The sequence below is a fragment of the Myxocyprinus asiaticus genome, chromosome 30 (assembly GCF_019703515.2).
Source record: "Myxocyprinus asiaticus isolate MX2 ecotype Aquarium Trade chromosome 30, UBuf_Myxa_2, whole genome shotgun sequence".
In the NCBI taxonomy this organism is placed as follows: Eukaryota; Metazoa; Chordata; class Actinopteri; order Cypriniformes; family Catostomidae; genus Myxocyprinus; species Myxocyprinus asiaticus.
Window position 1 is genome coordinate 32,709,818 of NC_059373.1, and position 70,680 is coordinate 32,780,497.

The window sequence follows — 70,680 nt, forward strand, 5'->3', positions numbered from 1 at the left end:
AGACTTTTATCCATTCTGAGTGAAAAACTTCAATTCAAAATTAAATTACTTTCCACCCACATAATCAATAGATTACTGTACAGTCTTGTGCCTTCTCAGTAAAGTTACTAGACTACAAAACACCTTAACTCTGAAAATGAGATCAGCATCTTGCTTTTATTTTGCCACCCTTAAAGGTTTTGAAACTCTTGTGTTTATGAAATACTGAATGCATCTGTTTCAGAGACAAGTTCAATGTTGCAGCAGTGGCATAGCATATGTATTTCACATTTTTGTGTCTATGCAGCTCTGTGAGCACTGAGTCACGCAACAGTTCTTGCAATGTTCTTCATAGACTTTGTGATCTGTTTCAAAGCCAAAATACAGTGCATTCTAAAAAACTTTACTGCTTGAAGCCATATGCTAGGGAAGGAGTGATACTGAGAACTGCTACTGTTGTTTTATCTGGTCCATGCAAAGACACCAATCCTTAAGCGAGTCAGGGGCCATGCAGAAACTCAACCAAACCTTTATATATATATATATATATATATATATATAGTACTGTGCAAAAGTTTTAGGCAATTGGATGTCTTAAAAAATAATGCCATAAATAGTTTTCATTTATCACTTAATGTCATACAAAGTCCAGTAAACATAAAGCTAAATCAATATTTGGTGTGACCACCTTTGCCTTTAAAACAGCACCAATTCTCCTAGGTACAGCTGGACACAGTTTTTCTTGGTTGTTGTCAGATAGGATGTTCAAGCTTCTTGGAGAATTCGCCACAGTTCTTCTATCTATTTAAGCTGTCTCAATTGCTTCTGTCTCTTTATGTAATCTCAGACTGACACAATGTTCAGTGGGGGGCTTTGTGGGGGCCATGACATCTGTTGCAGGGCTCCCTGTTCTTCTATTCTAATCTTTCTATTTGCAAAATTAATGTTTGGGAGTCTAACATTTATATTTCCTATTATAAATATAGAAAGAGAGAGAGAGAGAGAGAGAGAGAGAGAGAGAGAGAGAGAGAGTGAGAGATTATTATTATTATTATCATTATCATAATTTAATTATAAGTATTTTATAGTTCTCATTATTATCTCTTTTTCTTATCTTGATAGGCCTACGATCTTGATAATGGCGGTTAAAAACTTGAATAACAGCGTCATCTACTGAACATTCATCGAAGTGGAGCATTGTGTAAAGCCAACGTGGCAAAATAAAAGTCCCATTTAAAAACCCCAGAAGAAATCTCAGAAGAAAAAAAACCCCAGATGTTTTAAAATCAATTTGTTTACAATACAGTGAAAGACAAAATAATAATAATAATAATAATAATAATAATAATAATAATAATTTAAAATAGCACAAATTTGCAATAATGTTGCTAAATCTTTAATAAAAACTTTGCATTATCCTGGTCCTGTCAAGAAATAATTATATGCATGTCCTGTAGAGGACAGAGAATGTGGACGATCGTTATATCTAGATGTAGCATATTACTATTTAGGCCTCTGAAATTAATATAATAAGTTTACAAAAAAAATCTCACTTTCCGGGACAAACAACTGTCAACCACTCTTTTTTATCAAGTGATCCATGCGCCCTTGTGGGAAAATAAATAAATAAATAAATAAATAATACAATGATGACTATGGTTTATTACGAAATAGTACTTCTTATAATATATTTAATGAATAATAATAATATGATTCTTATTTAGTTGCTATTAATTACATTCTTTAGTTATTTACTTAAAACCATAATAAATAAATCTGCAATCTCCTTTAAACTTTGAATCTTTCTGTCATTTTGTCTCATTTCTTCTTATATGACAGTGGTGGCTCATCCAATTGCCGCAATAGTGTTGCACTAACTATAACTGTATCTGTAACTGAGTATCTGTGGGATTCTGCGGTAACTATAGTTGCCATAAACGCTTGCCGTGTCATTATGCCACTCGCATTTCCAAGTATGTAGGGAGGGCAAGTCCAGACTGAACTATGGGTGTGACAAAATGAAAAAAGGCGTCGCTTTTGTCATTCAAGAGTAAAAACGGAGGACAAGAAAGACGGCCACACGAAGACACCGTACAGTTGATTCACTTCGGGTTGAGTCGAATTGCTCCGAATATCTCCGAGTGTAAACTGACTGCACTTTACAGACCTGCAAGTGTTCGGGTTTAAGACCTGTTTAAGGACCTGTCATGAAGAGACATCCGAAGGAATTATAATAAGGTAAATGTATATGACATATGTGAACGATTTCAAGCGTCCAGATATCAGATTTGTTTGTTCACGGGTTTGTTTACACATGGCGCAAGCGACGCGACGCGACAAACGAGAACGCTCCCATTCTAATTACAAATCATATAGCGCGTAACAGCTTCGTTGATGAAGCGTTCCGGTTTTTTTATTGAAAAAGTTTTTTTTTTTTTTTTTTTACAATTTAGATTCGAGAAGTAATTTTTTTTTTTTTTTTTTTTTTTTTAATTCCTTTGTTACTGTAAACCAAAAAATCTTACTAAACAGAGTTGGTTACCTGTTGGTTACACTTCAGCTGATCTGCACAAGAGGTTGTGCGCAACAGCAAACATTATTCTGAAACTAAGCTTAGGAAAATAAAGCTTTGCGTTAAATAGTATATTTAAGTATTTATTTCTACATTAAGGCAGCTGTTATGATAATATATTATTATAGAATTGTACAGTTTGTACACTGTCATAATAATATATATTTATTTATGAGAACACATTGTATTCATCAGATAGATAGATAGATAAGCAGAAAAGATGATGTGTGCACAGATGGTAAAATTCTTGTCCTCTTGTCTTTCCCACTGTGCTTTTTTTTCCAGCCGTCAGGCATTGTCTCTATCTTTCTTTTCTTTCTTTCTCTTAAAATTCAGCATAATGCTGCGTAAGTTCAGTTCAGAGGGTGCATTGTTGGATCTGGACTTCTCGCCATGGAGCCAGGAGAACGGAGATGTGACCCCAGGCACCTCGGATGATGAGATGGATGGATCCCCAGCATCCTATCCTTGCACCCCAGATGCAAAGTCAGGGGGTGCAGGCCAAAGCGGGAAGTCACAACTTAACAGAGATCACAGCAGTAGTGTGGAAAATGTTGATGGCATGGAGAAGAACTCTGCTTTCTTGAAAGTTACGAATCTGAATGACAGCTTTAAAGCTTACAGTGAAAGTCAGCTTGCCCAGAATGCCACTGGCAGCTCTGAGAGTATGGGAAAGTGTGACAGCTCACCCCACTCCTCACCATCCACACTAAAATCTGGTCATTTTTCCATTTCTCCAAGACCTCATTCTCACCGGCTACAAGCTCGGGCCAAATTAACAGCTGCTAAATTGCACCTAAAAAGTTTGTTTGGACAGGTAAGTTTGTAAACTACTTTAGAGTTTATTAAATCCACAAAATTATCTTTAATATGTAATTAGGTCAGCTCACACATTAGGGTGAATCTTACTAAACCTATCAAGAACATGTTACGGTCATATTAAACTCCATGTGTAAAAAAATCTCATTGTCATTACTGCAATGTGAAAAAAAATCTCATTATCATAACTGTAATGCCAAATCATCTCATTTTCATTACTGTAATGCAAAAAGATTTCATTATCATTACTGTAATGTGAAATATTCTCTACCATTACTGTAATGCCAAAAAATCTCATTGTCATTAATGTAGTGGAAAAATCAAAATTTCTTTACTGTAATGTGAAAAAATCTCATTGTCATTACTGTAATGTGGAAAAATTAAATATTCTTTACTGTAATGCAAAAAATTCGAATTACTGTTACTGTAATGTGAAAAAAAATCTCATTGTCATTACTATAATGCCAAAGAATCTAATTTTCATTACTGTAATGTGAAAAAAAATTGAATTTTCATTACTGTAATGCAAAAAAATCTCATTGTCATTACTGTTATGCAAAAAGATCTCGTTATTAATACGGAAACATTTCATTTTCATTACTGTAATGCCAAAAAAAAAAAAAAAATTCATTGTCATTAATGTGACAAAATCTCATTTTCATTACTGTAATGCCAAAAAATCTAATTACTGTTATCCAAAAAGATCTCACTGTCATTACTGTAATGCAAATGAAATCTCATTCTCATTACTGTAATGCAAAAACATCTCATTGTCATTACTGTAATGTGGAAAAATCTAATTTTCTTGTCTGTAATGTGAAAAATTCTCATTACTATTCCTGTAATGCAAAAAAATCTCATTGTTATTACTGTTATGCAAAAAAAATATAATTTTCAGTACTGTAATGCAAAAAAATATATAATTTTATTACTGTTATGCGAAAAAATCTCATTTTCATTAATGAAAAAAATTATTTTCTTGTAATGCCAAAAATTCTTATTACTATTCCTGTAATGTGAAAAAATCTAATTATCGTTACTGTAATGCAAATAAAATCTCATTTTCATTACTGTAATGCACAACAATCTCATTGTCATAACTTTAATGTGAAACAAATCTCATTCTAGTTACTGAAATGTGACATATCTTATTCTCACTATATTACCACCATAATGCAAAAAAAAAGAAAGAAAAAAAATATATCTTTTTAAATTGTAAAGTATTGAAGGCAGTATTTTTTGCACTACGTTTAATTAATGGTGATTTAAATTATTCATTTATTTTTGCTGTAATTGTAAAAGTTACAGTATTGTACTAATTAAAATCTAATGAGAATTACTACCAAACTCAAGAAGTTTGGGGGAAATTGTGCTTAATTTTCGTAAAAATAATGTCACAATGCAAAAAAAAATATATATATATATATCTTAATGGTCCAAAATAGAATTTATTGTCCTTGCAAAATATAATTTATTTTAGTTTGATTTTTGAGGTGAAATTTGACTTGATATATTTTTGACAGGTTTCATTAGATTCACCCATTGAAAAACTAAAGTTGTTATTTTTATTAATTTTTTCTTAAAGGTGCACTCAGTCATTTTGGACATTCAGTGACACCTAGTGGTGTGAATGCAGCATCATTCAAAATCAATAGTTTTCAGTTACAGATGCCATTGTAGAAATTCACTATGCATGATCACCCATGATTAATTTAATCCAAGAGTGAAAGTGTCCAGTAACAAGACGGTTACTGAGATGAAGCGAGTCGTGTTCAGCTGGTCATGTGATTCAAAAATGGCAGCACCCATGAGGGCGCCCCTGCCCCATGTAGTATAAAACAGTTTTTATAAGGTTACTGATATGACTTGAGCCCTCATCTCATGTGAGATGTCATGATTTTATATATATATAATTTTATTTATTTATTTTTTTTTTTTTTTAATTGCAATTAATTTCTTTAGGAGTAAAACTTTTTTTTTTTTTTTTTTGAAAAAGTGCACCTTTAGAGCAATACAAACTTTCTTTCACACATTTACATGCATCTGGAATAGAGCTTAAGCTCCACAATTGTACTGCTCATTTAAACCCTAAATCAAGTGCACTGCAGTTTAAAGGCATGTTTGTTTTCATATTGCACAGGTGGTTCTGTTAGAATCAGTTCACTCTCTACCCCTTGAACTCTCACATCTGAGTTATAATGTTGCTGAGACTTTGCCCAAACCGTAAAAGGAGAACTCTGAAAGGGGAACTGAATGTTCTAATGCTTAAATGAGACTATTGTCTGAGACAAAATGTTTTCTTTTAATCTTTGATATTGTAGCAAGAAATCACTGCAAACCAAAAGATACTGTGAAACACCTAGAAAACTTTCATTCTCTGGGACATTTTGGCATCTGGAGAATCTGATATTGTCAGAATGCTTTCCTTGTCGTAATGACTTGATGACGTTTGTTTAAGTCATGGAACTTTTAGTGTAAACCACACTTCCTTAAAGTCTTGAATGAAGCAAGATTTCGTCATACAAGTGTTGCATGTTAGTGACCTTTTGTTTTTCTTTCACACAAGGGTTCACCACAGTCCTCGCATTCAAATCTAACCAGTGCAGAGCACAGAGAGACTGTAAGCAGGTAAAAATAAAACATCCCAGCAAGCAAGCAATCCATTTTCACAGTGATTTTCATGTGAATTCTCTCTCCGTTTTCGTTTTTGCCTTTGACCAATCCTCTACCCTCAACTTGCTCAGCAACCCCTCCCAAGCTCCTTATATTGGCCCACTGTTATTGATTCCACACATTTTTGCTGAATATCTTTGTCATGTATTCTTTCACCCTGTTGTTTCTCTCAGTGCTAAAGAGAGGCGTTCTCGAATGCCTGTCCTGAGGCAGTGGAGTCAGGTGGGCCATAGCAAAGCTCAACTCAGCAGGAAAGAGATGGAAAGATGGGCCAAGTCCCTCGATGCTTTGCTGGACAACAGAGGTGAGCGCTTTCCTCTGTTTAAACTGCTTGAGTCTCCAGCCAGCTGGTCAAAGGACATTTGCAAGACAGCGTAATGTCACATGGGCCATGCTAGAGAATAAGTTGTTTATGTAACTTTGACCTGGAATGTTGTTCTTGGCAACTGAGATATTTGTGAGTTGGGACTTGGTCTGGCTGGCCTTCTATGTTTTAAGTATTGTTGTTTAAATGAAAATGAAATGTGCATAGAGGATCACATCCTGTCCAATTGGACTACTACACCGTAAAGCTTTATAATATAGCCTTGGCCATAACAGCTTTGTGTGTGCACTGGGTTCAATGTTCTGTAATTTTGTGGTGAAATCCATCTTATTGAAACACCCTTCAAGCTGTTTCCTCTTAACAGTGAGGAACCACTTTCATGTATAGCTTCATGCACGAATTTCCGGACAATTCCCTAAGAACATTCAATAATTTCCTTGATTGATATGAAGATAAAACAAGATAACAGATTAATGTTTTTTTTTCCCTTGATGTTGAGACCTAGCATCAAACAGATTAAATCTACAAGAAAAACTTGAGTGGTCTTGCCTGCGCAAAACTTTTGGGCATTGCTAAGTAGTTGCTAAAGTGTTTGGGGTGTTTGCTAGGGTTTGCTTGTTGGTTGCAGGCGTGGTTTATGGGGTGGCTCCTTAGTCAAATCAGCAGACAATCAAAAAGTCTCTATGATATTCTGGTTCCTAGATATGGCTTGGGTCCATCTTAAAATGTATTTTTATGGGATTCTTTTCCACCTGTTTTATTGTCCACCAGGCAAAAACAATCATAAATATGATTGCTTAGAAAAAAATAGTATACCTCTCATCAACAGTTCAAATGAATTGAGGTATCATTCATGTCTGTAGCATAAATGGTGCTGGATGAGTTGTGTACCAAAGTTTGAGTTTAGGGGTTTGTTCAAATCCTTATAAGCGAACATTTCTTATACATTTATATATACGGTTGCAATCAAAATTATTCAGCTCCCCTGACCAGCAATACATTCTGGTGATGTGAATTAAAACACATCAACTAAAACCTCAGTAAACAGTCAAAGTAAGTTTTTAATACACATTTGAGTGATTTTGAGAACAAAGAGTTCAGTTTACCCAAATTTTAAAATAAAAAATAACTAATTCTCTCCACAAATGTCATGTCAAAAATATTCAACCCCCAAAGTCAATCATTTGTGGAGCATCCTTTATCCTTAATAACAGCAAATAAATGTTTCAGGTAAGTGTTCTCAGGCTTCAGACACCTCTCTATTAGAATTTTTACACATTTCTCATGAGCTTCCAGCTCATTGACATTATTTCGTTTCTGTGCTGCCACTGCTTCCTTGAAATCCCAACAAAGGTTTGCAATGGGATTTTAATGATGGACTGAAAGGGCCATTTAAAGACATTCCATGACCTATCCCTGAACCAGATTTTGGACAACTTGGATGTATCCTTGGTGTTATTGTCTTGCTGGAAAGTCCAGTGATCACCAAGTTTCAATTTACACACTTCACATTTTTCATGCCAAAATGGCCTGATACCTGAAACAATCCATGGTGTCAGTCACATAGTCAGGATAGCAGTTTCCTGCAGCCGCAAAACACCCCCATAACAGGACTGACCCACCTCCATGCTTGACTGTGGGGATGGTGTCGTTCTTGTCATCACCTTGTCATCTTACTCCAGATGTACTTGCTGACCCATTGGTCTAAAACTCATATTCAGTTTAGTGTCTAACGTCTATAAAACCTTGTTCCAGGACTCCACAGGTCTTTCCTAATTACTTCTTGAATATTCAAGTCAACATTTCCCATGGTGAAGGTTTGCTTTCTTCCACACCCCAACAAGGTTGCTGTTGTACCATATTTAAAAAATGTATGAATGGTGCTGCCAACTTTGTCTATTGGAAATTGAAGTGCCTTGGAAATGTACTTTTAGCCATGACCTTTCTTGTGTAATGAAATAATCTCCTCTATTAGCTTTTGAGACAGCTTATTTTTAATTGCATTTCTTGCATACAACACTAAACTTAAATTGTAAAACTTAAATAAGTGCCATTGCAGATTGATGACTTAATTTTGTTTTAAAACAATTACTTGTGTAGCCTTACATATTTAAGAAACAGCTACATGCAATAGGGGTTGAATAATTATGACATGGCTGTAAAAAAAAAAAAAATCCTGCTATTTAGAAATATTAGGTTACGTATTCACACTGTGGCTTTGAATGTGTCACTCAACTGATGTAGTTGAAAAATCCTGGGTCATCTGAAAAGCTTACCTTTGTAAATCCTTACTATCTTGGGGGGGTTGAATAATTTTGATTATTCGAACTGTATATCCATATATATATGAATTTTTTGGAATAAACTTAAAATATATTGTTTCTATACTTATAATCAACAACTTTAAATCAATATTTTTACATTTTTCAATCGTTTTAAATTCGATTACGTCATTCACAGTGCTTTGTGCAATTGTAGTTTATATCCTCATTAATTACACAGTCTTGTACCTTTTGTCTTTTTGTCCAATTTTCAAATACTGTTTTGCATCAAAGCAAAGTTTGTAATGTTGTGATTCACCTCAGAGCTGTGTGGTTTGGTTCATTGTTTAGAACTAAAGTACTTCCGGAACCAAGATTAGACCTTTTCCACCGACATGGTTTGGGTGTGGGATCCTGGGCCAGTGCAAATTCTCAATCTATTCCGCACATTTCCACTGCAGAAAAGGCCGTTCCGGGGCCAAAAACCTGGTTCCGAACCACCCCAAAAGCTTGCTGGTCTCCACGCAGGAACCGATTACGTCAGGGGATGGAGGGCAGGATAATGTTTCATCACCATGATAAAGTTTTCCCAAACAACAACAGTAGCTACCATCTGCAGCAAGGAGTACTTCTTTGCTCTGACAACAATAAAAACGCACAAAATTATCAGACATTAAAAGCGTTCAAGTAACACGATGAAACGAGTGCTCTACTTGTGATATGGTATTTACGAAGATCCAAGATAAACTAGAGAGATCGCAAAGGAAATACTCTACGAGAATGAAGAAACTGCACGAAATGATGCACGCCACCTTTAATCGGACAATTGACCAAATCATAAACAAATTGAAAAACACTAAAGGGAGTACAGGGACCATAAGAAGGACATAAGCAAAAGCGACAGTGGACAGAGCAACAATGTTTTGGACTCGGACACCGACCAGCCTGCTAACTAACCGGAGCATTGAATTCAGCAAGTAACGCTCGTGATAAACAGTGAATCGCTGTGTCCTCTGCAGCTTATCTCAGTAAATTGTTAAATTTGCCAACTTTGTTAGCTTTTCTTACACTGTTGTCATCTTATTTTGTGCATTGTTTTGTTCTGTAAGGGGATTTTTGACCAGCTACTCACCAAGTTTGGAAGATCGTGGCCATCTGTTTAGTAAAACGGTGGGATTCTCAATCACTAATTTTATATGCTATGGCAAAAATCAAAATACAACCATCTGCTACACCAGTGTTAATAATGATTCCACTGTAACAGTTTACAGAACTTGGCAAGTTAAGCCATAGTTCATACAGTATAATATAATTACATTACCTGTCGTCTTTAGCGTAGATCTTGTTGAGCAATGTAATAATGTTGGATTGCATTAATCCGTATGTTTAAATATGTCCTCAAAAACAAGAGTAAAAGCTGTATACATACACAATGTGACGCGCCATGTTTGTTTATGTTTGAGGTAGTCTTGTGAAACTACCACGTAGACAGTAACCCATTACGTCACTGTTCGGCTCTCAGGTCAGTGGAAAAATCCCAGTTTACAATAGGCTCCAGATTGCCCCGGCCGTGAACCAGCGGAGCACAGACTCGGAATGAGAACCATCGCAATTTCGGTGGAAAAGGGCTAGATGGCTGATGACTGTTGCGCTCCACTGTAATGCTGGCCTTAGTGAACTACACTAATAAATCATAGCAGACCTCAAATCCACAACATACTGACTGTACAAACTAGAGTTAAAATAACAGTAATACTATGTATGCAACTTTGAGTTTGTATTATTTTTTTTCATGAAGCGTGTGCTGTTACCTTGATGGTAGTGCACATTGCATACCGTTGGTTACACTTGTAGGACATCAGTAATTTTTGTATTAAAAGTGCTTAATAATTAGCACAATTGTCAAGTCTGTTACTGTGGAGAGTCCCATCAAGCACAGCTGATAGAAGAGCTCTGTTTTGGAAAAATGGAGATTGACAATCATGTGGCAGTCCCCATAAAATCTAATAATACACAAGTACTACAGTTGGCAGTTACAGCTGAGACTGTTTGGTCAAAATATAACATGTTAGGAATTTGGTCCACTCAATGTTACTGTTATTGTTATTTTGGTAACTAATACTCACCATAATGGACCCTATTCATGAATATGGTGCAAATTGTTGTCCCTTTACTTTTTTTTCCTCCCCTTTTTTCTCCCAATTTGGAATGCCCAATTCCCACTACTTAGTAAGTCCTTGTGGTGGTGAGGTTACTCGCCTCTATCCGGGTGGCGGAGGACAAATCTCAGTTGCCTCCGCTTCTGAGACGTCAATCCACGCATCTCATCACATGGCTCGTTGTGCATGACACCGCGGAGACTCACAGCACGTGGAGGCTCATGCTACTCGCTGAGCTACCCAGGCTCCTGTCCCTTTACTTTTTTAATTAAGCCACAATTCCATGTTCTTTGGAGTGAGAACTATTAAATATGTTAGATAAACTATATAGCGTACAAATCATGAAAAATAGCTATATCAATAGCAATAATATTCCATAAAATTGAAATAGCCAGGTAGTATCATTATAGCACGGTGGTAAGACAAGTAAATAATTTTACCTAAATTTAGCCCTGTTCCCAAAGGTCTTTTAAGAAAAATGATCAAAATTAATACATTTTCTTTCATTCATGGAAAATATAATTTTGGGTGATTCACAAATAAACTTTTCAAAAATTATACAATTGGGAAACCTTTTTTTAATTTATCTAGTTTAAAACATGTCAAGTTTGTTGAAATGTAATGTTTGTGCCCATGTTAGTTTAATAACATTTTGAAAAGTATTTTACAAATTTTACTTTAATCAAATGTAATAATAAGATGTAATGTGACTTCTTTTCTCTGCTGACATATGCAAGACCACTCAGCAGTTAAGCCAGTAGTCAAAAGTTTCCATTTTAAGTTATGAATATCAAGACATTTTCTTAGGGTTACTCCATTTGACTTCCATCAAAATGTGACATTTCATAAAAATGTCAAAATATCTGATATTTTTAAAAAGGTTTATAAACAGTCATGAGGGTCTATGGGGTCCTCTCTGTTTTATGTTTTGTCTTCTTTTCTTTCTTTTTTTATGTGACATGACAGCAGAATGGCTGCCTGTATGTGGGTAACACCACCTAAACTTGATCTGGTGGACAAATAATATTAATATATTAATAATAATAATAATAATAATAGAAGACAACATTGGTTTACTGCTTATATAATAATATCTTTTATAAGATATAACAATAAAATATTACTCCAAACTAGTTATGCCAACATTACTTTTTTCAAGAATTTCAGCTTGAGGCTTTTATTAATATTATTATTATTATAATTATTATTGTTGTTGTTGTTGTTGTCTCCAGGTGGTTACATCACTTAGACATTTTTTACTTTAAGCCCCAGAAAAAATATCATAATGACTTCAAACTCTGTAACTGAAAACATTTGTGTTATATTAGAGGTGTATTCAACTAATAGTTTAAAAAAAAAAAAAAAAAAAAAAGTTATTGCATTTTTAATGTATTTTTAAATAACATTTATCAATGAAAAAAACGTCACTTAAAAGTGCCAATACATTGGTAGGGTCCTGTCAGGGTGAATAATGCAGTCTTTTCTTAATTTGTGTATGTGGTGGGTAGTGCCTGGGTTAGTTAAAATGTGGGAACACCAGTATGTTGTAACTTCTGCGTAACTTCACAGCCCTGCCCCCCTCCTACTTCTTTTTCTCTCTTGAGATGTTGCAAGCCTCAGTTAAAGGCTTTTGAGAAAATCAGAGGGACGGAACGTTTGTTGTGTGTTAGATAAGCACCTCAGATATTTAAGTCCAAAGCATTTTTTTTTTTTTTTTTTTGTGGCAAGTGCAATGTGACGTGTGGGTGTATTGCAGAACGTGTGTGTGTGAACGTGTCATCTGAGCCTCCACCATCACCCCTCCCCTTCCAATTTGTACACAGAAATAGCTTTTTTCTTTGTAAAGTTCATTAAGGTTCTTTCTCTTCCACAATGTTAACCCCATGTCCTCACCTGTCCTGTAGTGGGAGTTACAGTCTTTGAAGCATTCCTGCGATCCGAGTTCAGCGAGGAAAACCTGCAGTTCTACACAGCCTGTGAGCAGTACAGACAATCGTCCAATAAATTCAGCCTGCAGAGGCGTGCAAAAGCAATAACTGAGATGTACATCCAGGCTGGTGCTCCCAGAGAGGTATATTTGTCTGTATTTGGCCCCTTCTTTATCTGTCTTTGTTTAAAGGAAAATTTCACCCATTTAATCACCTTAAATTCTTTCTTTCTTATGTGGAACACAAAAGGAGATGTTTGGAAGAATGTCCAAGCTGTTCTTTTACACACAATGCAAATAAATAGGGACTGGGGCTGTCGAGCTCCAAAAATTACAGTGGAGCTGAAGATTTTCAACTACTAACATTTCAGGAGTTGTATGGCTTCAGAAGATTTGGATTGTAGCACTCAAGTTGCATGGACTACTTCTATGGTGTCATTTTTGGAGCTTGACAGCCCCAGTCCCCAGTATGTTCTGCAGTATTTTTTTATTTTGTGTTCCACAGAGAGTAAAGAGAGTAAATAATTACAACGTTTTATAAAAGTGCCAAAAAAAAAAAAAATTCCAGGTTCTGGACTTTTTCTTGTTTATTAAAAAAAAAATATATATATATATATATATATATATATATATATATATATATATATATATATATATATATATATATTGTCGTCACAGGAAGGCACTAACGATGGAAGTGAATGGGGCCAGTCCATAAACATTTATTAACATCTAATAAATAAAACATGTATAAAAAAAAACAGGTTTCAAAAGTATAAATCTGAGATTTATCTGCGTTACAGTGTTTACCAGATTACAAGGTTTACCAGTGTTGCATCATCAATACAACAAACAGGAAAGGTTAGAAAGTGATTTTATCACACTAAAATGTTAACATACATATTGTTTATGTCTTGTGGCTAAACTTTTGAAACAGTGAGTATTTTAGAGTTTATGGACTGGCCCCATTCACTTCCATTGTAAGTGCCTCACTGGAACCACGATTTTTGCTGCTTTTTTTTTTATTATTTTTTTTTATAAACCAGGGACAAGTCAAAATAAAACAATTGAGGTAATCAACATTATGCCACAAATGCTGTCGATTGAGCTTAGTTGTAGTAAACCCAGAATATTCCTTCAATTGCTGTGCTAGGTGTGTAGTTATACAAGTTTGGAGTCATATTCACAAATCTCCCTCTCGCCCACTTTTAGGTAAATCTGGACAGTAAGACAAAAGAGCTGACCCTAGAGCTCCTAAAAGCCCCATCTCACACCTCTCTGTCCAACGCCCAAAAGCGCATCTATTGCCTCCTGGAAATGGACTGTTATCCCCGTTTTCTCCAGTCTGAGGTATATCTCACACTACTGAGGGATTCATACTAGGACAAGACCGGATGGAGTGTCAAATAAGAACAAGGTCATCCTAACAAAACTGAACTGGATGCCTGGATAGTTGGAGACAGAAAACTTTATATGAATGAAGTCACCTTAACTACTGAAGTACATTTTGGTTTAATATTCTATAGAAATAAATGAAGAAAAAGGGAACGGATTTTGGAGGGATGATGTGACTGTCTTGTACTTGTACACATAACGGTTTAAAGGGTCATGCAATAGGGAGGAAGGTGCTAACTGTTGTAAGTTACATTGTGTAGGTTCATTTTGAGGTTGTCTTAGTTTCAAGACAAAGGCCATCATGGACCGATAAGCAGGGACTAAATTTTATGTTGACAGACAACAAAGGGAAAAAAACATCGGGCAAGAATGAGCTGTTCACTGAAAGGGCCGAAACACTCTTTAGGGTTAAGCCAGTATCAAAAATGTTTACCTAACTTCCGTTTTGTATCCATAGAACAGATTAAAGGTAAAAATCTAACTGCTGCATTCAAGGAAAGTTACAAATATTTTAACATTAATTCTAAAAAAATCTCTTACCAAGATATAACCTATTCAAAATATACAGCCATGTTATTCATATCTTGATGGACAATGCACATTAGTTTAAGTGAATGATAAAACTTCCTCTTTGTTTTCACAGATGGACAGTTTATTGGTTTTGTCAGTGGGATTGAAACTTAAAAGATATTTTAACCGCTGTGCATTAGCTTTGTGATGTCACTTTAGTTTAGGATTACTGATTGCACACTTATTGTAACTGTATCATGGATTTAAAGCTTAACTAAGAGTGTTTATTGCAATGGAATGAAAATGATATGACCATGGACTCTGAAATCAAAATGGTCTCACTGAATTTGTGGCATATTTTTTGGTTGTACTAAAAATAGTTAAAAAATTCTCCACAAGTTCTATTAAAGTGACACTCCAGAAAATTGCTTTAGTAGATGGTGGAACATGTAACACATGTTGACAGGTTGTTGAAGGGTAGAAATACTGTTTTGAGCAAGCTCACTGGAATAGCTAGTTTCCTGCACTAATACCTTTTCAGATTGAAGAGAGATGTTGTGCTGTACATGTTGTACTCCCTTAGATGATTTTTTTAATGGATGTTGATGTCAGAGTGAATCTCACGAAACCTGTCAAGAACATCTCCGGATCATATTTCACCTCAAAATCAAAAGAAAATATTAGATATTTGGTATTATAAAAAAATTGGGGAAAAATGTGTTACTCTTATTACTGTAATGTGGAAAAACTATAACATTTGTATGTATTTATACATCATGGAAGTATTTTTTGTACTGCCTTTAAGGCTGATTTAAATAAAAATAAAAAAACAGTATAACATGTAATATCATTTTTTATTTTTTATTCTTGAATTTGAAAATCACCATTGAGAATGAGAATTATAAAAAATAAACATTGAAAATAAAACGTCTTGACTAAATATGCTGTGATAATTTGGGGGAGAAATGTGCTTAATTGTTTAAAAATAATGCAGAAAATGACCCTAAATGCAGACTTCAATTTCATTATCTAAAATACGATTTCTTATCTGTTTCTTTTGATTTTTTGGTGAAATCTGACCAAGATTTTGTGAGATCTGCCCATCTGTTGGGATTAAGAAACTCAAACACACATCATTATTTTCGACATGCTGTCAAGTGCAAAATTCACCAATGTCCTTGTTCAGTGTATTCCAAGGATTTAGTCAAGTTGTTTATTGATTCATTTAAACGATCTTACCAATGGAATAATGTATTAGACTGATCTGTGTGCAAGAACGATTATTAATTTTGACTGTAAAAGTATGACAGTAAAAATATTTATGATATTTTACAGCAGTGATATTTTCAGCCATTTGTTTAATGTAGTAGTCCATAAAAAAATCTCTGTACATTAATTGAGCTGTTTCTGAAAAAAGAACATCATCAGATGATAAAATTGTGATTATAAAAGTGCAGGCATAAAATTAATAGCTAAAAATAAATAAGACTCTTTGAACATTTGAAAAAGTGAAAGTCTGACAACCTCAAGTCTAATAGAGCTCACATCGCTGCTGCTGCTGTCATTATTTGAAGTACTTCACAGCGAAACTAAAGGGCTTTTTTCACTTTGTGCTTTAATAAAATTATTTGTCTCTCTCCCCTTTATTCTCAATACAAGCTCCCTTTTCATTCTTTTTCAACAGTTCCTTTTTTTCCTCAACATCTCATCCCTCTAAAATGTCCCATCACCAGGGCCGTGTGCTGCGATATTCTTGCTTCTGTCGCACCCACTGGGCCGTATAACGACTCTCCCCAACCGTCCATGACCATCCGCCTCTTCCTCTGCCTCTCTCAATCTCAGCTGTTCCGTCTTTCTTCCTGTCCTCCAGTCCAGCTCTGAGCTCCCTGCCAATCCCGAGGCTGTTCTCTGATGCTTTGGTCTTAAGGTCACTGCTTAGCTCTTCCTTTTGTTCCAAGGGTGCTATGGAGGTCTGGCCCTGCTGATGATCTTTCTTGGGGCCAGCAGGTTTTGGAAGAGAGACAACCTTGCCTTGAAGTTGCGGCCTGGTTAAGATATTGAAAAAAAAATTAAAGATTGAGAGAAAGAAATTGGAAACAAGCAGCAGAGTATACAATTTCAAGAAAATAAAGGACCAAGACCAAGTGACAAAAGCCAGACTGAGAAGAGTGGAGAACCCACATGAGTAAGGAAGCAAAAGATGCCTAAATGGACGAGGAAAATGAATGAATCCTTAAAATTCTCTACTTCTCTAATAATGAAATAAAAGGAAATGACAAAAGTAGAAACATGAAAAAGCTGTTTGTTTCCATCGTCACTAGGCCCACACAAAATCTGCACTGTTTTTACATTATGTTGAATTTAAGTATTTTGAATTTCGCAAAATGTATTTCAGTCAGGACCACTCTAATTAGATTGGAATTTATTTGTTCAAGCTCTTGACAACAGTTTTGTGGGAAGGCTTTGCTCAGAGAGGATCAGCTTCCATGCTGAACACATGGTACACCTCACTGATGCTTGAACCCCCCCCAATGGAGCCTTCAACAATTAACCAGATAATTTACAGGCAGCTTGACAACTGATTGATGACAGATACAGTAAATGGTGATAATTTCAGTGCAAATAGTGATACAGTACGATATTGGAATTAAGTACAAGGAATCAGGAATACAATAATAACATCCTGAGGCGCAAAATAGGTATTTCTCCATACAGACAGAAGATGCATGCAGAAAGGCTCGTATTGTCTTGAGCATACGGGGGAGCTGAGGATGGGGGTGGGTGAGCAAGCATTTGTGCGACAGACTGGAGCAAGTGTGTGTACTGAATGGTGTGTTTATACAGTTAGTACCATTTACTCATCCTCATGCCATCCCAGATGTGTATGACTTTCTTTCTTCTGCAGAACACAAACAAAGATTTTTAGAAGAATATTTCTGCTCTGTAGGTCCATTCAATGCAAGTGAATGATAGCCAGAACTCTGAATCTCCAAAAATCACATAAAGGTAATCCATAAGACTCCAGTGGTTAAATCCATGTGTTCAAAAGCAATATATTAGGTGTGGGTGAGAAACAGATCAATATTTAAGTCCTTTTTACTAAAATCTCCACTTTCACTTCAACATTCTTCTTCTTTTGTTATTTGGTGATCACATTCGACATGCAGATCGCCACCTACTGGTTGGGGCTGGACAAAGGTGGAGATTTATAGTAAAAAAGGACTTAAATATTGATCTGTTTCTCACCCACACCTCATCATATCACTCCAAAAGATACGGATTAAACCACTTGAGTCTTATGGATTACTTTTATGATGCCTTTATGTGAATTCTGGAGCTTCATATGTCTGGTTACCATTCACTTGCATTGTATGGCCCTAAAGAGCTGAAATATTCTTCAAAAAAATCTTTGTGTTCTGCAGAAGAAATAAAGTCATCCACATCTGGAATGGCATGAGGGTGAGTAAATGATGGGAGAATTTTCATTTTTGGATGAAATATTTCTTTAAGCATAATCCTAATGTAATTTACACAATTTCGCTTCTAATGTAATTTTTACAAATCATTTTTAGGATGTTTTTATAGATCCTTAAAAGTTAGATTTTTCTTGGAAGAAAAACAAAGCTAGTGATTAAAAAAAATATTTTTGCAGTGCAACACCCTATCTGACATCATCTGATACCTTTTCTAAATAAAGAAAATGTGCAGCGTGAAAGCTTATCTTTTGTTTTGTATGGCATATTTCATACTGTTTTTCAGTATCGTGGGGTTGTCATTGCTTTTCGTGTCGGGATTTCCGGTCAATGGGACAGAAAGGACATTTTAACATCACGGATCATCTTTATTTGAATGTTGTCTTTTACCTCAAAATGTGATTTCTGTAATAGAACACAGTTCCCAGCTTATGGCCTTCAGATATCGAAAATATCACGGGCCAAGAAATCCTTGCTGTCATTAAAAGTACATTCCCTCTGTAAGATGCCATGGGAAAGTCTTCCAAAAGCAGCACATCTATTACCAATATTTCCTTTAAACAGCTGATATTTTAATGCATTTTCAATTAGTTGTGTAAAATGAATATAGCCTAATATCGGCTGCATAACAGTTAGGCTACTTCTGATTCAAGTGCTTAAATCCATGTGTTTTTATTCTAGATGTGGGCTTTAATATGAAAAGCAGAGTTTGAGAGCAGGACAACGTCAAAACACATATTACAGGTGCTATATTATCCTGCCTGCTGTCCTGACCTGTCTCCAATTGAGAATGTGTGGTGCATTATGAAGCACACCATACGGCAACGAAGACCCCATACAACTGTGCAGCTGAAGACCTACATAATGGATTAAAGGGGGGAAATTCTGCTTGCTAAACTTAAACTAGTGTCTTCAGTGCCTAAACCCTTAATAAGTGCTATTAAAAGAAACTGTCCCAACTTTTTTGGAGCGTAAATTAATGTATATTTTAAATCATAATAATAATAAATTCACATGGTAAAACATCAAATAATGAAAATGAAAAAGCATTTCCTGAAAGCTTTTAAACACGCCTCCTCCCGCTGGGCCCCATTGGAGTTGTAGGCCCCTGGGCTTCAGCCCGTATAAGCCTGTGCGTTAATGCGCCCCTGCCCCCATGTCTCCAGCATCCTAGTACCTGTACAAAGTCAACTGTTTGGGTTTGCTGACCTCAAATTGCATATTTATTTTTCTTACCTGTGAAATTAAGATACTCCCCTGCTCTATATCTGATTACAACAGGCGTATCTGTGTGTGTGCGTGTCTTTGGTAAGAGGGGGCGTGTCTAATTCAACAGCTAAGTCTCATGGAAGTTCTAGAAATTTACCGCACCTTTAAGCAAAAAAAACCCCAAAAAAAAAAACTTTACATTTAAGCATGACTTGTTGACTTATTCATGTCCATAGCAAAAACAGTGTGGGACAAGATATTTGTCCAAGTTTAATACTTTGTTGTTAGGGGTTTTTGAAAATAATATAAAGCAAACACCACTAACAAACATGCAAACAAGCAAATATTCTGCAGAATTACGTAGATTCTGTGGAGGCCTAGTAACTATGAGTGCCTTCAATAGTTTTGTTTCTAATAAACAAGTTGTAAATAATAGAACACCATCACCAAGAGAAACCATGATTCTCACGAAGGTTATGTGAGCAATGTCCGACCTTTCTGATGTGTTTTTGTGTTCCACTGCATCTGCCTTTGTGCCTGTGTCACACACTCTCTCACAGAGCTCTGGTTTCAGCCCTAAGGAAGCACACACGACAGCTACGAATGGTTTACTAATGTGGTTTCCTGCGGACCATCGTAACTCTTCACGCTGCGTCACTGTAAATGGTTGACTGCAGTTAAAACGGTGCATTACCTGGCAGCTTCAAGGTGCTCTGCTGTTCTGCCAATAATTGCCCGAGGTCTCGGCTGTTGATATGGCGACTATAGAGGGTGCTCCTGGCAACCAGACCCTGATGGCTACAGGATATGAGGAAAGTGGACAAATAACAGCGATAGAGGACAGAGGTGGGATGGAGGGCAGAGGGGAATAGACAAGGAAGGAGAGTGAAACACAGGACAAATAATAAAAAGAAAGGGGTGAATGTGATGAAGAAAAAAAATATATATATTTTTAATTATGACAGAAAAAAAGAGAACAAAAAAATAATTAACTAATTAAACATAAATGCAAAGGCAAATGTAAAACTCAAAACTGCATGAAAACAGATTCCAGTGAAAGAAGACAAGGATGATGATAAATGTGTAATATGAAGTTTGATTTTTAATCTAAAGACTAAAATGGTAATTAACGTAGCAACTTAACATCAGGTTTCGTTTTGGACATCAGAGCTGTAAGTCAAGATCAGAGCTCTGAGTCAAAGTATAAAGTCCAGACTAAAATGAAATTAAAACCAGACTTCTACACCCGATCTTGATCTGGACCAAGAATGTGATCCTGAGGTGCATCAAATCTGATAGAGTGTAGTCAAGACTCTAGAATATAATGTTATCTAAAACAGAACGTGGAAAATTCTATTATTCTGATGATCTACAGTTAAATATTTTGTTAAATTAATATGTAAATGACAAATTAAAGGAATGTTACAGGTTCAGTTCAAGTTACTTTATATGTACAACATGTGTGACATTCTCTTGATTACCACAGAAAATAATTCAGACTCATCCATCAGTTTGTCAAAGCTAAAATCGTGCTTAACGTTGTGCGCTTACAATGGAAGTCTACAGTATGGGGCAAGGCATTCGAGAGGGTTTGAAAGCAGACATTTTAAGCTTGTAATTTTGTACTTAGTACTAAGTACTTGTATTATTTTTTTCCCATACAAAACCATGTGTTATTTGAGCTGTACTTAAAGTGCAAATCATCCTTTTAGAAGTGAGACTATTTTTCCATGCTGATGAATCTTGGCTTATGCTTACTGATGTAATTCCTGTGGGTGGATTTTTCTATATAAACATTCCCTTTCTGGTATCTTTATCCTTTTCGGTGGTAATTGACAACATGCCATAGATGCTGCTGATAGAGCTTAACTTGTATTGAATCCATAACAGTCCTTAAAATTACTTGGAACACCATAAATAAGAACTTTTTTCAGCTGGTTTTATTAGTTGCTGCTCAAAGGAAGACTTTAATAAAATGATCTGTAAAAACACAATTTTCTGCTGCACGGAGTACTGTCTATATTCTAAAACACTCTTTACTGTAAATGGTACAGAAAAAGACCAAAAAGATTTCAATTTATATCACAAATGTGTCTTATTAAATCATCATTTTACAGACAATGGTGCCATTCAGACACTCTGGCAGACAGCAAAATCATATTTAATTGTAACTAGCTAAGAAGTTAAAAACCACAGTCATATTGAAGACTATGACGTTATAGATTAAAGGTCAATGAAAGCTTAGTCTAGATCTATTTAAAGAACTAGCACACAGAAGGAAAATGGAAGAATGAGAAAAAGAAAGATAAAGATTAAAGAAAACGTGTGTTGTTAGAAGAAAACAAAAAGGGCATGGTAAAAAAAGAAGTGGTAAGGTCAGAGAAGGAGTTATGAACACAATGAGCACATCATAATTAGGGAAGTTTATATATAAAATAAGTACGTTATATTTGGAGATGAACGAGGGATATGAATGAGAGGGAGGAAGGGAAATGTTCAGAGATTCACTACAAGAAGAAAAATATTAGAGTGCAGAGGTTGCATTAACAGACCATTTTCCGTCACTGAGTTTTAAAAACATTAATTCAAAATGATTTCCATCATATTGACAGATAAAAAGTCAGGTATTTGGTCTATTGCATTTCCCTACTTTAGAAACATCCCCACAGTACATGATGCTAATAGGGAATAGAAGTGAACTCCCACACAGTTGGAAAGAACAAATGCTTGAGTGTAAACTTTTTGCAAACAGTGAAACTTTTGACATGCAAGCAAAAAAAGTTTCTCAAACGTTACCCTTTGACGTGCTGGCAAAAAAAAAATTTCAAGGGAAACTTGAAAAAAAAATTAAAAAATGTTAGGGCAAAACTTCTTTAGATATGCTTTGTTGTGCTTGCACAATACTTTTTGTAAGCAAAATGTTTTCAAACAAACAAAAAAGATTTTAAGGGCAAAACTTTTTTAAAGGTGCTTTGACGTGCTTGCAAAAATGTTTGCAAGTTCAACTTTTACAAACACAAACGGAAAAAATTTGAGAGCAAAACTTTTTGAGAGGTGCTTTGACATGCTTGCAAAAAAAATGTTTGGTAGCTAAACATTTTCAAACACAAACGAAAAAAAGTTTTGAGGGCAGAACTTTTTAGAGGTGATTTGGTGTGCTTGCAAAAAATGTTTTGGAAGCGAAACGTTTTCAAACACAAACCAAAACATGTTTTGAGAGAAAACTTTTCTTACCGTGCTTTGACGTGCTCGCAAAAAAAGGTTTGCAACTTAAGTGAATCATTTTTAAACACAAACAAGGAAATGTTTTGAGAGCAATTTTTGGTGGGTTTACTTGCGAAAACATTTGTGGTTGCATAACAAAGACTAAAATGACTATAATTAGCTAAAAGTAACTCATGCATTAAAATAGTTTATTGAACAATGAAATGATAAATTAAAGTTTGTTATAGATGATTAAAGACTTTGAATTTGTACTTTTTAAACAATTTTAGTGACCAAATTAATTAAACGTAAAAAATAGAACGTATCAGTTTCACTGAACTTACATTTGTCAGTCTTTTAAATCTTCAATGATGGAAAATGTAATTATAATTTGTAGTGCAACCTCTGATCGAGGAGGCTTACAGAACAAACAGACAGTGAGCTGACCTTTATATGCTGTACACAGTGATACACTAATGAGCAGAATTCACATTCCTGCTGCCAAGTCGGCCATGCACTCATCTAACACAGGAAGTTACTCATAGAGAACACACTTAACCTCAGTGTCTCTTCATTTTCATTCCCACAGAGACACTGCCTTTAATCAAACTCTCTCATTCACCAGAATAAGCACCAGATGGAAAAAGTGAAGAGGACGCAATGTAAATATTTGCAAGCAAAGGGCTCTATTTAGATTTGTATGTTATAAAGGGGTGTGAGGTGTCGGGGAGATGTACCTGGTGCGTTTTGCCCTGTAGTTGTCACTGAGCTGGGAAGAGGTGGTCTGACCCTGCTGGAGCCCGGGGCCTGTGGCAGAGCGGAGAGGGGCCCGGCTGGGGGAGGATCCCACACTGAGCGAACGGGATTGCGGAGATGATGGAAGCAGAGGGGGAGAGTGGGGGGGACCCGCGGGGTGAACAAAAGGCCAGGGGAGAGCCCTCTGCTCCTCCCGTACCACTGTGGAGGAAAGGAAGTGATGTCACCACATATCTAGGCCTAAGTAACAGATGACTGGATTTGGATACTCTAGTCCTGATTACCACTAATCCAGTATGTGTCAAAAATAGATTTTTATCATTTTCTAAAGAAAATCTGTGTGGTGCTTGCTAGTCTTTGATGGTAGTTTCCAAGGCGCTGCTATGCAATTGCTAAGGTGTTCTGGGTGGCTGCTATGTGGATACAAAGAGCCCATGCCTTGATATGGCTCTGGTCCCTCCTAAAATGTAAGTCAATGGGATTCATTCACCTGAAAAATTCAGAAACATCAATAAAACTGTTCACTGAAAAGCTCTTTTCTAAGGCCCCAAAAGTAGTCAATAGACCAAACCAAAAATTTAATGAATAAAAAGAAGCACTTATGAGTGTTTCCAGCTGAAACTATTCATTACAGTGGCTGGATGATGTCAGTATTCAGCTAAGCAGTATAAATGTCAGCTACAGTACTAGCTGTTATTGTGCCAACAAGTTAAATATACAATGTGGAGTCCATGAGTAACCCACCTTCTCTTTCCATTAGTGAATATGGTTTGATCTCTCCCTCTGGCTTTTTTGGGGGAACCTTTCTCAATTGGACCGCTGTAAAAATAGTATTTTGGTCACAAATAGCCAAGAAACTACCAGTATGATTGAGCACAAGTGAGTCTACGGTGGGGTCCAAAATCTGAGACAACATTAAAGTCTGGGATTTTTTTTTCACATTTAAACCTATAAATAAACAGGAAAATGTCAAACAAAGACAAGTTATGATGTAAAATGAAGAAGAAATATTTAAGCTATTTAAGACCTACTGACTGTATTACACAACAGGCAATTAAACAGTGTGAATTGCAATCTTCACAGATATTCATATCCATAAATATTCATGGCTATAAGACATTTATTTATTATAATTTCACTGCACTTTGGGGGAAAACATACAGTACTTATCTATATTTTGACTGCAAAGTGGAACAGTAAAGAATCTTGGAAGGGAGTGAGTTCATAAGTGAGTCGTGAGAAGTTAAGGGACATGTTAACATGGGCAGATGTAATGGGGTTTCTTTAAGTGCAGAAATAGAGGAAGACTACCAGTACATAATATAGTAAACAGTCTTTTAAACCACAGGGATGAACTAGGGACTTCATAAGTAAGGTGAAAGCCAGGATATTGTAGGGTTGGGGTGGGGAATAGCAGATATTCAATGTCCTTACAAGAATCCGTATATCCCCTGATCCGTCACAGGGGAGGGAGGCGTTCCTGGGAGAATTTTGTGAGACAAAAGTGCTTGGACTTGATTTCAGTACAATGAATGTTTTGAGTTGTTTGCAAAGGCTTCACATTTTAAACCCTTTCAAGAAAAACCACTAACTATAAACACAACCAATATAGGCTTGATGAGTCATTTCTGTTAATATGTAAATACATAGAAAATTATTTTGCATGCCTTTATATAGAAAACTAAATTACAGGCTGCAGCTTGAATGAGGATATAATCTTAATGGAACAGTTCACCCAAAAATGAAAATTCTCTCATCATTTATTCACCCTCATGCCATCCCAGATGTGTAGGGTACAACGGGGCTAAAGGCACCCCTTAAGGAAATTTAGCTTTTTTCATGGTCATAAAATGTATCAAGGTCGAAAAAATTGTATTTATTTTTATTGAATATTGATGGAGCAACATAATTTGTGCGCAAAAGAAATAATAGTGGAAGGTTGTTTCAATTAAAATTCAGTTTTTTAAAAAAGGTGGTGAGGGAGCCTTTTACCCCACACTTGGGGTAAAATGCTCCCACACTTGGGGTAAAAGGCCCCTATGTGGTTTAAAGTGATATTGTGTAGACACCGGGGCAATAGTTACAGTGAAAAATTTGTCAACTAATGTTAATAATTTTGAGACAGCAAAATGCTTTTTTTGAGTAACAAATTAAGATGATGCTTACTCAAAAAAACTACTTCAGAAAAATGTCAACCATTTCCTGTTCATTTCAAACACATTTGGCATTTTATTACATCTCAAGTATTCTATAAACAAACTAATCTCTGTTATGATTGGATGAGTCAATGTGAATCCACTTTGAACATTTTTCATAACAAATCTATTCTGCCACAGCAGCTCTTTGTTTTTTAACAGTACTGACGGCTACCACGTTGTGTTATATTTATTTTTTTTTTTTTTACCCTGTCTGTCTTTATATGCTCCATTCGATGAAGCAGTTTATAGCACGAAGTTGCTGCTCCTGTGCTTTAAAAAAAAGTGAAACAGCTCTCTACGACTGTTCATATGTTCTCTTATCTAAACTTTCCACCCGGAAAGTGGTGCCAGCTGCCATGCCATTAGAATTCAATTTTATTTGAAAGCGAAAGAAACAAAGATTAGCTATTCAATCCAACCACCATTTCAACCCTCAGCATTTTTAATCAGGTTCTGCCGCACAGGTGATGCCTGTCAGCCTCCACGCCACAGCTTGTTTAGGGGGCGTGCTTTATTCAGCGATTGTTCCTCATCTTCTAACATGAATATCACGATTGTTTCTCCCTCCAAAGTGCCCTTCGGAGCGTGATTTATTTCATTCTGAAAACAGGGGCATCATGCAACATAGAACTCCCTTCAATCAACCGATAATCTAATAACAAATTATTTTCAAACCAGTGCAGACATTTTAACGTAAGCTCGCTGCCACGCAGCACTGGCTCTGACCATTCCACAGCACACTGCAGTTATACACGGACTCTGCCCGAACAGACACAAGCCGAATTCGGCTCCGCAAGAGGCGGATCATGCGCCACGTTCCAACTCATTCATAATCATTCTGCAAGGTGTCTCGCTTCCTCTCAGCATTATTGAAATATATTTACGTATACTGTACAGCAGGGGCAGTCATACTCCTAAGGAGCGAATGACCACAACTGTATCCTTCAGTAATAATTGCAAGTCTATTTCTCCTGCATATCTGCATGCAGTACAGAGCCAAAGCTCTTATTTCTCAGATCATTTTATGCTGTTTTTTTCACATTGTTTATTAAGATGTACTGTATTTCCCAGCACATATCTCCTGCATTTTTGTATGCAGTGCAGAGCTGTAACTCAATGCATTTCTAGATAATTCACACCTATTGCTATGTGATGCATTTCCTATGCAAGAAGTATACTGTACTACAGGTGACAGTTATACTCCTAAAGTGCGAATGGCCTAAAGGGAATCCTTCAATGATGATTGCAAGTCCATGCATATCTGTATGCAGAACAGAGCCAAAGCTCTTATTTCTCAGATCATTTTATGCTATTTTTTCACATTGTTTATGAAGATGTACTGTATTCCTTAGCACATTTTTTCTAAAGTTTCACCTAAATATGATTTTGTCTTTTCTACAGCAATGCCTGAAATTGTGCCTTCCGCAGGGTCTCACCAATATTACTTCCAGCAGGTCTCTGCGAGAGCCCATTTAAATTCCTGTTTTGTACGCAGGTTTACCTCTCACTTTCTCTATCTAGGTGTCTTTCCAAGACTCTTACCAACTCCTGTTCTCATTCTCCCCATTCGACTGCTTGCTGGGCTTACCCGTTCAAATGCCGTGAGCTAAACCTCTCTCTCTTAGAACAATCTCCCGTTTGAATCGCAGTGTGAGCCCTCCCTTTCAAACACAGCACGAGCCAACTCTCATTTTCACCTTCCCTGTTCGCATACTGTAAGCCCACCAACTTCTACAACGAATGGTGGTCTCTAGTTCGAATCGCAGCGTAGCCCTCTCGACCAGCAATCATACAAGAACGTACCTTCAAACAAATGCTTAAAGCACTCCCTCTGTAAAAATATTTTGGGGGAAAACAATTCAGAAGCATCCGCCAAGCCAATTAACCAAATAGAATTGTTGCTGGCTTGCTGTCCTAAATACTTCCTGCCATAGTCATGGTACTGTTCTTTCATCTTAATGCCTTTTTGGGGATAATCAGGACTCGAGTCGAGTCTCGAGCTCCAAGCCCTCCAGTATACGGACAGCAAGCCAAATACGTTTACTGCTTCAACACAAGATTACATTAACATACAAACTACTGAAATACTATCCTTTCACTTATTGCACAGTTATTGAAAACTTTTTGATTTAATGACCTTAAAACTGAAAATGATAAATAAGTATTTTGTCACAAAATAAATGTGATAATTTCCATGATATTCATAAGCTACAAAAAATGTCAACATTTTAAAAAACATAAATTAGATCAAATTGCCTCAAAATCAACCTATAGACATTACACACAATGATCTCATGGATCAGGAAACATTTGTAGTGCATAATGACAAACAGGTGTTTAGAAAAGTGCTGTGGCAGTTTTTGATGCTATTTAGTGTTTTGGGAGAAAATAAAATCAGTGGTGCCTTTAGCCCTGCGGAGCCTTTATCCCCATTGTACCCTATGACTTTCTTTTGCAGAACACAAATTAAGATTTTTAGAAAAATACTTCAGCTCTGTAGGTCCATACAATGCAAGTGAATAGTGATCAAAACTTTGAAGCTCCAAAAATTACATAAAGGGATCATAAAAGTAAAGCATTCCATATGACTCTAGTGGTTAAATCCATATCTTATGAAGTGATCTAGTTGGTTTTGGGTGAGAACAGACCAAAAAATATCTCCTTTTTCTCTATACTGTTGATCTTGACATCAGCAGTCTCTTTGGCAATCATGATTTCAAACTTGATTACACTTCCTAGTGCAATCTAGCGCTCTACAGCTGCATCCGAAAACAGGAAAATGCTGCCTCGGGAGGCTGTATACGGAGTTAGGAAGGGATCAAGGCACATCTGAATCCAATGTTTGCGTCACATCCTGTTTACTGAGATACCTTCATCTGATCGATTTTTGAAGGCAGCATAGATGTATCCTTCACTGCTTATGAAATCCCACAATCCTGTGCTCCCAAATCCACAGCGGTTGAGCTGAAGAAAAAAATGGCGGACGAAGAGGTAGTTGATAGCAAATTTGTGTATAAATATATGTTTTTATTCACTTTTTCCAACTTTTGATTCCATTTCTAGTGAGAAAATAGAATTGTAGTTATTAAATATACACTTGGTTATCGCCAAAACCCTTGATTTTGTTCTAGATTATAAGAGCATTGCGGCTCTGTAGGATGATTGAAGCAGACGCCATTACCTTTAGTGGACCCCAGATGGCGTTAATCAGTTACTGGTATCCTAGCATCGATGTGACATCATGCTGCCTCATTAGCCTGTCCAAAACCATTTCCTGGAGGTACTTTCCTGTCTGTTCAGTCATTGACTGGTAGGGCAGCGAGGCAACAAGACAGCTACCTTTGGTTTCAGACGCAGCCTACGCATGCATCAGGAAGTGTAATCGAGCTTGAAATCATGATCATGCCTAGAGACTGCAATGGCAAGGTGTACAGTGAAAAAGGAGTTATATTTTGGTCTGTTCTCACCCAAAACTGATTGGATCGCATCAGAAGACATGGATTAAACCACTTATGGATTACTTTTATGCTGCCTTTATGTGCTTTATGGATCTTAAAAGTTTTGGTCACAATTGACTTGCATTGAATGGACCTACAAAGCTGAAATATTCTTCTAAAAATCATAATATGTGTTCTGCAGAAGAAAGAAAGCCATACACATCTGGGATGGCATGAGGGTGAGAAAAGGGTTACTCATTTTTGGATAAGTTGTCACTAATTTAAATGCAAAAGGAACCAAAAACAATAAAGACAGACAGAATTTTCTTATGACCAGTGTAACCTACTAAAATGTAAGACAACATGAAACGGCATTCATATCCCATTTTATGTGAGATTGTCTTACATATATAGCAGGAGAAACAGGTTATCCAATAAGAAACAATCTTTTAAAAAAAGTCTTTATATTGTGTATTGTGAAAAGAGGTTGAAAACAAAAGAGGGCTAGATGATGTCAGCGGAAACAGAGCAAGTTATAACATTCTGATGAAAGAACGAGATTTTCTTTGGAATAATAAGCAACGATGAATCATAATGAGATCAGTAGCGCATTTTCAAAGGTTCCTAATCAAACTAGATATGCATTTCCTGATAATAATACCAGTGCTTGCAGAACAGCAACTGTTTGTTTGTCTGATTTAAAGGAATATTCTAGGTTCAACACAATTTATGCTCAATTTTCAGCATTTGTAGCATAATGTTGATTATCACAAAAATAATTACAATGGCAGTGAATGGTGCCAGTCCACAAAAGTTAAAATACACATTGTTTCAAAAGTATAGCCACAAGATGTAAACATTTTACATGTTAACATGATTATTGTGTGATAAAACTTTTGTTCTACATGATTTTAGTGTGATAATTTGTATTCCAGAAAAATGCTTACAGCACCTTTAATTTCAGAAATTGAAGAAGAATCAAAAGAAGAGGAATTCCTATCCAATGCTCTCCTTGCAAGCACTGAGACTATGGGAGGTTGTTCTGTGAAGAAACACGTTTGAATGCAGAGTTGGCCATACACTAAACTGAACTCTATTGGCACACACCCAGAACAACATTCTGAACCCACATGTCACAAAAGAGTCAAGCATTACCTGATCTACTCTTGAAGAAGCCACCAAACACCACAAAATTATTCACCTGGGAGGAGCAAGTGGGACAGGAGAAAGTAAGACTTGTTAGATAGAAACATGCATCATTCCTCAGCTTTTTACTCTGACAACCATGAAATGGATACTAAGTTTGGCAATAGTGATATAAATGCCTCCTCTTCTGATGATTTGATATTGTATACAAAAGGCTATTGTATAAAAAGGATTTGTGTTGTGTGCAAACAAGCATTCACACTGTCTTCCTCATAGTGCATATCTTGATTTACATCTAGATATGTACAAGTGAAGGGCGACAGGACATTGAGCTGTAAAGACCTGTGACTAGTCACTCTGGAGCCACAGGAAAATTATGTTGTGAAACAGTAACTGGCTAATGGCACCACAGTAATGCATACAGTCCCAAACCCTTAGCAACAATATACAGATTGAGTTTTTTGCTGATTGGGCTGATTGGGCAAAGATTGGCCTTCTTTGAGCTTTTCTCTGAACTTATATTTCACTATTCTTAGCCATTTTTGCAATGTCTTTCAACCAACTGTGGCAGTGATTTTTGGTTAATGTATGAAATCAGTTCCCCTTAAGTTCACACAGGTGTCCTAGCAGAGTAACCACAGGTGTCATCCATCACATTAACAATGAACATGTTCCACTAACATTTGACAAACAGAAAGTGTCCAAATACTATTTTGTGTTCATTTTGTACAACATATCTACTGTTTTATCATTTAAACCTAACAAACCTTATGTTTTGTATTAAGTGTGCTCATGCTATCTTTAATGCAATGGAATTCATACATTGGGACCACTGTATATGAATATAAACACATTCTGATTGGCTCTGACTGTGTTTACGTCATGCAACAGTATAGAAAGCAGTTTGTTTACAGCAGACAAATTACTTGTCGTTGGAAACTTGTCACGTTACACGTGGTTTGGTCACAGTATAAAGAAGGAGAACATCTGCCAGGTGGCAATTTTCAGAAACCATTCAGAATGAGTATAATAAGGGAGATGGAGGAGGATCATACCTGAGGCACACTGTTTCTGAGATCATAGTGTTTTTCTAGAAAGGACAGGAATTTAGGAGAAGGTCTATCATAGGCCATCTGCTCAGGCTCCACTCGTTTGTGCTGTTCAATGAGAGAAAATGATAGCAGGAAAATATGTCACAAAGGCAAATACGGCTCTTGGCAAGTAAATGCAAATGGACTTGTAATTTGACTTCTCTTTTGGACCCAAAAAATTTAAATTTAAAGTGAACCCAAAAATGGAAATTCTGTCATTATTTATTCACTGACATGTTGTTTCAAACCCGTATGACTTTCTTGCTTCTGTGGAACACAAAAGGAGAAGTTTTGAATCACGCTGCTCTTTTCCATACAATGAAAGCATATAGTGAAAAAAACAATCTCAAACTGACAATATTCATCTGTATTTTTATACTTCAATGCAAGTTTGTTTATTTTGATCGAATAAATCAAGTGTTCTAAATTGAAGCGTAGGCATGAAAACTGTGACAATATGGAAACGTGCCAATTCAGCACATACATCGTACCTCCAACTTCATACCGTGTGAATAATAAAAAACCTATTAAATACAATTAAAATAATTATAAAAAATAATTTTAAATGATAACAAAGCATGTAAAGTGAGTGAGCATGTAACGGAATGCGTACACTAATTTTGGCCCTTAAAGGGGAAAAGATTCCCTACCCGTTTTAGGAGCTTACGAGCTGTCACAATATGCTTCATTGTATGGGAAAGGGCAGCATGAACATTCTGTAAAATATCTCCTTTAGTGTTCCACGGATGAAATGAAGTCATATGCATTTGATACTACATGAGGGTGAGTCAATGACAGAATTTCAATTTTGGGTGGACTATTCCTTTAAAAATCCGCTATTTCCCTTATAACCTCTGACAGGCACTCACCTTCAACATGAAGTCGAAGAGCTCGAGCCCATAGCCATGTCTCTGCAGGGTCTCTGTCACATAGAAATCCAGCACACACAAAGGCTCTGTTTCTAAATGCGCCCCCCGCTGGTCCTAGGGACAATTACAAGATATCGTTGATGCTACTTTAAAAAGTGTGTACTCCACTGAATCAGCCAAGATTTGTGTCAATAATGAGGGAACACTTACAAGTAAAAAGAGCTTCTTGTAGCCAACCTTCAGAAATCCAACTACAACACCCCTCCCACTGCCAAAGAGGGAGTCACAGATTGTTATTAACTGCATACAGTAAGTATATGTATTTTTAAGTAACGGAAATGGAAACACAGGAAGGAGAGAGGTCAGTTTTATTGACATCTAAATAGATTAAATCTAATAGAATAGGAGTGGGGGAGGGAGAGAGAGACATTACCCATTCTGCTCCCCATCTTTTAAGAGGTAGACATGGTGTCTGTTGGCCTGGAGCTTTGCAGCACTGGTTATAGGTGCAGGCAGCTGCTGGGCCTGAGGAGGTCAACATAAACATGATGACTGACTGGAACTGACAGTGATTGACAGTTTAAACTCTAGAATGCAAGGGCAAAGACAAAAGACGGCCATTATCACCTTAGCGGAGGCTTTGCCCAGCTCATCTATAACCGTGGCGATCTGAAGCTGAGGATCTGGTCTAGAGAACATAAAGTAAATTAAATAAAGAGGTAATGTTCAAAAGAATTAGCACATATGATTCCAATTATCCATACAATAATGGATGTTCATATGTCCACAATATATAACATAAAACAGTGTGCAATTAAGCAGTATTTATGCAGTGCATTTCATTGTTCGACTAATAGGGAGTATTTAAAGGTGATACTTATGTCCAGAGAACTGAGTGGTTGATGGATGGCCAGTATAATGCCAGAAGATTACATAAAAATTAATTAATGGCAAAAGAGATGTACACAAAATTGCGGAAATCAAATAAAAATTAATTATACACAACAGTTACTCATACGTCACTAAAGAAAATGTTTGTTATACTGACAAGGTTGTTGACGTAGGGGGGAACTAATGTGAAAAAGATGGTCATTATGATATTCTCATTACCACAATGTGGATAAAAGACGGTCATTATGATATTCTCATTACCACAATGTGGATAAAAGATGGTCATTATGATATTCTCATTACCACAATGTTGATAAAAGATGGTCATTATGATATTCTCATTACCACAATGTGGATAAAAGATGGTCAATGTGATATTGTCATTACAGCAATGTAAAAAAAGATGGTCATTATGATATTCTCATTACCACAATGTGGATAAAAGATGGTCATTATGATATTCTCATTACCACAATGTTGATAAAAGATGGTCATTATGATATTCTCATTACCGCAATGTGAAAAAAGATGGTCATTATGATATTCTCATTACCACAATGTGGATAAAAGATAGTCATTATGATATTCTCATTACCACAATGTGGATAAAAGATGGTCATTATGATATTCTCATTACCACAATGTTGATAAAAGATGGTCATTATGATATTCTCATTACCGCAATGTGAAAAAAGATGGTCATTATGATATTCTCATTACCGCAATGTGGATAAAAGATGGTCATTATGATATTCTCATTACCACAATGTGGATAAAAGATGGTCTTTATGATATTCTCATTACCACAATGTTGATAAAAGATGGTCATTATGATATTCTCATTACCGCAATGTGAAAAAAGATGGTCATTATGATATTCTCATTACCACAATGTGGATAAAAGATGGTCATTATGATATGCTCATTACCACAATGTGGATAAAAGATGGTCAATATGATATTCTCATTACCGCAATGTTGATAAAAGATGGTCATTATGATATTCTCATTACCACAATGTGGATAAAAGATGGTCAATATGATATTCTCATTACCGCAATGTGAAAAAAGATGGTCATTATGATATTCTCATTACCGCAATGTGAAAAAAGATGGTCATTATGATATTGTCATTACAGCAATGTGAAAAAATATGGTCATTATGATATTGTCATTACCGCAATGTGAAAAAAGATGGTCATTATGATATTCTCATTACCAAAATGTGAAAAAGGATGGTCATTATGATATTGTCATTACAGCAATGTGAAAAAAGATGGTCATTATGATATTGTCATTACCGCAATGTGAAAAAAGATGGTCATTATGATATTGTCATTACCACAATGTGAAAAAGGATGGTCATTATGATATTGTCATTACAGCAATGTGAAAAAAGGTCATTATGATATTCTCATTACCACAATGTGGATAAAAGAAGAAGAAGCCTTTATTTTTTTATTTTTTTGCATATATACAGTGAAATTCTTTTTTTTGCAAATCCCAACTAAACTGGGGTCAGAGCGCAGGGTCAGCCATAATACGGCTGGAGCAGATAGGGTCAAGGTCCTTGCTCAAGGGCCCAACAGTGGCATCTTGGTGGTGCAAAGGGCCCCGACCTTCTGATCAGTAACCCAGAGCCTTAACCGCTGAGCCACCACTGCACCATCAGAAAAGATGGTCATTATGATATTCTCATTACCGCAATGTGATAAAATTAATTATTATCTAAAATTGTAAAGTATTTAAATAATTAAAACAATCAAATGTACAAAACACTATAATATAGAAGGAAAAATACTGTTACGGTAATGAGAATCACCACTGAAAACAATGGGAATATCTATCTATAACAGTGTAATCTATCTATCTATCTATCTATCTATCAAGCATGTTCTTCTTTATTATTGTGTAATTACAGTAAAGCCCATGGTTGTCTTGCTGAATCAACATTGTTCAGATTAAATTAATGCCAGATTAAACTATACTAATGCCAGATTTTAGAGACCTTTACTCAGGACCACATTTGCATCGTCTGACGTCATGCTGCTGGTACATGCAGCTTATCATTACTGGAAAAACATGATTATCTGGTGTTAATACAACACTTTTAACAAGAATGTCTAAAAAAGCAGTGGTAGAATTTTATGCATAATGCATAGCTGTACCAGCTACACTGCACAAGGACAAAAGCGGTGAATGTCCAAAACCTCCCCTTTATCATAGCTCACATTAAAATATACATTACCTCCCATGCGCTTTCCGCCCTGCAGTCAAGTTGTTATCCAGCACTGAAATTCTCTCGGGGAAAAGCGCATTCAAGTCGAAAGGGAAGTCCATTGTGAGGACAGATGGGATTCCTCTCAATATGAAATCTTTTGCAATACACCACTAATGACAATACACAACTAATGCCCTGCCTGCTGCTGGAGATTCACATACATTTTCACATTGGCAATCGATTCTCACTACCTCACTGGCATGCACTTAAAATATCCAGCTCTTGTTAATGTTTCCTCTGTTTTCCCATTGTGTTTGGGTGTCACTCCCTTGTGCAAGAAGAGCGCTGGCCATCTACAGTCGAAGTGCTGTTAAAACACACGCCTGCAGGATTCAACAAACACACTGAGACTGTCGCGCAATACTCGAAAATACTTAAAAGTGCGGGGTATATCTCTGAAAAAGAAAAAAATAATAATAATAAAAATAAAAATTTACATAAAATACATTTTATTTTAGACTTTAGCAGAATTGTGTTGTGTTATCGGCTTTATTTCCGTTTCCTCTTGGCAACGACGCACAACTGTGTGCTGCATAGCAACCACATTTATTTACCAGGCAAATGTTTTACCATTTGGCACACCAATGTCCGTAAATTTGCGTGATTTGTACTGCAGGAGAAAAGAACACAACTGACCATAAAACACAACAACTACACTGAAAATGTAATAATGTATCAAATTGAATTGAGTAATTTGTTAATAGAATATTCCCTTTTAGATTTTTTTTTTTTTTTTTTTTTTTTTGCAGTTCACAAATTAATCTTTAAATTAAAAGATTCTCTTTAGTCTCTCAATTAAAATTAGGTCATAATCACAGATATTTTGAAAGAAAGAAAAAAAAAAATATATATATATATATATATATATATATATATATATATATATATATATATATATATATATATATATATTCCAGACCTGAACCCCATTGAAAAAAAAGAGGAAGATGGATGGCCACAAGCCATCAAACAAAGCCGAGCTGCATGAATGTTTGCACCAGGAGTGGCATTAAGTCACCCAACAGCAATGTGAAAGACTGGTGAAGAGCATGCCAAGACGCATGAAAGCTGTGATTGAAAATCATCCACCAAAGTTATTCCACCAAATATTTCTGAGTTTCTGAACTCTTCCTAAGTTAAAACATTAGTATTGTGTTGATTAAAAATGAATATGAACTTGTTTTCTTTGCATTATTTGAGGTAAAACACTGCATCTTTTTTTTTTTTTTTTTTTTTTTGTTGTTGTTGTTGTTGTTGTTATTTTGACCAATTGTCATTTTCTGCAAAGAAATGCTCTAAATGACAATATTTTTATTTGTAATTTATTTCTGCACGAAATGTGTGTATATTTCTGTTCAGGCAGATTTTTTGTTACCCTGCCTGCAAGCAATAGGACCCTTTACATATGCTCCCCTTCGCGCTGTCTGGTCTTTGCCATGCTGCTGTTGACACTGGTGCAGTGTAGTCTGTGAGGTGAGGGAAAATGTCTTTAATTTCTTTAATTTAGTGCTTTTAACTACTGTCTATCACAATACATGTTAAATTGTTATGAAGCGTCGAGAGCCTGTAAGCTAATGCTGACTCGCTACCTGCAAAATGATTATTTTATCATTTGCGCCTACGGCCTCGCCCACGTGTTCGTAGTTAGCTCTTAGACCTTTGAGCAGTAAGTTTAATCCTATTTGACCTGATCATTTTTGTTTGCGAACATTTTCTTATCTTGAGTGTTTTTTGTTTGTGTGTGTTAGATCAAACCACAAAGAAATGGATCCAAGCTGCAAGAATTTGGGAGTAAGAATGATTCCTTAGCATTGTTTATTATTATTGCGTGTAATGATGATTCATTAGACTAGAGTCTCTGAAATAGGCCTACTCAATGAAGCTCTTTACAGTTCACTGAACACGTGCAATACCACCATTAGTATTTCAGTAGATCTGTCTTGGATGTCCCTAAATTGTGAAATGTTTATAGGCTGTATGGGATGAACAGAAGTTACCAAACAGATGATGCCAATAGTTGAAATCCAGTGGGTAAAGCGTTATTTCTTTTGCATGTAACTTGGCAAGCGTGGCTCACGATAAGCTCTGACAATGAAACCTTTTGTTTTCAAGGTTTTCAGCTATGGATTTTAAGGCAACATAGTTGGCATGGAAAGTTCTCCGGCACATGCATTTTTATTGAGGTTAGTATGGTTTCCTATATGTACTGATCTTTTTCCAGTGATGTGCAGTGATGATTCATTAGACTAGAGTCTCTGATGATAACATGAAGCTCTTTACATTTCTCTGAGCACATGTTCTGATAATAAATATATTTAATTAGAGCACAGCAATTTTGCTTGACGTTGGCCATTTTATTTTCCAGGATGGTATGATTCCAAATGGCTTCAACTAAGGTTGAACTAACTATTGTATCAACTAAGATTTTCAACTGTTGATTTGAAGCCATCATAGATGGCACGGTTTCCGGCACATGCATCCATACTGAGGTTGGTATGGTTTCCTATCTGTGCTGACTTTCCACCAGTGATGTGCAATGATGATTCATTAGACTAGAGTCTCTGATGACAACATGAAGCTCTTTATATTTCTGAGCACATGTTCTGATAATGAGAATATAGTTGTAACAGAGCATTTTTTGTTGACATTTGCCATCTTATTTTCCAGGTTAACATGATGCCAGAAGGCAATGTCGTGTTAATGTGCAAGATGGTGAGGCTTGTGTAAGTACTGCTCCAGCAAACCTAGGGTATTATTGGTGTTAATGATGATTGCGTTGTTCAGTTCCACTGAAAATCAATGATGATACTTCTCGCGGCGCACTGAAACACTGACAGTAAAGTTTGCACTGACATTTTTATTTTTTTTGCTGTGAAATCTAATACACTTATTTTCTTTTCTTTGAAGGACAGGAGTTCAAGCCATGGCAAAAGAGAAGTTGTGACCAACATGCAGGAAAAACTGCTGCGATGTCAACCTTTGCATTCAATGTTTGTAGTCTGTATGTCACTCCAAGGGGAATTTGTGGAATAACTTGTATCATTCAGTTTAAACCATTTGATATACTCTTTATTTTTATGTTTGTTTATTGATTACAGAGTGATGTTAAGTTTCTGTCTATAATAAACACTTTCTGGTCTATAATAAACTTGAGAATTTCAATATCTTGATTTTGAGATGCAGGTCCACATTTCTGCATATCCTTATGTCCCTTCATTTTGTTTGTTGCTGGGTGGTGGGTCATATGTTAGTGCAAATACACTTTAGTAGTACATGGCATTCATATCATGTAGCTGGTTTGCCTGGCCACACCTATAAGCAACATCTTGTGAGTCATGTTGTAACTGGCACAACACAAACCTTTTGACCTAAGAATGTGTTGGGTGTATTGTGTAAATCAAATCTATTTTGATTGCCTTAAATAGTTCACCCAAAAATGGATAAAAAGATCCTTTATTCACCCTCATGCCATTCCAGATGTGTATGACTAACTTCTGCAGAACACAAATGAAGATTTCAGTTCTGTAGGTCAATTCAATGCAAGTGAATGGTGACCAAAACTTTGAAGCTCCAAAAAGCACATAAAGGCAGCATAAAAGTAATCCATGTGATTCCAGTGCTTTAACGGTTGTCTTCTGAAGCAATCTAACAGACCTAAATACAACTTTTTCACTATAAATCTTGACATTAGCAGTCTCCTTGGTGATCATGATTTCACACTCAGTTGCAGTTGCTAGCACTGCTTAATACATTAAGCATTAATTGTGCATTAAGCACAAGACAAAAATGTTTTGGTCTGTTCTTACCCAAAACCCAAGTAGATTACTTTAGAAGATGTGGATTAAACCACCGGAGTCATATGGATTACTTTTATGATGCCTTTATGTGCTTTTTTGGAGCTTCAACATTTTTGTCACTATTCACTTGCATTGTATGGACCAACAGAGCAGAAATATTCTAAAAATGAGGTGAAATTGGGATGAATTTCCTCGTTTATAAGTGGATAAAAGCTGCTGCTAAATGAATAAACATAGATGGACTTAAACATGGTGTTGAGGCAATAATGTATTTTCAAGTACAAAATATTCTCTATGATATATATATATATATATATATATATATATATGTAATTTTTTTTATTATTATTATTATTTTTGCTATCATAAATGTATTTTAAACAGAAAAGAAAAAAAGTCACTTTACTTCAATTCTGGAGTTAAGACATCCTGCCATAATTTTTTTTTTTTTTAGATCATATTAAATAATGATCTTTATCCCACTACACAGAACTTTGATTTTTTCCATCTGTTATTTTGCAAAGGACTTTTATTATGATTAATCAGGCTGCTTTGCGGTCGCTCTTGTCTAGAACGTGAAGATTATTATATTTTACTTCACGCTGCTTGACGTACTTATTTACGTTTTAACTTATTGCTCGCCCATTAAAACACATAAACGTGCAAGTGTACACCTTCAAAATCAATAGACTTAAAAAGTTTACGTGCACTACCACAAAACAACGCGAGTAAAGGTCATCGGGTCAGAGATGTCATAATGTAACCATTGCGTTACCAGGCGGAGTAAACACAATAGCCGTTTTTCTCCAAGTGTTTCGGATATTTCAGTTTGCAACGGCGAAAATATCTTGGAATTACCCTGGATTTAATTTTAGGACTCTTTCGAGGTGTTTACTTGTTCGTAGATTTTAAATTCGACCATATTTTTACCGGTTGCAGGTGAACGAAAGTGTGAAGCTGGCCTCGATAAGGAAACTCGACTGTTTTTGCGACTAAAGCAGATTGATCGTGATGTTTGTGGGATGAAGCTGGACGAGTTGTCTGTTCTAATGTCTATAAAATAAAGATTTCACATCTGCACATTGCAGGTATGTCTAGTAGTCGATCGGCGGTGTATCATGCTGAATGTATAAGCGTTTAAAGTGGCAGAGTTCTTGTTCAGACATGTTTACAGAAGCCGTTTCGCCTGAGGAAAATGTTAGAGCCAACTAATGTACAACTCAACATGAATTAAGTACCACTACCACGGTGATATCTTTTTCATTTAAACATATTAATTTACATATGCGTTCGTTTTATTACGATATTTGATTGGTTGTGTCCTGCTGATTTGTTTCGGTTTAATTTGCTCTAAAGCGTCAAACACGCCTTAATTCAGGTTTGTTGAGATATCGTTCCTCAGGTGGCGTTTAAACTAAGTTTAAACCCATTTAATTACTTTTTTACGTGTTTAGATATTCTTGTGGTAGTGTGAAACTTATGATTACTGTTTTTTTATTATTTGTTTTTAAACAAAGTAGCTGGCATTTTGTTGAATAGTTACATCAATAGTAGATTAAGGGCCAGTTTTGGAAATTACTGCTTTGTACTACAGTTAATAATTGTGTAATTACTTTATTAATACACTGGCAATTTTTTTTTTTTTTACTTTTTAGCTCATTAACTTTTCCCCTTGTGCATTCTACAGTACTAGTACAGACATGACAGCTGTTGTAGGTCGAGTTTGGGGGTGGGTCAGTCCAGCCAATCTATACTCCACCTGGGGCAGCAAGACCAAACCAGAAAAACCCTTGACAACTGACAGTCAGACCAAAAGCAGGTGGGGTTTATGGGGACTCACTTCCTGGATTTGGAGGGGTGAGAATGCCAAGAATGACCAAAAGACACTGACTGAGGAGTTCTGGGAGACAGAGGAGAACGTGAAGCCTTTGGAAGTAGAAGAGCTGAGGGCGATGAGGCCTGAGGTTGAGACCGAGAAAATGGTTTCCCAAAGCCCCTCACGCTGGTGGAGGAGGATGCTTCCATCCAGCTACTTTTATTGGCCCAGATGGTCAACATCCACTGGACTCCGACAATGGAAATGTGCCGGGTGGAATGAAGGCACTTGGGACGCTGATGAAATCGATGGGGAGTCGGACTACGGGACGCCTCCACCATCTCCCACGCCTCTTTCCCAGAAGCAATCAACATTCCAGTTCTTCTCTCGCTCATGGATGGGAGAAATTCTTCCAGAACACTACGAGATTTGCTTTAATTTCCTCCGCCACCTATTTGACCTCTTTGTAGTGGGCTTTCTAAAAACAGTGTCACCTCCGACCAAGATCGTTTTGGATGTGCTGGGGGTGCAGGGGGCCCTGAAACTGTGGCTCCATGGCATGACCCTGTTCTTGGTATCGTCTGTCGGGATGGCTGGACTGCTGTGGACAGTACAGGAGTACCTGCTGCAGTTTGCAGTTATCTATGGGGTTGTGCAAGCTCTGGTTATCTCTGTTAGTGTACGCCAGAGTGAAACTGTGGGACAGGGGGATGATGGGAAAGGTGACGATGAGGTCAAAGATGGTGAGGAGGAGGAGGACACATGGGAGCAGAATGAGCCACAGCAGTCCACTGATGAAAGCAATAAAGGAGTTAAACTAAGGAGTTAATTTACAGGGAAAATGTATATTTTGGGTAGGTAGTTATTTCTCAGCTTGAGTGTGTGTGTGTTTGTGTCAAGGAAATGGCTTTAATATAATTTAATTAGGGCACATGTTAAAGGAATAGTTCACCCAAAAATTAAGATGCTCTCATCATTTACTCACCCTCATGCCATCTCAGATGTGTATGACTTTCTTTCTTCTGCAGAACACAAATTATGATTTTTAGAAGAATATTTCAGCTCTGTAAGTCCATGCAATACAAGTGAATGGTGACCAAAACTTTGAAGCTCAAAAAGCACATTAAGGCAGCATAAGTAATCCATAAGACTCCAGTGAGTTAATCTGTATCTTCAGAAGCGATCCAATCGCTTTTGGGCCCAAAAGTGTTTATATTTTGTTCTGTTCTCAACCAAAACAGATTGGACTATTCCTTTAAGAACTTCTCTTATTGGGAAAAAAGTCTAACTAACCCTTCTGCAAATTACTATTTTTGTACAAGGCATATTTAATTAAACATAGCTCAGCTGGTTGATATTAGTGTTCTATCCTTTGCCGAAGGGGAGCTATTTAAATCTTTCAGCCAGAGAAAAGAAGCGTGACATTTTCAGAGTGCTGTGAAACTAAGTTGTGGTGATAAGTTCCCGCAGTGTGACTGTGAATTACATGCATGTAGTCTGTAAATGATACATTGCCATTGTCTTTTATGATTTGAAAATTTAGTATTAGATAGTTGTTGGGTGTAAAGGCACAGTTCCATGCAAAAATGAAAATTCATCATCAAAAATCATAATTTACTCACCCTCATTTTGTTCCAAACTAGTATGAATTTCTTTCTCCCATGAAACACAATAGAAGATATTAGGCAGAATGTTTACGCTGCACTTTACAATACTGTGAATGTTAAGGTGAAAGGGAAAGAAGCTGTCGAGCTCCAAATGTTTTTTATTAAAAAAAAAGTACCATAAAAGCAACGTAAACAAAATTGCATTCGACTTGTGCACTATATTCCAAGGCTTCTGAAACCATTTGTCAACTTTGTGTGAGAAAAGTTGACAAAAAAACAGAACAGATGAAAAAAAAAAGTGTTATCTGTTGAAAACCCGTCCTCTGCTGTTGCTCTCAAATCTCATTTGCACTTCTACATATTTAAAGGAATATTCCGGGTTCAATACAAGTTGAGCTCAGTTGACAGCATTTTTGGCACATTACTGATTACCACAAAATATTATTTTGACTTGCCCCTCCTTAAAAAAAATTATAAAAACAAAACAACGCAAATATCTGGATTACAATGAGGCACTTACAGTGGAAGTCAATGCGGCCAATCTGTAAATGTTACAGTACTCAACATTCACTCAAGTATAGCCACAAGATGTAAACAGTATGCATGTTAACATGATTCTAGTGTGATAAAATCACTTACTAACCTTTTCTGTGTAAAGTTATATCCAATTTGACAACTTTGTTGTCATGACGACGTAATACTTTGAACACAAAAACGCCTGTAAAAATGACGATTTAAACAACTTTACAGCTTAAATAATACATGAGTTTTAACAGAAGAATTAATGTAATTGCTTTTATAAAATTAAAATCTTTTTAAACCCTCCAAAAATTGGCCTCATTCACTTCCATTGTAAGTGTCTCACTGTAACCCAGATTTCTGCTTTTTTTAAAGAAAAGGAGGGAGGATTGGAAATAATTTTTTCCGGTAAACAATATTTTGCCACAAATGCTTTCGATTAAGCTTAACATGTACTGAACCTGGAATATTCCATTAAAGTTGCTGTGTCGCAGTTATGAAACAAACAAGAATAAAGGATATTTGGCGTCATTGACATCAACCCTGGCGCCACATGACAAAAGATATTTGAATATACGACAGTCTCAAAAACAAAATGATCCGCACTCCTTTTCTCAATTTCTTTATATTTTATTTTATGTCTCACAGAGCAGAACACAGACGTTTCGGCCTCATGGCCTTCCTCAGTATGTAGTGAATATAGAGGAAGCAAATGAGAATTGAGAGGCACTGCAGAGAGCAAGATTGTCAATAAATAGCTTACATTTTGTTCGGATCCTCACAAGAAGTTACGTAGAACAGGTAAACATGTGGCTTTCTCCATTTCAACAATCATAATGCCTTAATCTGTCATTTACAATTTCTCTGTCTTTGTCATAGGTTGCTGATATTTGCTCATGGTTCAAGATCTTTGATTTAAGATTTGGCCACATCAACACTGACCAAAACAGACAGCCACCATCACTCCACAAGGCTAATGAGTGATTGAAGTGAACACCAGCACCCTTTGATGTCCAGCAGTGAAAGATATTTTTTCCCTCACATTAATTATACAAGTTTTGTTTTTCCAAAAGCTGATTTAAAACATAGGACACCAGCAGCAGAAAGGAGAAATGAATGAGTAAAGAATGACTAAAATCCACCTACAGCATGCCTCATCCTTACTGAGACTAAAGAAAACTGCCGCAGGACACCCTGCACAGTACACATGGGGAAAAACGTTCACTATGAATCAGAAGAACCATGGACAGAACTGAAGAACCAGCACTGATTGGTTAGGGAATCTCATCAAGACTATTAAAAACTGCTCTCATTTGAATATTGAGTGATTAGTCCAAAGGCTTTTCCAGTTAGCTAAACTGATACAGACATTAGTTGTTATGAAACATTTTATATGGTGATTAACAGCTTTGCAACTCCACATTACGTGGACTCGACATCTGCATGTGTCACTTTATTCATAGTTTATTCAACCCTTTCCTCTATCAGTGTCATTTTAGTTCTAAAATCACATATACTCTTACTTTTAATGGATTGAGTCCATTGTAACTCCCATCAGTAGGTGACTATTTGAGTGCAATTTTAAAGGAACTGAATACAAAAAGATTCTTAAGCCACTCCATAAACTGTAAACTTGAGCATTACATTACTGTGTAACATGCTGAATTTTATCATTATTCATTTATAAGTTGTTGCACGGTTCGTTTGATATAGCTTCTTTATGGTTTGGCGTATTCCATTATAACCATTCTGTTTGATGTGCAGTGTATTTATGTTTGCGCCATTACAGCATTAACTGCATCTTTGGTCGATTTCAAATGTATTGTGCTTCCTTGCTTCATTTATATTTCAGCTGATTATCATATTGTTTTGAATGCTTCTGTTGTGCCTCACAGTACCTGGTACATTAGCCAGTTCAGAGGGAATCATGGGTAAAGACATTTGAAGGGATTTTGCACATCTGTGTACTGACAGCTGAATATAACGTACAGTGCTTTGTTGTACATTTGTGTCTTGTGCTTGCAAGAATAGCTTTCTCTTCCTGAATGTGTTCCACATGCTTTATCTATGCATGATTAGCACAATGATACTCTTAAGCAATGGAAAGCTTTTAACTTGTGACACGGTTTTCTTTTCTTCTGAATGCGTTGTTTTCTTTAAGGTACGTGCGCATAAGTTTGTGGATTTTTGTTGTCAGTTATTTAAACATTAAGATGTAGTGCGAGAAAAGATTGCTCACCACTACTTCAAGCAATGCAGGAATACTCATGGGTTCTTCGAAAGTCGTGAGTCAGTTGAAGTGCTGGCCACTGCTGAAATCAGACAGCTGTGAATTTAAATGCCTGCTGTATCATCTACAATGGATTGCAGCTCTATGGCCTGTCTGAGAGGAGAGAAATGGATGTACATTTATTAACTTCTACAGTTCTTAAGTGCTGTACACTGAGCCTTTAATAGTCCTTACAACTGAACTAAAATAAATGTCATTTTTCCACATTCAATATTTTGTGTCTGGGGAATATATATTGAGGTGCATCTCATGAAACCTATAGAAAAAAAAAAATAAGAAAATGTAGGCTATTGGACATAGCACATTGCACTAGGTCATTATTTCCATGACAGTTAAAGGAATATTCTGGTATACAAGTAAAGCTCAATCGACAGCATTTGTGACAATGCTGAAACTAAATATAATTCTCATACCTCATTAAAAAAAACAAGGTTACAGTGAGGCACTTACAATGGAAGTGAATGGGGTCAGTCCATAATCACTAAAAAACACTGTTTCAAAACTATAGCCACAAGACTTAAACATTATACACATTAAAATGATTTTTGTGTGATAAACGAGGAATGAGTTGAAATCATTTTTTTGGTAATCAACATTATTAAAGGAATACTTCGGGTTCAATACAAGTTCAGCTCAATCAACAGCATTTGTGGCATAATGTTTATTACCACAAAAAATACTTTTGAATCGGCCCTCCTTTTTTCTTAAAAAAAAAAAAAAAAATGGAGGTTACAGCGAGACATTTACAATGGAAGTGAATGGAGCCAATTTTTTGAGGGTTTAAAGGCAGAAATGTGAAGCTTATAATTTTATAAAAGCACTTACATTAGATATTCTGTTAAAACGTGTGTATTATTTGAGCTGTAAAGTTGTTTAAATTGTCATTTAGATTTTATTGACATAACATGATTTTAGCCAATTTTACTCATTCATGCCATGACGATGTAAACATATTATTGGCTCTACTTTTAAAACTGCGTAGTTTAACATTCAAAAACTGGCCACATTCACTTCCATTGTAAGTGCCTCACTGTAACCTCTTTTTTTTTTTTTTTTTTTTTGTTGCTTTTTTTAAAGAAAAGGAGGAACGAGTCAAAATTAATTTTTGTGGTAATCAATATAATGCCACAAATGCTGTTGATTGAGCTTAACTTGTATTGAATCCGGAATATTCCTTTAAGCATACTGTAATGCTATAAATCTTCTCATTATTTTAATGCAAAAAATATATTTACGGTTTTATTCACTATTGCGGTATAGGCTATTTGTTGTACTGCCTTTAGGATTATTTAAATTATTTATAAGAAATATTGTATTACTGCACTGTGATGCAGTAAAAATTACTTTATTACAATAATGAGAAATAAAAAAGGCTTAATTTATGTGCAAAACATTATTTTTCTCTTGATTTAAGGCTGAAATGGGACCTGGATATTTTTTCATGAGATTAACACTTGGATGCAGTTACTTCTTTCATGAACTGGCACAGGTTTGTAAGTACAGTACACGTACATGCAAGTGTACTAACAGCTTTTGCCATTTTCTTAGAAGACAGTAGAGAGAACTGAAAATGATGAGGATGCTATATTCAAACTTGTGTCAACCATGTGAGCACCACAGCTCAATGTGTTGGAGTACATGCACTTGACAGTTATGCCACGGCTCCAACATACGCTGTTAATGTAATGTATTTTTAGTACCGTCTGACTTCACACATAGGTGGTTTTAAATGTTTATGACAAAGCTGCTGAGATCTATAAATAGCGCATAAATGGAATCACTAAATAAATGGACATTACATTGGAATGAAACGTAAACGGGATTAGAATCAATCAGAACAGACACAAAGTTAGGTTGCCATTGTTGAAGCATTTAATAGATATAAACAACATTAACATCTGTTCATGTTAAATCCGCTCTATAACTTTTACTATATGTACATACAGATGCATTTAATAACAGATGTATGTGAATGCTGAAATACAGTTCAATGTGGGAATGAACTGTAAACTGAAATTAAATATGTGGGACCGCAAAGGAAATAAGAAGTGAATTTTGGTCTTGGCTAGCATTCAGCCATGCACTTTCCTGTGATCTTTATACAACACGGTCCACCACCACTACCACCACGTATTGTCAGTTTACACTTTAAATCTCACATCATATCATGCTCCTGATAGCATACACCTTTCCCACTTTCAGTTGTAATTAAGTGTCCAAATACTTGTATGCCGATTCCAACCGTTTATATATATTGTGAGATTAAACCTGTGGTTTATTATCATTTCTGCCCATCTATCGTAAGACATCCTTGCATAGGGACAATGATCTTTTCACTTTTAAAACACATTACCACATGGAGAAAATAGAACTGGAGATGATTTTCAGTGCTTTTGATATGTATCCCTCCACAACTGACAGATAGTAACATTTTAAACATCAATGTTTTTCTATGTACATACTGAGTCTTTTATTAATTGTAATATATTTGTCTGATTGTCTAAGGGAAGTCAGTCTCACTAGCATAGCAGAATAGCATACTAACATACTAGTCTTACTATCTCTGCAGGTACAAACTGTATATCCGGTTCACAGTTTTCATTCGCCATAGTGCACCTTATACAACAAAGCACGCTGTATTATCGCTCTGACTGGCAAAAGTCAAGATATTTTTACAGAAAATACAATTGAATATGGAAAATAAAAATATTATGTCCAAGAAGATAACTGGAGGTCATGGGACAACAATGTAGCATACCTTCGTTCAAAGTGGTTTTTTCACTTACTATTTAAAAAAAAAAAAAAAAACAGTATTCAGTACACAGTGTCTACTGTGCAGTATTGAATTCTGAACATAGCTTTATTACTCGATCAAACTTGTGATGACTTATGGAGATGATTTAATGTGCCATATAAAAATATTCAAAGGGATCGGAGTAAAGTCTCATATATATATATATATATATTTTTTTTTTTTCATTTTCAACTTAAGTATTCACTATAGCAAACAATACATAGTTACAGTTGAATTTTCCCAAGTGATCAAGTGATATGAAGCAATACTGTTGCTAGAATTGTGACACAACGAGGCAAATTACCTTTTATACCTCATTTTGTTCAACTGCGATTCCTTTTAAAAGTTTTGATTTAACAAGAAGGTATAAGCATTCAATACAAGCTCGATCAGCAGCATTAGTGGCATAATGTTGATAGTCACGAAAATAATTTCTAATCATTCCACACTTAATTTAATAAAAGTGAGGCACTTACAATGGAAGTAAATGGGGCCAATCCATAAACATTAAAATACTCACTATTTCAAAAGTATAGCCACAAGACGTAAACAATATGTGTGTGTTAACATGATTTTAGTGTGATAAAACCACTTCCTAACCTTTTCTGTGTAAAGTTATAACTCATATTACAACTTTGTTTTCATGACAACGTACCTTTGGTAAACCTGTGATCCTGGTAAGTGATTTTATCACACTAAAATCATGTTAACATACATAACGTTTATGTCTTCTGGCTAAACTTTTGAAACAATGTGCATTTTTAATATTTACGGACTGGCCCCATTCACTTCCATTGTAAGTGCCTCACTGTAAGCACAATTTTTGCTTCTTTTTTAAATAAACGAAGGACGAGTCTAAATTATTCTGTTGTAATCAAAATTATGCCACACATGCTGTCGATTGAGCTTAACTTGTATTGAACCCTGAACATTCCTTTATGTTCTGCTAGGTTTCTAATTCATTCAATCTGGCATCATAAAAGAGGCCTTTGTTTGTGGACACAGAACTGGTAAGATTGTTAAAGACAAACAAATAAATATACGGAGTTTACAAAAAGAAATAAAACCAATGTCTATGTACAACAAATTCAAATTTTCTGCAGCAGTCAGATTGTAAAATAAAATAAAACCTTTAGTCTTCCCATAGTCATCATATTAATGACTGCAGAGAAAACTAATCACATTTCTCTACAAGCTTTCATTCATCGAAAAGCTTTTGACACCCAATGATGGCGTGGTGTAATGTAATTCAGTGTGAGTGAGGATGAAGGATTATGAATGTAGTGCCCACTCTGCCCATTACCCTCCAAATAAACTCTCCCATCCTCATAAACGATTAGTGAGGGTTTGTTCCCCCAGAGCTGGGGGGCACCGTGCTCCCCCCACCCTCTCTCTGTCCATGGCCTCCTCTTCCATGTCCAAGAATGCAATGTGCACTTCCACAGCCTTCCTCGTCATCTCCTTCACTTTCCGAGGAGGACTCACCAAACTGTCGAGGCTTCTCGTAAACACAGCAACCTGGATAAACATATCAAAGGCCTTTAATATAAATGTCGCTGTGAAAGGAGGACAACGATCTATTTACAGAAAACGAACATTCACTAGACTGCTTTGTCTGGTTTTTCAAACTAGGTTTTGAAGGTCATCTATTTTAAAGCTGCCTCCAAACGGCCCAGATCTGCCCGTGCTACACAAGAATTAAAAACACACCGTTAAATATTCCACTAGTTTGGATCTCATAGTCTAACCATTTCAAATCTCTACATCTCACAAAACAAGCACAATTGAGACTCACACTTTGAAGACCTCCTGCCCAGATGTTCATTGTCCACTGTGTCACTGGACCACTCCACTTTCTTCTCGGTCTTCCTTTTCCTGAGCTTGATGGTCAGGCTTCTGCCCTCCTGAAATGACACAGAATGGGGTCATATTCCAGCTATTATACTGCAAATATGAATGCATTCATAATTTTAATAATAATGCTGATTCTTCATCTTTATACAGGTCGCTATACAGGTGGATATTGATGATCAGGAAGATACAACTGATTCTAAAAAAAGGCATGAAACACAATACATTGTAACTCGATGATCACATCTTTAGCTAAATTTAGCATTCTAATCATAGTTTCTGTCAAAATACCAGTTACTAGTTATTGTTGCTACTGTGGAACCATGATAAAAATGAAAAATAACCTATCTGTTCTTCTAAGTCACTCAGCAAACACAGAACGCTTTCCTAATGTTAGTGTATGGTTCCCATTTGGTTATATTTTTGAGAACCAACTCCTAAAATTGTTGGAATGTTTGTTTTTTTTAACCATGAACAACAGATCAAACCAAGACATGACTGTTGACTGATTATTAATGTAATGTTGCAGTATGATTGCAGAAATGTTCCCGGAGTTTAGAAGGTAGGAACTTTAGGGGAACCATTACGCATAACCAAGAACAAATGTTTAATATATTTTTTCCTCCCTGGCCGTGTTTTTAGAAAGCCACTGATTGTAAATAAATATTGATTTTGAAGCATGTGTGACTAAGTGAATGGTTACCAAAACTTAGAAGCTCCAAAAAGCACACAAAGGCTGCGTAAAAGTAATCCATGAGCCTCCAGTGGTTAAATCCATGTCTTCAGAAGAGATATGATAGGCGTGGATGAGAAACAGATCAGTAATTGAACAGATCGCTTCAGAAGACATGGATTAAACCACTGGAGTCTTGTGGATTACTTTTATGCTGCCTTTGTGTGTTTTCTGGAGCTTTACATTTCTGGTCACCATTCACTTGCATTGTATGAACCTACAGAGCTGAGATATTCTTCTGAAAATCTTCATTTGTGTTCTGCAGAAGAACGAAAGTCATACACATCTGAGATAGCATGAGGGTGAATAAATGATGAGACAATTTTCTTTTTTGGATGAGATAAGTACCATGGTAATACCACACACACACACACAACAAGCTTCTGAAATACACAATAAAGTGTTTGTAACGAGACAAATCTCACAAATAAAAATGTACTGTAGCAAAAAGTACCATGGTAATACTAGTACCATGTAAATACCATGGTATATGAATAATCACTCAGTGCCACGGTGTATCAAAGTACCACGGTTTTGCCATCTGATACCATCACTGTACCATGGTATTGATATCACAGTGGTTAATAGGGCATTTTGGCGGAAACAGTGATTAACATGGTACATTTCTGTACAAGGGGATATTTGCCACTTGAAAAGAAACATAATACACTGACAAACTAGATAATCACACAACTCTTGTTGTATATGATGTTTAGTAGACAGGCCTAATGCTAGTAATGCTGGTATTCAGTGTATATAAACACTAACGTTAACTCGATATGCTATAATACAGTATAAAACGATTAGTCTATCACAACAGCGCTTATATCTGGCAGCTCCCAGTTATTAGAGATGAATTATTTTATGTGGCTCGTGTAAGTGCTGGTGTTTGTTGTAATGAGGGCAGAATACCTGCTGGGGAGGCGGCGGTGTGCCAGTCTGAACGGTCTCCGTTATCGTCTCACTCGATGTACCTGAAACCTCCGCCATCGCACCGATCAAACCCGAATACAACCTCTCAAACCGCGCACGGTCGCTTTAGATCGACGACAGTTTGGTCTAAATGTAGATTAAATAAAAAAAAATAAGACTTCGCTTCCCTGTAGGCGTGTCAGAACGTCGAGGTACAGGCTGTTTGAATCTAAGATGAATGCATGACACGATGAATTTGCGCCAGTCAGTATTTCGGACGGATCTGTTTACGGACGGACCTCTTACTAAATATCGGTTGCGTTTCGAAACCTAATAGGCGGCCTATCTAGACATTAGTAGTGATGTTTCTTATGACACTGAAGCTTCGCCGCACGTATCGAGCACGCAGCCGTATCTGGGCGTGTTTTGATTTCACAGAGTCACGTGATCGATGACAAATGAAGCCTCACTTTCTGTCGGAATGTTCGAGCCCAGACAATGACTGTTTTTCTAAAGTAAAATTAAGCTATAAGATTATTTTTAAGATGTCATTTGCTATTATGAAAACAAAAACAATTGTTAATTAGGCAAAAATTATATATAAAAAAAACTACCTAGAATTGCAGAATTTTTGCTGCAAACTGAATATTTAATCAAGTCTTTGAGGGTAATTAATAATAGAAAATGTATATCTGTTCTTATGTGCTATGATGAAATCTTTCCTGTCTCATGCGTTTCACTGTTTTTGTTTCCCCCCCTGTCTTTTTCTTTTTATCTTAAGTCTCAGTGAGTGTATTTTTGCCCAAGTATAAAATGTTCAAACTGCATAACGTTTACATTTTGTGTATATGTGCATTGTTAATGTTTTGCCTTAAAAGCAATAAAATAAAATAATAAAAAATAAAATATTCACTTTTGGTTTTGTTTTGGTAATTTGGTGTTGGTTTTTGGTGAGGGGGTGATCACTTTCACAAAAGCTTATAAGCGCTATATGTAATATATTTACTGTACTAAAGCATACAATTATCATAATATGTTATCAGAGATTTAGCAAACATGCTAAGTTGAAGTACTGGCTTCTCCGAAAACAATGCTACAGCCAGTATATTCCACTTTGACATGTCCGTTCCGGGCCGGAATTCCTGATTCCCTTTTACATTACGCCAGCCCCTATTGGCTGGCAGAAGTGACGCTTGTGTCAGGAGGAGGTTCCACTTCCCAGTACAAAAGGGGCGGCACAGCATCATCACGTCATTCAAAAATCTCTTTTCGCTTCACTTCAGAAGCCTGGATTTCTGTTCAGATAGTCATCAACCGGCCTCCACACTGGTTGTTGATTGATCATTCCCGAACGCAGTTTTTTGTGTCGATTTACAGGCCACCACGCTGTTTTTTCGATTTACTCCTACATTCTGCACACCAGCTCATATAGGAATTTCTTAGCACTCCAGCTAAATGGCTGCAGCGATGCAGAGTACCTTGGCTAGCGTGGGGGACTCTGACGGTTCTGGTGCTCAGAGCTCTGAAGCGTCTGCCAGAAGACAACAGTTCAGAAAGGTAGTGGGCAGGGTGAGTGGGGTCCAGAGTGATTTTTCCAGCCTTTTTCCTCACTCTGGAAGTGTGTAGTTCTTGAAGGGGGGGCAGGGGGCAACCAATAATCCTCTCAGTAGTCCAAACTGTCCTTTGTAGTCTTCTGATGTCTGATTTCATAGCTGAACAGTTATTGAAGTGCAGAGGACAGACTCAATGACTGCTGAGTAAAACTGTATCAGCAGCGCCTGTGGTAGGTTGAATTTCCTCAGCTGGCGAAGAAAGTACAACCTCTGCTGGGCCTTTTTCACAATGGAGTCAATGTGGGTCTCCCACTTCAGGTCCTGTGAGATGGTAGTGCCCAGGAACCTGAATGACTCCACTGCTGCCACAGTGCTGTTTAGAATGGGGGGGGGGGTGGGTCAGTGTTGGGGTGTTCCTCCTAAAGTCCACAATCATCTCCACTGTTTTGAGCGTGTTCAGCTCAAGGTTGTTTTGACTGCACCAAACAGCCAGCTGTTCAACCTCCCTTCTGTATGCAGACTCATCGTCATCTCGGATGAGGCCGATGACAGTGGTGTCATCTGCAAACCTCAGGAGCTTGACAGAGGGGTCCTTGGCGATGCAGTCATTGGTGTAGAGGGAGAAGAGTAGTGGGGAGTGCACATATCCCTGGGGGGCACCAGTGCTGATTGTACAGGTGCTAGAAGTGAGTTTCCCCTGTCTCACAAGCTGCTGCCTGTCCGTCAGAAAGCTGGTAATCCACTGACAGATAGACATGGGAACAGAGAGTTGGTGGAATTTATTCTGGAGTATAGCTGGGATGATGGTGTTGAAAGCTGAACTGAAGTCCACAAAAAGGATCCTTGCATATGTCCCTGGTCTGTCCAGATGTTGCAGGATATGATGCAATCCTATGTTGACTGCATCATCCACAGACCTGTTTGCTTGATAAGCAAATTAAAGGGGATCTAGAAAGGGTCCAGTGATGTTCTTCAGGTGGGCCAACACCAGTCTCTCAAATGATTTCATGACCACAGACGTCAGGGCGACAGGTCTGTAGTCATTAAGTCCTGTGATTTTTGGTTTCTTTGGGACAGGAATAATGATTGAGCGTTTGAAGCAGCATGGGACTTCACACTGCTCCAGTGATCTATTGAAGATCTGTGTGAAGATGGGGGCCAGCTGGTTAGCACAGGACCAAAGACACGCTGGTGAGACGCCATCTGGTCCTGAAGTCTTCCTCGTCTTTTGTTTCCGAAAGACGTGGCTCATGTCGTCTTCACAGATCTTAAGTGCAGGTTGAGTAGCAGGAGGGGGGAGGAGGGGAGTTGCAGGAGGTGTTGGTGTTTGTGTGAAGTGAAGGTCAGAGTGGGTGTGGGGTGTGAGATTGGGCCTTTCAAATCTGCAGTAGAACACATTCAGGTCGTCAGCCAGTTGTTGGTCCACCACAGGGTTGGGGGTAGGAGTCCTGTAATTTGTGAGTTGTTTCATGCCACTCCACACTGATGCAGGGTCGTTAGCTGAAAACTTGTTTTTCAGCTTCTCAGAGTATCTTCTTTTAGCCACTCTGATTTCCCTGTTCAGTGTGTTTCTGGCCTGATTGTACAAGACTTTATCCCCACCCCTGTAAGCATCCTCTTTGGCCTGACGAAGCTGCCTGAGCTCTGCTGTAAACCACAGTTTGTCATTGTTGAAATTTAAATAAGTCCTAGTAGGAATGCACATATCCTCACAGAAACTGATATATGATGTAACAGTATCTGTGAGCTCGCCCAGGTCTGTGGCTGCAGCCTCAAAAACACTCCAATCCCTGCAATCGAAACAGGCTTGTAGTTCCCGCTCTGCTTCATTGGTCCATCTCTTTATAGTCCTTACTACTGGCTTGGTTGATTTTAATTTCTGCCTGTAGGTTGGAAGAAGATGAACCAGACAGTGATCAGAGAGTCCCAAAGCTGCTCTAGGGACAGAGCGATATGCATCCTTTATTGTTGTGTAGCAATGATCCAGTATGTTCCTGTCTCTGGTGGGGCATGTGATGTGCTGTTTGTATTTGGGTAGTTCATGTGTGAGATTTTCTTTGTTAAAATCCCCAAGAATAATAATAACTCCGGGTATTGTTGTTCCATGTCTGTGATTTGATCTGCCAGCTGTTGCAGCGCTGTGTTCAAACACGCATTTGGCGCGATATACACACTCACCAGAATAAACGAGGAAAACTCCCACGGCGAGTAGAAAGGTTTACAGTTAATAAAGAGCACTTTCAAATTAGGACAGCACATCCTCTTTAACGTTGTTACATATGTACACCAACTTTCATTGATATAAAAGCATGTTCCACCGCCTCTCGTTTTCCCCGTTAGCTCCGCGATGCGATCCGCTCTGAACAGCTGAAAGCCCGGTAGATGTAACGCGCTGTCCGGAATGGCTTCACTCAGCCAGGTTTCTGTGCAGCACAAGGCAGCTGTCCTGCCTTGTTTGTGCATGTGAGGAGATGTAGTTCGTCCGTTTTGTTAGGAAGAGAGCGGAGACTCGCTAAGTGAATACTCGGCAGCACTGTTCGAAATCCGTGCCGACGGAGTTTGACCAGCGCACCGGCTCGTCTCCCTCGCCTGTGTCTCTTGAACAGCAGAGCTGCGCCTCCAACTAAAATATCTAGCAAAAAGTCTGAATATTCGAAAACCGGGAAAAGATTGTCTGGTACATGCTGTCGAATGTTCAGCAGTTCGTCTCTGTTACAACTGACTGGAAAAATATTACTAAACACAGGACAAACAAACAAAAACAACCAAAGAACTGAGGAGCTCCACACCGAGGCAGCCAACCACAGCGCCATCATGATAGTAATCATGATGCAGAACCCCTTATAGCTCATCTTCAAAAATTGGGTTTGAGATTAAACACCAAGAAGAGTGTATTACTCCCCACACAGTCAATTACGTATCTGGGGCTGTCACTGGACTCAGTGACATTCAGAGCGCGACTGTCAGAAGAGAGAGTAATACAATTTACTCAATGTCTGGCCGAGTTTCTGAGGGGAAACAGTGTTTCCTTTCAAACATGCCTCAGACTTTTGCGGTTAATGGCCTCAGCTCTGATAGTTATTGCACTAAGCCGATTATTCATGAGAGAGTTTCAATGCTGGGACCCTTGACGTCACTCTCGGAGGAGAGTGAGGGTGACATCTGTGTCAGTGCTGGCATTGCACCATCCTTTTTGATTCAAGGGGTCCCCATGGGTGTTGTTCAGGCCAGAAAAGTAATTACTATGGACACTTCACTCTGTGGTGGGGGGGGTGGGGGAGGGCACTCACGAGGGCAGGATAATAAATGGGAGATGGAGTCGTCATTTGACCAATCACCATATAAATGATCTGGAAATGCTGGCGGTTTTCTTAACCCTGAAGCATTTTCTTCCCATATTAGAAGGGCATCATGTTCTTGTGATAACACTACAGTGGTAGCGTATATAAATCGACAGGGAGGTCTGAGATCACTCCTTCTGCACACACTGGTATGCAAACTGATTCTGTGGAGCAATGCCCACTTCTTATCCCTAAGAGCAATGCACGTACAGGGTATTATGAATCGGGGTGTGGATTTGCTGTCGAGGGGCAAACCTCTTTACGAGGAGTGGAGACTGAACAGAGAAGTGGTCGAGCAGATTTGGAGCCAGTTCGGCAAGGCGACAGTGAATCTGTTCGCGTCTCAAGAGAATGCTCAGTGCCCTCTGTTCTTTTCTCTGAAGGATCAGAACGCACCGTTGGGAATAGATGCGCTGGCACACGAATGGCCTCGCATTCTCCTTTATGCATTCCCACCGATAGCATTGATATCTCCAACCCTCTCCAGAGTGAGCGAGAGGGCATTGAGAATGATATTAATAGCTCCGTGCTGGCTGGGGAAATATTGGCTGGCGGAGACCATACAAATGCTACCGCAGGCACAGGGAGAGATTTTTCATCCTCATCCTGGTACTGTGGGCCTGGCCCGTGAGTGGTTCAATTTGAACACAACTGGGTTGCCCCATAATGTTATTAGGACTATACAAAATGCTAGAGCATCGTCTACTAGATCTTTGTATGGGTTTAAATGGGGCGTGTTTGAGCATTGGTGCACAGATAAACATGAGATTCCTTATCAGTGCTCAGTTGCTGTTATTCTGTCATTTCTACAAGATTTGATAGATAAGGGAAAAGCCCTCTCAACCATAAAAGTGTTTCTGGCTGCTATATCAGCATGTCACATAGGCTTTGATGGAAATACAGTAGGGCAGCATCCTTTAGTGTGCTGCTTTATGAAGGGTGCGCATCGTGCTCTCCCAGTTTCTAAACCACTTTCTCCCTCATGGGATTTAGCGATGGTGCTTGATGCTATTTCAGGGCCTGCATTTGAGCATTTGGACAAGGTTGATTTTAAGATATTGTCGTTCAAGACAGCATTACTGTTAGCATTGGCTTCAGCTAAACGAGTCAGTGAGATACATGCACTTTCTGTACATTCTGCATGTATGCAATTTATGCCAGGGGATGCAGGGGTTCTATTACGACCAAATCCTGCATTCATGCCCAAAGTTATTCAATCTATTGTTTCTCTCGAACGTAGGGCTTTTTGTCCACCACTGTTTGCTTCATTAGAGCAGCAAAGGTTGAAATTACTATTCCCATTGCATGCACTGTGCATTTACACAGAGAAAACTGGAGAATTCAGGGAGAGTGATCAGTTGTTTTTTTTCCGGGCGAAACCACGCAAGGGAAAACCGATCACCAAACAGCGCTTATCGCACTGGATAGTGGAGGCTATTTCCTTGGCATATTCCAGTAAAGGTCTTAATACACCAACTGGGTTGCGTGCACATTCTACATGGGGAATGTCTACATCGTGGGCTCTCTTTAAAGGGGTTACGATACAAGATATTTGTGAGGCGGCGAGCTGGTCTTCACCGCACACATTTGCACGGTTTAATAAATTAGATGTTACAGCACAGACTTTAGCACATGCTGTACTGAGCGTTGGCTCTTGAGCCCGCCAGAACTCTCCAGCCCTGGATAATTATATGGTTGGCAGAGGGATTCGAAACAGGCTGTCTGGCAATACGGGAGTTAGGATATCCCATAGTGAGACACCAAGTAGTTCTCTGATAGCATTAAGTGAGGTGTCTCACCAGATCACCCTCCTTTCTGTGTGAAGTGAGGAAGAGGTGTGCTTGTTTTGAATGACGTGATGACGCTGTGTCGCCCCTTTTGTACTGGCAAGTGGAGCCTCCTCCTGACACAAGCATCACTTCTGCCAGCCAATAGGGGCTGGCGTAAGGTAATAGGGCTTATAGGAATATGCGGAAGGGGCGTATCCCATAGTGAGACACCTCACTTGATGCTATCAGAGAACCGAGGTTACGCAAGTAACCTATAGTTTTGGCCTGTGTGATCCCACTCATGGCCCATTTCCCAATAGTATTTCGACACCCCAGGTTGCCAGATTTGAAACAAGTTAGTGGGAAAACACAGTGCACTGCAGCCATGGATAGCGTTATAAAAAATCCACATGAGCTGGTTTGCAAACAATAAAAACAACTCTCTATTGGGAGACAACTCTCTCCAATATTTTTTATTTGGGCTGCAGTACCCATTTTAAACGCTTGATGTCAATGTTACATGCTAAGACATTTCAGAGATTTTTAATGAGAAAGTGCAACCCGAGAAGAATCCTGAATGCAAGCAAGGTAGTAGGATTGTTTCTTCCCTACCGAGTTTGTTGATAATTTGGGCTGCATTATCATAATTTCAATGAATATATGTTATTAAAATATACAAACATTGTTTTTCCCTATAGCTTCTCGCAAGCAGAGGGTTGATGAGGCATTGGTCAATGTGGTTATCAAAGACTCTCAGCCATTTACAGTGGTTGAGGATGAAGGTTTCAGGGGGCTCAACCATGCTCTGGACCCTACCTACATACTGCCAACCAGGCAGGTGAGTGTGAATACAGCAGAGGCCAATTTAGATTTTGATGTATAACCTTTATTTTACCATTATTTTATCGTTGTGTTCTTTAGGCTTTAAATAAAATGCTGGCTTCAAAATATGAGGAAGCAAAGAGAATGGCCAAGGCTCAGTTGGAAAACATTACAGCTGTGTCTCACACATCAGATATGTGGACTTAAATCAACATGGATGCATACCTAGCCATAACCTGTCATTATATTGATGACAATGAAAAGCTGACCACTGTCTTGTTGGGGGTTGAAAAGTTCCCAAATAGACACACAGCTGAAAATATGGCCCTGGTGAAAAATAATGTTATGGAGGAGTGGGCAATCAAGGACTAAGTAAAGTGCCTTGTCACAGATGCTGCAGCAAACATGATTGCTTGTGCAAGAATTCTGCAAGTGAGACACTCAATCTGCATTGGATATGCCCTTAACACAATGATTAAAAAATCTTTTGATCAGGTTCCTGCTCTTTGTGACATCCAGAACAAAGCGAAGAAAGTGGTCATCTATTTTAGAAGCAGCACCACTGCCAGAGAAATGTTGACCCAGATGCAGCAGGAGATGCACAGACCAGTCCTTAAACTGGTCAGTGAGGTGGAAACACGCTGGAGCAGCACTTTTCACATGCTTCAATGCTTGCATGATGAAAGACAGACTGTGGGGGCATCCCTTGCCTCGCTTAAAACTGACATCACTCCACTTCATGCGCAGGAGGATGAAGCCATAGAGCAAATTCTGTGTGTTCTCTCCCCATTCCACCAGGCCACGGTAGAGCTGTCTGAGGAAAAACAAGTGTCTGACTCCAAAGTCATTCCATTACTGAAAACGATTCACCATTCTTTACAGGGGGAACAAATCAGGTATTTATTTAGCCAATTCATTGACAATAGTAATCAATGTTTTGGGGGTGACTTAGACTGTTGTTTTATATTAGACTGTTATATATAAATACAGTATAATTTAGAAATATTATGTTGCTTATATGTATATACTGTATGTTTTTATTGCAGCTTTGAGTGACCCATTTTTTATTTCATAGGTTAACCATGGACATCTCAAAAGAATTAACTGAAAACCTCATCAGGAATCTGAGGGAACACATCTGGAATATGGAGTCGCTGAGCATAATGACCATGGCTACTTTGCTGGATGCAAGGTTTAAAACTTTGGGTTTCTTCAACCAGAATAAAATGTCCGAGGCTGTCAAATGGCTAAAAGCGGAATGTGCCAATATCATCAGGACCGAAGACAAAAGACCATTGACAAGCACTCTGTCAACAGAACCACCATCAACTCAACAGCCTACAACAAGCTCAATTATTTATTTATTATTGCTTTAAAAAATAAATTAATTAAAAATTAAATTCATAGTTGTTGACTGTTGGTGTATGATGTATTCAGCCAATGTACATGTACAGTCACTCCCATTCAAGTTATTTTCCCTTCACATTTCTTTGGTGGAAACCTGTGGCTTCTGTTGGACAGTGCTGTGGACCAGAGCAAACAAAGCTCAAATGCCACAGCTGATGCAATAGCCGAAGTTGATAGATACCTTATAGAGACAAACATTCAAAGAGCCAAAGATCTACTGGGATATTGGAAAATACAAAAACATGTGTACCCCCATCTTTACACTTTGGCTCTGCAGTTTGTACACCGGCCACCTCTGTACCCTGTGAGAGAGTGTTCTTTAAGGCAGGGGAAGCACTGTCAAAGAGGAGAAATAGACTCAGCCACTACACTGTCAAACAGCTCTTATTTCTCAATACAAATAATAAAAACTTCTCCATCCCCCTTCTGCCATTCCCACAGTTACACAAGCACTATAACTGCCAAGTCTCATAAACACATTGAATAACAAGATGATCCCATCACACAATATGTTCTTATTCACATCTTAGTCCTGCACTTTAAATGGATGGATCATGTTGTCCATTTCAAACGTCTTTGACTTTCATTCAAACATATTCAATTACATTATGAAATACCCTGTCATACAAGTAGTATAGAGAATACCAATGATTACAGCCCAAATACTTGCCATATGCAACTCTGTTAGTCATTTTTATATACATTATTCTATTACATCATATTGGCATTTATTGCCATGCTTTTCAGAGGCAGAAAATCAACATACACACACACGTGTTAGGCTTTTATTTGTGCATGTAACATTGAAACAACATCAATGAGGTGTGTGGTTGGTGCTTCATCCGACAGAGCTTCGTCCTCATGTTTTTTTGATGCTTTATTTTGTACTAACCACCAGATGGCACTGTTTTGACACTCTCGAAGCTTTGAATCGGTATTTTATAGCTCCATGGGAACAATCAGGGAAAAGCCTCAGAGCTTTACGAGGCTTCATTTCCCCATCCCTTCTAGACAGACTATTTTGGCAACAAATCTGAGTTCGTAGTGAGCTCAGCTGATTTAGATACCTTAAAATTCTGCAAACTCGGAATTCGCCAAAAATGCCGCGGACCCAGCATGTGCTGCCCCACTATATTGTCTAGATGTTTTGTAGTTCACGGGCGCGGCTCTGAATAATGTCCGACTAGAAACACTGGACACTGCATGAACTCGCATAAAAAGAAAAATATATGTATGCTGCGCTGTTGTTTAACTTTAATTGCTTGTAACTTTATATGTCTGTCACTGATCTGTTTTTTTATTTTTTATTTAAACATTTTAGTTATACCGGATTTTCGACCTTAAAATATCCTCACACAGCCATGAGGGAGACGCCACACTGCTGTATCCGCAATATGTCTGCGCCCTCTGACAGGAAACATTGAATAAAGGTACATTCATTTGAGACCTTTTATTCTTTATGTTGTGTTACATTTCCTCTGTTCATGGGATTACACTGCATTTTAACGAACATTGATTTTTAAAAGCTCACTTTGCTAGCCGCCTATATTAGTGACACTGTATTTACATGCTTTTATGTTATCTTCCTCTGAAGTTTCCAATTGTGATGTATAAAGGAAGCGCACATCCATAAATACTGTGGTAATAACATGCAACTCTGATGTACTATTGTATTGAATTATTGTATAAATTGTATTGAATTATTATATATTGTATAAATATGCACCATGGCATATACATGATACTCCAGTGTACTTTAAAGAATACCCTGGAACTACTATGGTACCATGTCCAAAAAAATCCCCCAAACAAACAAACAAACAAACAAAAAAATGTTATAACCATAATACTTTTTTGTTTGTGTATGTACACTGTTTGCTTAAAGGGATAGTTCACCCAAAAATGAAAATTCTCCCATCATTTACTCACCCTCATGCCATCCCAGATGTGTATGACTTTCTTTCATCTGCAGAACACAAATAAAGTTTTTTAGAAGAATATTTCAACTCTGTAGGTCCATACAATGCATGTGAATGGTGGCCAGAACTTTTAAGCTCCAAAAATCAAATAAAGGCAGCATAAAAGTAATCTATATGACTCCATTGGTTAAATCCATGTTTTCTGAAGCGATCTAATCGGTTTTGGGTGAGAACAGACCAAAATATAATTACTTTTTTCACTATAAATCTTGACAGCAGTCTCCTTGGTGATCATGATTTCAAGCTCGATTACACTTCCTGTAGCACCCTCTAATGCTCTGTGCATGTGTCTAGCACTTTTTTTTCAATTGTGGGTGAACTATCCCTTTATTGCACTTTTTTGCATGCACATTATTTATTTTTGTTCATACTTTATTTCCACGTGTAAAACCATCCACATTTGACTCTTTTCAAACTCTTTGTTGTGTACTTCAGGACATGTGGAAGTCAGTGCATGTGGTATCACCAAGAATCTGGACCAGAGATCTACACAGAACATGGAGCACATGGGGGTTCAGGCTCTATTGTCAAAGGGCTCAACCTCCATCCTCATCTAACACACAGTCATCACATCATCCCAGGTCTCAAGCAGAGAAAGCCAAACGTAGAAGAGAGAGGCAGAAGGCCATACTCAGTAGTGTGCGTTATGCTGTATTTAGCACACACCATTACTCTAGACAGTAAAAGGCTAATTTGGTTTGGACCTATAAAGTTAATCAAGGCCTTATCATTTATTTGACCCCTGCAGGATGTTAATGACGTTGGACTGAACTGGTCAGAAAAAGAGAAAATAACATACACAGCTCCCCTAGTACATGGAGAGAAGAAAGGTAGAAAAATGCAGTAGTTTTTCTTCTTCCTCATCCTGTTAAGTCTTGTGTTGCTGTCCTTTCATGCACTTGAATAGTTGCTCTGATCCTGGGTTTGTCCCTGGTATCATTATTGCAGCTATGATAGATGCCTATTGCTTTTCCTGTCTGTTATATCTGTCAACAACCTCTGTAAATCAAATGTTTTCTAAACTTCCTCTCTCATTCAGACACCTCACTGCCCTTCCCTCAGTCCTACAGCCCAGAATATGTGGAGTTTGGCTGGTATCAGTGGTGGGAGAAACAGGGATTCTTCAGTCCTGAACAGCATGTAAGTGAGCAATTACTGCAGAATACTAAAAAATACATTACATACACATAAAATAGATGATTTCCAGGCACAATAAACAGTCTTAAATGTAATGCATAATACCCACAAATTATGTTTTTTGTTTAGTTAATTGTAATGTGAAGACCTACTAAAGGGATGCTCAGGGATGTGTTTGATTTTATTTTTAACATAATTGAAGATTTAGACTTTTTAGCCAAGTTTTTTTTTTTTATCTGTCTAATGAAGAACATTTTGCTTAAAATGCCACTTTTACCTTAGTGATGATGAGATTAAAAGAATAGTTCACCCAAAATGAAAATTCTCTCATCATTTACTCAATCATTTACTTTCTTCTGCAGAACACAAATTAAGATTTTTAGAAGAATATTTCAGCTCTGTAGGTCCATTCAATGCAAGTGAATGGTGACCAGAACTTTGAAGCTCCAAAAAGCACATAAATGCATCATAAAAGTAATCAATACTTCTCCAGTGGTTAAATCCATGTCTTCAGAAGCGATCTGATAGGTGTGGGTGAGAAACAGATATTTAATATTTAAGTCCAGTTTTACAATAAATCTCTACTTTCATGCTGCATCCAAAAACGGGAAAAAACTGCCTTCTGAGACTGGAGGTAGGATGAAAATAAGGTGCTTTTCAAACTGTTCTGAGACCAGTTTCCTTAAGAGTTCAATTTATTAGAAAATGCTGTCAGTTAAGCCGTTAACTGATTAGGCAGCAAGTCAGGTGTCTAAGTTTTCACATTCTTCTTCATTTATTTTTGGTGATTCTTCATGCATATCGCCACCTACTGGTCAGGGCTGGTCAAAGGTAGAGATTTATAGTAAAAAAAAAAAGGATTTAAATATTGATCTGTTTCTCACCCACACCTATTATATTGCTTCAGAAGACATGGATTTAACCACTGGAGTCTTATGGATTACTTTTTTGCTGCCTTTTTGTGGATTTTGGAGCTTCAAAGTTCTGGTCACAATTCACTTGAATTGTACGGACCTACAGAGCCGAAATATTCTTCTACAAATCTTTATTTGTGTTCTGCAGAAGAAAGAAAGTCATACACATCTGGGATGGCATGAGGGTCATCATAAATGATGAGAGAATTTTCATTTAATTTAATTTAAAAAATAGAGATATTTTTGGGAGAAACAGTATTCTGTCTTTTTGTGCTTAATTGTTAGTTTGGTTGAGCACCTGTATTATGCATACATTTTGATACATTTTTAGTAGTTTTAGTTTATAAGCAAATTTATCTTTGTTTTCTTCATTCTCTTCAGAGTAAACTGCCCCATGCAATTGATGATTATTTCTCCTTATGTATACCTCCACCGAATGTGACCGGCACTTTACACCTTGGACATGCACTGACAGTGGCTATAGAAGATGCTTTGGCTCGCTGGTAACATTTTAATGTGTTTTTGCAAAACAAGCTGGGTTACAGTTTTGGCTGCAAAAATAAGTGTGCCGAAACACTTTTATTAATACCCTTTAAAAAAAATCAACAAGTCATGAAAGAGACTAGTAAGGGATAATGTACAGTCAGCTGGTTGGTATTGCACAATAAACCCCTACAGGGTGATCAGGACCCTGATTCGTAGCAGGGGACTCTTCTATCAGCCTGAAGGGGTTTATTTTGCGATAACAACCGGCTGACTGTACATTATCCCACTTATTACATGGCTACTAACCAAATAAATAAATACATGGACATAAAATATAGATTTGCGTTGAAATTATGTAATTATGTGAGAAGTAAGCAATCGCTGAACATCTGAAATCCACCTCCAGTTTGCATTGTGAGTTTTGTTGGTGTTTATTTTGTAAATAATTACTGTCTGACTGCTCATTTCCTGCTTATTACAAGACTACTTACCAAATAAATGGATATGAAACATTGATTTGAGTTGAAGAAACATTGATTGTGATCTGAGAAGCAGGAAAGATGACTCACAATACCCGGATGGGCGGTCTGATACGTGGATGTGCGGTTGTTACTGAGAAATATCAGACCACTAGATGGCGCCATTGACTAATTAGAATTGAGTATTCCAGACCGGCGTGTAATAATTTGGAAAACATTACATGGCTTAATAATAGAGGTAGACCGATATATTGGTTTTACTGATTAATTGGTGCTGATAGTTGCTTTTTGGAACTATTGGTTATCAGGGGAAAATCTATGCCAATAGTTGCTTTTTTATTTTTTTTATTCCTTTGTGTTCTACTGTTGTCAGTGCTAGAGGATTCTACAGTTAGAACGGCTTGGTTCTACAGTTTAACAGCAGCCTCAAGAAGTAAAAATAAACACTATCGTGGGGATTTGATGTATCTAAATCTTTCATCATTGACAATATTTATTCATATTTATATCCTCACTTCAATGCATATGTTGTTATTTTTATTAGACAATCAAGAGTTTTAAATTGCATTGAGGGCATGGGATTATATGGAAACGTGTCCTGGTAGCACATACATTTTGTCTCCAACTTCATATCTTATGAATGATAATAAACCTTATTCCTCATTAAACCTTATCTGGTGAATAGAAAGGCTTAATTTGGTCAAAAGTTAATTATAGATCATTGTAACGGAGCCAAGTCATCATCATTTTAAATTAAGAGTCCCTGGTGTGTTTTGGGCTTGTTTAAAGTTAAGTGCAATGTTATGTACCAAATCTTCATTTTTTCAAATCACTTATAACATTAATCATAAGACTCAAAGCCAGCTCTTACCAAATACTAGACACACCAAATACAACTTCTCACACAAATGGTAATACTTTTAATGTAATTTTTAATGAAATATTTTGTATTCATTTAAAAAAAAATGCATCACAGAAGCATCTTCTCTAGTGTTCTCAGATCTTTGGAACCCACTGTATATAAACTAATTACATAAATGGTCGCTAAGTCTGAGATGATCAGACAGTGTCTTTTCAATTTTTCACTGGTCAGGCGACGAATGCAGGGCTACAAAGTGCTGTGGGTTCCAGGCTGTGACCATGCAGGGATTGCAACACAGGTATCCCATCTCTACTCCTCTGTTAAATGGTAAAAAAATAAAATAAAAATGCTGAGCTGTTGTTTTTATGTATAGCAGCTGTTCTGAATGTTCTCTGATGTTTGTTTCCGGTAGTCTGTGGTTGAGAGGAAGCTGTTAAGGGAACAGGGGAAGAGCAGACAGGACTACGGCAGAGAAAAGTTCCTCGAAGAGGTCTGGAATTGGAAAAATGAGTGAGTACACATCTCTCCTTTTCTGTAGTTCTTGCAGTGGTTTAGCATCTGTATACTATTGCAAGGCACTATATTATGATATGTTTCTATAAGGACTATATGTATAATTCTTCATGTGTCTTAAACGTTTAACTCTCCATTGTTTTGAATATGTTTGAAAATACAGAAAGGGGGATGAGATTTACCATCAGCTGAGGAAACTAGGTGCATCTCTTGACTGGAGTAGAGCCTGTTTCACCATGGACCCGGTAACAAAAACAAGATTTTTAATTTACACATGGGCTTTGTTCAGAACAGCATACTACTATAACACTAATACTATTTCTGCAGTGTGCACTATGTACACCGTGCACAGTAGGCATATTTTCTGTATGTGTGTATATGTTTAGAAATATAATACTGTATCCCACAGTGCAATACACATTCTAGTTTCATATACTATTTTTTAAATAGCAAGCAGTATACAGTATCTGCTACGCAGTATCCAGTGTGCTAGCTTTCTATTCCAAACACAGCCATGCTTTGCAGTTTTTATCACCCTTAATGCACAAATGTATTATTTTTCTAGCTTCTATTACTCCATTGTTTCTTCTCCTAACTTTTGTATTTATTCTGTAGGGTTTCAGCAGTGCTGTGACTGAGGCCTTTGTCAGGTTGTGTGACTCTGGCCTCATCTATCGCTCTGAAGGCATGGTCAACTGGAGCTGTGCTTTGGAGTCAGCGATCTCAGATATTGAGGTACGTCACTGAGTCCAAACCATGTCTAATAACCTGTCGATAACAATGTTTATGTATTGGTAACGCATCTCTTGTAGACCAACACATGATTTGATGTGTTAAGGTGGATTCCAAAGAGCTGTCTGGAAGGACTCTCTTGTCTGTTCCTGGCTATCAGCAGAAGGTGGAATTTGGGACCATGGTTACGTTTGCATATCCCTTAGAGTTGCAGGGTAAGTGCTTTTGTCTTTTTCTCTGGTCAGTTCACTCTCATTATCTCAAGACATTGTTTTTCCTCTTGGTTCTATGTTGTTTATGTATTTTCTGTAGAAGGTGAAGTTGCTGTGTCAACCACACGTCCAGAGACGATGCTGGGAGATGTGGCCATTGCTGTACATCCTGATGACCCTCGATATAAAGTAAAGTTGCATATGAGATGACTGAAGATATCCACTTTCCCTTATACATTAGCTTACATTTTAACCTGCAGTATTGATTGCAGTTGATGAACACATGTGTCAACAACCCATATATTATGGATGTATACACTGTATTTACAGTGTACTGTACAGTGTTATTATTCTTTTTTTAACCAGGCTCTTCATGGCAAACAGTGCAGGCACCCATTCACAGATCGGTTATTACCCATTGTCACTGACTCTATGGTGGATATGGAATTAGGCACAGGTATTTCATTCACATGGTCTGTTTTGAGACAAGTAGAGCCTTAATTGATGTTTTTGGATTAATTGTACTGTATTAATTCTGAATTATTGGAATAATTCTTTACGATTTGCTCTGCTTAACGATTTGTATGACATTTTTTCCCTCATCTTTATCCTTCTATCAAATGAGTGTTTGTTTGCCTTTATAGGTGCTGTTAAACTGACACCTGCTCACGACCACACTGACTTCCTGCTCTCTCAAAGACATTCCCTCCCACACCTCACTGTGATTGGAGGAGACGGAACCATGACGTCACTCTGTGGCCAGTGGCTAGAGGTAGAGAGATGTCAATTATATAAGAACATTCAATTTAAAAAGAAGCGCTACAGTGTCCACCCACTTCTTCAGCCAGCTTGGTTCTGAAAGTTTTTCTCCCATTCATTTTCTCCATAGGGATTTCATAAAATTCTCCAATAAAGAGTTCTAAGCCATGAACCAAACCAACCAGCTCCGAGGTGAATCACAACAATACCAACTTTGATTTGAAGCAAAAAAATATTTGAAAGATAAACAAAAAGACAGCAAGACTGTGTACTATCCAGCTTTAATGAGAGACAGAACTACAATCCCATGAAACATTTTGAATGAGGTTATCGAATAAAAATGAGTATAGAAACAATATATTTTTTTAGTGAATTGCAAAAAATTAACAAATATATAAGTTGTTTGAGAGTGTAGTAGATTCGCAATGCTTGATGGAAGTAGATGGTCACTGCAGAGCTCATTTTCCATGCCTTGTTTATCGCGATTCTCTGATTGGTGGATCTCTCTTAAGGATTATGGGTAGTGTAGTTCTTCACCGTGAATTCTGCTTACACCTGATTTTTTTTTTTTTAATTAAGCTAAAATAATGTGGACTGTTGGCTTCAACAGAAGTATATACCACTGATTAACAACCTCTGAGTTCATGGTAGGTTTTTAAAGATTTATAAGATATCGTTGAAAAACAATTTGTCCATGGAGAAATTGACTGGGATTTTTACTTACGGAACCAGACTGTAGCACTCTACATCCTCAGATATCATTGTATTTAGAGTAATGCATATTTGATTATTCAGCACAAGTTCACATAGCCAGCTCATAGAGGATCTCTTTATTCCTCAGGGAATGAAGCGGTTTGATGCCAGAGAACGTGTGATTAGTGCACTGATGGAGAGAAAGCTGTTCAGACACAAGCGGGATCATCCCATGTCATTACCTATCTGCAGGTAAACCACTGTGAATTGAAGCACAAGCTGAGCAAATCTTTCCTTATCCTCTCGTTTCCTACCCTCTAATTCCAGAAAGCCTTGTTGGCTGCAGAATTATCGGGATATGTTTCTCCACAATTTTGTTTACTTAGGCCGATAATTGCCTTTAAAACAGTTTCTTGTCAGTGTTTAACTGAACAAACAGCAGCATCCTCTGACCTTGTGTCCTGTCTTTATCCTTTTCCTCCCACACAGCCGTTCTGGAGATGTTATTGAACCCTTGCTGAAGAAACAGTGGTTTGTACGTTGTCAAGAAATGGCAAAGAAAGCAGTTCAAGTGAGTGGCTGTGTTTTAAATGTGTGTTGTATCAGAAATAAATTGTGAAGTTTCAGTAAACCTCACTAGTTGTACAGGGAAAAGTCTCTGACTTTGTTTTAGGTGCTAGGAGCATTTAAAAACACAAATTAAAAGTCATCAATAGAGGTTCACTTTAATTTAGGACGACTTTTAGGTCTTAAAAAGACAGCGCTAGTGGCGCAAGATGCGATTCAGTTGCAAAAGATGTCCGTTTGATGCACATGTACGTGGACCAACTATTAAAAATAGTGTAGACTGAATGTGAAACTGCTTTTTGTTTGAATGGCCCCTTACTCATAATTAAAGGGATAATACCAATCATTATTTACTCACCCTCACGCCATCTCAGATGTGTATGACTTTCTTCTGCTGAACATAAATTAAGATTTTTAGAAGAATATTTCAGCTCTGTAGGTCCATACAATGCAAGTGAATGGTGACCAGAAGTGTGAATCTTCAAAAAGTCACATAAAGGCAGTATAAAAGTAATCCATAAGAGTCCAGTAGTAAGTGATATGATAGGTGTGGGTGAGAAACAGATCAATATTTAAAAATATTATTTAAAAATGAGACTTTTTTTCTTTAAATCTCCACGTTTGACCAACCCCTACCAGTAGGTGGCGATATACATGAAGAATGTGAATTGCCAAAAAACAAAAGAAGAAGAATGTAAAAGTGAAAGTGTAGATTGGTAGTGAAAAAAGGACTTAAAAATTTATCTGTTTCTCACCCACACTTATCATATTGCTTATGAAGATAAGGATTTAACCACTGGATTGGTCCATAGATCTTGGGTCATTAACTGTCCCTGTCAATACTCCCTAGAGCAAGAGTACATGTGTAAGACATTGAGTCATCAAGGGCTTAACTGGAAATCACAGTCAATTATAGTATAAAAAAGCTTTTTATTGGAGCATTAACTGATAATTTATAAAT

At 37.3% G+C, this 70,680-nt stretch overlaps 5 protein-coding genes, 1 long non-coding RNA gene and 2 other non-coding genes across 16 annotated transcripts in view; 6 read left to right on the forward strand and 2 right to left on the reverse strand.

Annotated features, from left to right (window-relative positions):
* Positions 1–2,011: 2,011 nt before the first annotated feature.
* si:ch211-152p11.4 (regulator of G-protein signaling 18) lies at positions 2,012–15,655 on the forward strand. The gene is made up of 6 exons (XM_051663779.1): positions 2,012–2,217; positions 2,837–3,368; positions 5,937–5,998; positions 6,217–6,347; positions 12,693–12,859; positions 13,928–15,655. The coding sequence occupies exons 2-6, from the start codon at positions 2,892–2,894 to the stop codon at positions 14,096–14,098; spliced, it is 1,008 nt and encodes a 335-aa protein (XP_051519739.1). The 5' UTR covers positions 2,012–2,217; positions 2,837–2,891; the 3' UTR covers positions 14,099–15,655.
* Positions 15,656–15,794: 139 nt separating this feature from the next.
* LOC127421051 (alpha-tubulin N-acetyltransferase 1-like) lies at positions 15,795–35,660 on the reverse strand. 4 transcript variants are annotated; one of them, XM_051663775.1, is made up of 13 exons: positions 35,143–35,660; positions 32,631–32,691; positions 32,437–32,528; positions 32,214–32,271; positions 32,004–32,117; positions 31,099–31,200; positions 30,053–30,098; positions 29,850–29,939; positions 24,007–24,081; positions 23,244–23,463; positions 19,997–20,100; positions 19,797–19,899; positions 15,795–16,665 (listed from the first exon to the last, which is right to left on the reverse strand). In XM_051663775.1, the coding sequence occupies exons 1-13, from the start codon at positions 35,232–35,234 to the stop codon at positions 16,347–16,349; spliced, it is 1,476 nt and encodes a 491-aa protein (XP_051519735.1). In that variant the 5' UTR covers positions 35,235–35,660; the 3' UTR covers positions 15,795–16,346. The 4 variants fall into 4 exon arrangements, with proteins under 4 accessions (XP_051519735.1, XP_051519736.1, XP_051519737.1 ...); XM_051663776.1 differs by having other exon boundaries at positions 19,797–19,878; positions 35,143–35,658; XM_051663777.1 differs by lacking the exon at positions 29,850–29,939 and having other exon boundaries at positions 35,143–35,654.
* A 924-nt stretch (positions 35,661–36,584) lies between these two features.
* LOC127421172 (uncharacterized) lies at positions 36,585–38,670 on the forward strand. 4 transcript variants are annotated; one of them, XR_007893945.1, is made up of 7 exons: positions 36,585–36,648; positions 36,924–36,966; positions 37,148–37,202; positions 37,288–37,358; positions 37,541–37,664; positions 37,843–37,898; positions 38,083–38,670. It is a non-coding gene; the product is annotated as an uncharacterized LOC127421172 (long non-coding RNA). The 4 variants fall into 4 exon arrangements; XR_007893944.1 differs by having other exon boundaries at positions 38,088–38,666; XR_007893947.1 differs by lacking the exon at positions 36,585–36,648 and adding an exon at positions 36,655–36,841 and having other exon boundaries at positions 38,088–38,667.
* LOC127421677 (small nucleolar RNA SNORD52) lies at positions 37,402–37,468 on the forward strand. Its single transcript, XR_007894042.1, has one exon. It is a non-coding gene; the product is annotated as a small nucleolar RNA SNORD52 (small nucleolar RNA).
* Positions 37,708–37,772, forward strand: LOC127421678 (small nucleolar RNA SNORD52). The gene has a single exon (XR_007894043.1). It is a non-coding gene; the product is annotated as a small nucleolar RNA SNORD52 (small nucleolar RNA).
* Positions 38,671–39,562: 892 nt separating the features above from the next.
* On the forward strand, positions 39,563–45,415 carry LOC127421473 (uncharacterized protein C6orf47 homolog). 2 transcript variants are annotated; one of them, XR_007893997.1, is made up of 4 exons: positions 39,563–40,060; positions 40,660–41,642; positions 43,563–43,715; positions 43,794–45,415. XR_007893997.1 is itself a non-coding variant. In XM_051664535.1 (3 exons), exon 2 carries the CDS (start codon positions 40,673–40,675, stop codon positions 41,615–41,617), a length of 945 nt encoding a protein of 314 aa, XP_051520495.1. In that variant the 5' UTR covers positions 39,565–40,060; positions 40,660–40,672; the 3' UTR covers positions 41,618–41,642; positions 43,794–45,415. The 2 variants fall into 2 exon arrangements, 1 of the variants encoding a protein (XP_051520495.1); XM_051664535.1 differs by lacking the exon at positions 43,563–43,715 and having other exon boundaries at positions 39,565–40,060.
* Positions 45,416–47,053: 1,638 nt separating this feature from the next.
* On the reverse strand, positions 47,054–51,910 carry LOC127421491 (E3 ubiquitin-protein ligase PPP1R11-like). Its single transcript, XM_051664573.1, has 3 exons — positions 51,495–51,910; positions 49,794–49,902; positions 47,054–49,516 (listed from the first exon to the last, which is right to left on the reverse strand). Exons 1-3 carry the CDS (start codon positions 51,570–51,572, stop codon positions 49,335–49,337), a joined length of 369 nt encoding a protein of 122 aa, XP_051520533.1. The 5' UTR covers positions 51,573–51,910; the 3' UTR covers positions 47,054–49,334.
* Positions 51,911–61,523: 9,613 nt separating this feature from the next.
* The window catches only part of vars2 (valyl-tRNA synthetase 2, mitochondrial), a 32,623-nt gene continuing 23,466 nt past the window's right edge, over positions 61,524–70,680 (forward strand). Inside the window, exons 1-17 of one of the 2 annotated variants that reach the window (XM_051664386.1) lie at positions 61,524–61,617; positions 61,708–61,816; positions 61,981–62,027; positions 62,801–63,004; positions 63,114–63,195; positions 63,405–63,505; positions 64,798–64,919; positions 66,475–66,541; positions 66,656–66,753; positions 66,920–67,001; positions 67,372–67,491; positions 67,595–67,703; positions 67,801–67,889; positions 68,067–68,157; positions 68,345–68,472; positions 69,301–69,404; positions 69,642–69,723. In XM_051664386.1, the coding sequence (XP_051520346.1) occupies positions 62,804–63,004; positions 63,114–63,195; positions 63,405–63,505; positions 64,798–64,919; positions 66,475–66,541; positions 66,656–66,753; positions 66,920–67,001; positions 67,372–67,491; positions 67,595–67,703; positions 67,801–67,889; positions 68,067–68,157; positions 68,345–68,472; positions 69,301–69,404; positions 69,642–69,723 (1,476 nt within the window). In that variant the 5' untranslated portion in view covers positions 61,524–61,617; positions 61,708–61,816; positions 61,981–62,027; positions 62,801–62,803. The remainder of the gene's footprint in view (positions 61,618–61,707; positions 61,817–61,980; positions 62,028–62,800; positions 63,005–63,113; positions 63,196–63,404; positions 63,506–64,797; positions 64,920–66,474; positions 66,542–66,655; positions 66,754–66,919; positions 67,002–67,371; positions 67,492–67,594; positions 67,704–67,800; positions 67,890–68,066; positions 68,158–68,344; positions 68,473–69,300; positions 69,405–69,641; positions 69,724–70,680) is intronic. The other variant, XM_051664387.1, reaches the window with a different exon arrangement.

Coding starts and splice junctions, on each gene's coding strand:
- si:ch211-152p11.4 (XM_051663779.1), top strand. CDS start 2,892: ATGCTGCGTAAGTTCAGTTCAGAGGGTGCATTGTTGGATCTGGACTTC. Junction 5,999..6,216: donor CACAGAGAGACTGTAAGCAG/GTAAAAATAAAA, acceptor TGTTTCTCTCAG/TGCTAAAGAGAGGCGTTCTC. Junction 12,860..13,927: donor AGGCTGGTGCTCCCAGAGAG/GTATATTTGTCT, acceptor GCCCACTTTTAG/GTAAATCTGGACAGTAAGAC.
- LOC127421051 (XM_051663775.1), bottom strand. CDS start 35,234: ATGGACTTCCCTTTCGACTTGAATGCGCTTTTCCCCGAGAGAATTTCA. Junction 29,940..30,052: donor CTTCTTCAAGAGTAGATCAG/GTAATGCTTGAC, acceptor GTTTCTTCACAG/AACAACCTCCCATAGTCTCA. Junction 20,101..23,243: donor TACAGGGCAAAACGCACCAG/GTACATCTCCCC, acceptor CATATCCTGTAG/CCATCAGGGTCTGGTTGCCA.
- LOC127421473 (XM_051664535.1), top strand. CDS start 40,673: ATGACAGCTGTTGTAGGTCGAGTTTGGGGGTGGGTCAGTCCAGCCAAT.
- LOC127421491 (XM_051664573.1), bottom strand. CDS start 51,572: ATGGCGGAGGTTTCAGGTACATCGAGTGAGACGATAACGGAGACCGTT. Junction 49,903..51,494: donor CACCGCCGCCTCCCCAGCAG/GTATTCTGCCCT, acceptor GTGTCATTTCAG/GAGGGCAGAAGCCTGACCAT. Junction 49,517..49,793: donor GGGCAGGAGGTCTTCAAAGT/GTGAGTCTCAAT, acceptor ATGTTTATCCAG/GTTGCTGTGTTTACGAGAAG.